Raw genomic sequence first — 72,089 nt, 5'->3', positions numbered from 1 at the left:
ATCAAATTCCCCCAAGCTAAACTCTTGCTTGTCCTCAAGCAAGACAATTAACAATAATCAACAACAATCAACAACCAAACAACATGCTTCACCCCATAATGCAAAATCAAACAAGGATTCAAAATCGAAATCAAACGAGCATGCATCCTAATCAACCAATCAAATTACTCAAACCGTCGATCCACCTAATTAATCGTCAAATGAGACCAACCATTTATAATTCAAGAATCGAAGACTAGAGTATCTCACATCGGTGGTCACTCAACACACTTTTTATGTGGCGAGCTAAAAATGAGCTCGATCTCTCACCATCCCCACCAACAATGCAATCCCCCATCTCACAACACTCGCGTGTTTAGAGGGTTATAATAACGCTCAACCTAGTCAATGTCGACTTGAAATGCAACATATACTCCAGCATTTTGACAAAAGACTCAATTCACATGAACGCAATGCTATGCACGAAGATCGGAAGGACTTTGTGAAGCTTGTAACGTAGGTCGGGAATAAGAATGGGTAGGACAATAATTTGGGGAATGAGAGCTATAATAGTCTAACCGGGGGGAACTATCAAATGCGATGAGTCACACCTCGATTCATCAACTTCGATCAATGAAACACAAACCCAATTACAATGAAAACACAACCATCATCTCATCCACCTACATTCTCAACTCTTCAACCTTCTTTTACTTGTTTGCTTCATTTCTTTATTTTTTTTTTTTTATCTTTTTATTTTTTTTATTTCAATCCAACAATTTTTCATTTGAAACTTTTTCCAAATATTTTTCTTTCTTTTCTTTATTTCTCTCTTTCTTTTTCAAGAAATGTTACTTTTTTTTTTCAAGTAATTCAATCAAACCTCCTTTTCTCACTTTTTCTCTTCTTCTTCCTTTTCTTTTCAATATTTTCGCATCAATTGCAACTTGAAACAGAATCACGCAAAAATACCGCATAAAATAGCTCCCCCAAGCTAGACTTGGGAAAAGTAATCAAATTGGGGCCAAGGGGTAATTTTTGTGGAGTTAATGAAAAATATAGTCAAGCTACAACATGGGTAAGCAAGAAGGGAACTGATGTTCTAATTTTGTCTGGAGGCTACCTAATGAACATGGCCTTCGTCATTTCAATGTGCACGTGCAATGCATTACGACACACTACTAAGAGTCTAAAGTCAAAACTAAGATCAATGCTACACCAGGAACTAAACACACACAAGAATGAATATATAAGGCTCAAGCCTCACGGTTAACACAGTCAAGCTCCTGAATCATACATAGTTAAATAACCTTGACTCCTACTAGGGATCAACAAATTCAAGGTCAAATCATGATCTTTTAGTCCACTATGCAAGTCTTTCAATCGAAAATAAATCAAAACCTTTTGGCATAAAGGATAGGGGCACAGGGAAGTAGTTCAATGGCCGTTGGCCGTTCATTATCATGATTCTTTTATTTTTCATTTCTTTTTCCAGAAGAAAGCATTAAACCTTACTGCTAGTGAAAACACACTAAAGTAGAAAGAGAGAGTGAAAGATGTACCTTGTGTACACAAGAACTTCCCCCCAAGCTAAATCAGACAATGTCCTCATTGTCTTAAAGGGAAACTTGTAGTCAAACCTCATCTTCATCATCACCCAAAATAATGTCACCAAAGCCTCGAGGATTGCAATGCATCTCAGAAAGTTATGGCCTGTCGAAATTGAGCAGTTTTGCTGATCCATACGCGCGCCCGATCGGGCGAGCTCTTCCTGATCGAACTCGAACGCAGTCCAGCGAATTCTTCTCCTTTTAAATCAGCCTTTTAGATCAAAATCTGCACCAAGAGAACTCCCACAAGCATAAGATGTACTCTCCTTACCTCTCTAAGAATCAAAGAAAAATGAAAACACACAAAAATTAGAAAAGACTAAAATAAAAATAATGAAATACGGGTTGCCTCCCGCAAAGCGCTAGTTTATCAAGGTCTTAAGCTTGACCATTCTCCTTCCATCAGAAGAATTTAACGCCTTGAGTAACTTATCATACGCTCCTGCAAACATTTCATTAAGCACTATATAGGGCTCAATTGCAAGCACAGTAATCCTTACATAGAAAAGATTAGGAGCACACAAAGATAACTCAAGGTAAAAAGAAAAATCAAAAGAAAAAGATGAAGATACACCACAACCTTCTGCTTCCTCCGCTAAAAATTTAGAATTAATAGAACGAACATGGAGGTAGTCTTGTTCTTTATCATCACCCAATAACGTCTCTATTATTTTACGCTCACGAATAAGTTCATTAGCAAAAGAAAAAAAATTTTCAACCATTGGTTCTACAACCAATGACTTTTCAACCAATGGTTCTACAACTAATGATTCTTCTTCTATTGGAACCAATGATACCTCAACCACTGATTCTATAACCAATGACTCTTTAACCATCGGTTTTTCAACAAATGATTCTTCCTCCGACGTATTATACAAATTATGATAATATTCATCATGAATCCTCCAATAAATTTCATTTAGAACAAACCGTTTTTTAGAATAATCATATATGAATGGAAAGATTCTAAAATCATCCGGAGCTCGAACAAAATACTCACTATAAGGGCAATCAGGGTTTTCATGATAAAGATAATAACAAGAACAATGGCCAGATGCAAGACGTGACAATAAATCATCCATCTCCAAGGCATGTATATCATCAACTCATAAGAGAAAAAGAAGTTAATAATAGCCAAAGCAACAAACCAAAATCTTAGCAAAAACGAATCACAAATAATTAGATGAAAACCGTTAGTCCCCGGCAACGGCGCCAAAAAATTTGATAGGCTTATCGCGTACCTAACAAAAATAACCTAACTATTCCTTCTAACTGTGTAGTAGGGCAAGTAAGGATCGAATCCCAAGAGACTATGGTTCATTCAATTAATCAGACTCAATTAATCACTAAGCACGTCACCAATCAATAATGGATGATAATAATCAACTAATATATTAAATAACACAATTAACTAGAGGAAATATTAATCAATAAACTAAAGCATCCAAGATCAAGCATTACCACGATTATGATTGATAAACTAATAAATCTACCCCCAATATATAAATCAATTGACAAGAAGAAAAGCAATCCCTAATAATAATACCAAAGGTCTCTTCCAAGTTATCAATGGCTTCCCAAATTAACTATCAAGCCTACTTCCGTGGAATCAAGCGAATAAGGGACATTAAACACCATGCCTAGATTCCTAATTATTCAATCATCTACTTCCGTGATGATCTTCAAACCCTTAATTGGAATAACCTAATCCCGTTAATACCCAACTTCCGTTGCAATAAGAACAAAGGGATGATAACAATACTAATTATTCCTAATCTAGTATTGGCATAAACACAATCAATTAAGCATGTCAATTGGGATTATTATTGGGGAATTTAAAGTTTTAATTCATGCATCAATCATAATTGGGCTACCCTAGATCTTGGAATAGAAAATCTACTCACACATATTGAAAGAAACAATAACAATCATGAATATGGAAAACATAATTGAAAAGCAATTATAATTGAAAGATAATGAAGTAGAAGTGAATACCAAGGATTCTTCAATTGAAAGGAATTAAATTGTTGAAAAACAATGCTCAAATCTAATGGAAAGAATTAAAATTGCTTCAAAGTAATAAACTAGAACTCTAGAGAGAGAAAGAGGAATAATGGAAAACTTAAAACTTCTTTCTAATGAAGATTACAAGGGGTATTTATACCCTTAATGACCTAAAAATAAGAAAATAATAATACGGAGTGTCGCATAACTGTGCCCGGTCCAACCGGGCAAGCACCTCCCGATCGGGCGGTGAGAGTACGGAGTTGCTTTCCTTCGTAGCACTTCTTCCACCACGTGCCCGGTCCAACCGGGCTGACCTTGCCCGATCGGGCGCGTGGGGCGGTCTTCATAAATTGCTTTCTACCTTCGAAAATACCAAAAATCATCTAACTCCTATGTGCCTGGTCCAACCGGGCGGACCATGCCCGATCGGGCACGTAGAGGCTGCAGCAAATAGTTTGTATTTAACTCATCTTAAATCAGTCATAACTTCATATCCGGAGCTCTGTTTGAGGCGTGTAATATATCGTTGGAAAGGTCTTCAAGTCTACTTTCCAATGCAATTTGAATCACTCCATTATCATTTGTATATCAAAAGTTATGAGCATAATAGTGAACAGGTGTCATATTTGTCAAGTATTTCATCAACGTTTTGCTTCATTTTCACTCAAGTTCGTCTCGAACACATGATTTGATATTCTTAAGCAATATGTTTTCATACTCCATGATTATTATACTCAATATTAGCCAACCATACTCCATTTGCATATAAATCACCTGAAATTCATCAAAACACACAAACGAAGAGTAGTAGAGCACAACTTAAGCAAATAATGCAAATATGCACCAAAGATCTCTAATTTTGTAATAAAATGAGCTTAGATACCCACCTAAAACATGTGCAAAATAGGACTTATCAGTAGCACATGCCCTCCCTTGCCCAGCGCGAATTAATTCCACTTTGAAGGAGGGGTGAGTGAGATTTGAACTCATGACCTCTATGTTATGTTGGCTCTGGTACCATGTTAGAAGACTAACTCAGCCAAAATTTTAAGTTGATGGTTGAGGCCCAGGAATATATTTTATACTCTTTCATTATTGGCTTAAAGTAAATAGAGAAAAAAGTTAGTGTACATAATGAATTCACCTAAATGTATGCAACATGAGTCTCATCTTACCACCGCTACATATTCAGTTGAAAAAAGAGATATAGTGGATGAGATACACTCATGATTTTATTGCACTCATGGTCTTATTGTCACACTGACTTTTGATATCATATCATAAGACACATGTCTGAGTCTGACATCATTGTTCCTTTCACCTACTATGTAATGTTGTTGATCACCCTTTGTATGTAGCAAACTAAAATAATATAGTGAAAAAGAAGTGATGTTGCAACATTACAGATATTGCAATAGCCGCAAATCTATTAAACAACATACAAGTAATGATAAAATATAACACAAAGATTACAATCAAAACCATAATTTTTTTAATTGAAGTTGGCATTGGTCACAACATTGCAAGAGAATAAATTCTAGGAAGGGTCCATCAAGATCAAGAGTATCAATGTTGGAGCGTTCTTTTCATCAATTCTAATCTTCCTAATTAGGGAAATAGAATAGCACAAAGGGTTCTAAACCGCTAAATATAATCTTAAATTAACAACACTTAAGCTAAGGAGCTTTTGCACTAATGAAAATTAAATAGAAAGCATAACGCCATTACCAACAATGTATGTTAGAAGATTAGAACTTCTTATAAAAGAAATAAAGAGGTTTTAAGACAAATGCTTAATTTCATTAGTGGAAGAAGCATTTTGTTTATCTATTTGACAGGTACGAATCTTTTTGTAAGATGTGTATATATATATTTTAGTTTCATAGCTAAAGGTTTGTTTGTTTTATCTTAATTAACTTATTTTAAACAAAATAAGTTCTGATGAGCTCAAAATAGGGAGTACTAAATTTGTTTAGACAGCTTTATTAAAATCTAAGACAAATAATATGTTCATAAATTTTTTTTAAAAAAATACGAAACATAAGTTTTTGATAAAATATACTTTTTAAAAATAAATTCACGTAAAATAAATTAAATAATATAATTTCGAACAAAATCAGTTAAAATAAAATAATTTCGATCAAAATAAGTTCAAATAAAATAATTTTGAACAAAATAAGTTCAAATAAATTAATTTCAGACCAAATAGGTTGAAAAAACAAAACCTATTTATACATTGTTAATAAAATAGATTAAGCATGTTTGTACAAGAAATATGCAAATTTAATTCTTTAATATGCAAATTGATGCACTTTAATACTTTAAAGTTTAAACAGTGTTGTCTAATCAATGAAAGCCAGTCCTTTCCTAATATATTCAATATGAATGGCTCTGGAAGTGCTAACGGTCAAGACTTAAATCCATTCCAAAAATGGAATTATTCGCATGTTTCTTCCTATAATGTATTAACCTCATTTTTAATCAACTCTTAAGCCAATTTGCCTCGTTATATGGCCCCTTAAGCCCTTATATATCGTCTTAATTAGCCTTCAAATGTCATAATTTATTTTGCTTCACACAATAATCACTCTTACATAGCCAACTTCCTCTCCTCCACGTACGGAGTAGAAGTTTGGCAACTTTGACAAGATTTTGAGTGTAATTCTTAATATTAACCTATCTCATGGCAAACGTTCATAAGAATATGAGTATTGTCACAATGTATATGTTCATAATTTGGTTAGTAATCCAACAACAACCATTTGTATTGGTAGCAAGTTCAAGGCCGCCTCCAACACATGATGATGTCAATTACATACAAAAACCTCCTTCGATGAAATTGGTTGTAAGGTCGCATCCTCCCATCCTGAGTGGTTATAAGGTGAACCGTTGCAAAAAAATTGAGATAGAGGCTTTTCGACCAACTGTGCCCGGGCCTAGCCCAGGGGCAGGGCATGGAGGACCACCAGGTTCACGTTGAATATATTTTTTTGCATGAAAAAAAAATACAAAAAATTACTTCTCTAATAACAAAGTTTTTTATGGCTTTATTTATTCATTAGATTTATGCTTGAGGTTTGTAGTTTGAACTTAGGGTGTGAGATAATTGTATACGAAGTGGCTCTAGTAATTGGTATACCCCATGTAATCATTGGCCTCATAACCCATGCATGCACTAGTATACTTAGCTTGTATGTGGCATAGTAATTGCATTTGTTATTGTGAATTTGCTAATAGTTACAATTTATTAATATATATGCCTTAAATTATGCGCATGCAAACTCTAGTTCATTCTACTTTCCTTCGCTACTTTAATACGGAGTATTTTATATATAGGTATATAATTAACATTGTTTACTAGGATTATTGATTACTATGTAAATTGAAAGTTAGGTGTTTAAGGAGATAATGTTTTAATTTTTTTATTGATTATAAAGTAGACGTGACAAAAAAAAATCAATAGTGAGTACTTTTTAATTTAGTGTGAGAGTGTGTTATATTGTAGTTTTGTGATAGCATCATATGAAGTTTTTATTTTAAATAATTATAGGCCAGGTTTTTTTCTATTAATAAAAGTGTTAAAGAGTAACATGCAACAAATAAAAAGAGAAAGTGTAATTATACTTGAAACACTTTTTCTAGAGGAAATTGTACTTGAAACACAAATGAGTATAAAGTGTAATTAAAATTAAACATAGATGAGTATAAAAGTTTAATTATAATTAAAACATATGTAGTAGATGATTATTTAATAGGATCAAATAATATTTTAATTTTATGCTATTGTATTTGCTAGTTTAAAATTTACCGTAGATGTGGTATGACTTTTCTATCAATGAATTAGTTTTTTTATTAAAAAAAAAATCTAATGTTGGATTCAAATTTGAAGGACGGGAAGCGATTAAATAGAGATTGATTCAAATTTGAGTCAAACAACTTTTTTTTAACACTTATAAACAATTTCTAAGAGATCTAGAAATCTAACACAAGTACATATCACTTCAAAACAAATTTCATCGTAGATTCGATCAACGACCGCCTTATTATAAAAAACGAGTAATTTTATAGTGCTCGATTCAATTTCAAATTCAAATTAGAAGGCATTGTGCATGTAAGACCGGATGACTCACCTTTAGTCTATTCTAATTTCTACATAAAATACAATATGAACACTTTAATATCTGAATCAGCACCATTTCAAATCAATATCTGATATATATCAACACTTCAATATCTAATATCAGCATTTTAATATCTAATAATATCAACATTTAATTATCTCGATTATATATTAGTTATTGAATTATTTAAATCAGATTTTGAAGTACTTGTATATCACATACTCTTTTTCCCATCTCTCCCTTGTCTTGTTCACTACAAACTGCAATGGGTCGGAATCACACAATGCATAGAAGAACCTAATACATACTAAATTACTTGACAAAATCGACGCATTAAAAGCTCAAAAAGCATACATTGAAGCTCGAACTTATGCCATTCTTCCTTCATTCTTTCGAAATTCCATGATTATTTTGTAGTATCGAAGTTGAAGAGAGAGAATGCCTGACCTATAGAAGGATCACGGCTCTAAATCAAAATTCATTTATGGAAAATAACAAATTATCTAAACAATTAGAGCTCTTGAAGAAGGATCATAGCCAATTGCTACTCATCAACATCGAAACTCAACACAAAATTCTTGAGTTAATGATTAAGTGTGAAGAGCTAGGAGAGAAACTATATGTGTCTATTAGGAAAGTCATAGGGAAAACCTTTAATTTGGGGTAAAAAACAAAAGGGTTTCATCGAGCAAAGTAAAGGTTTTGAAGAAGATAAACATAGATCTAAATCACAAAATTAGGGATTTAGCTAGAGACGAATAGAGCCAGAAAAAAAAGAAGTAATTGATTGTAGGTTGCAATGTTGCTCCTTTATTTTGAAGTTGAAGTTGATGTTGATGTTGTTTTTTATGATGATGATGTAGTAGAGAAAGATATTTTGTGGGTCTAACTCATTGTGAGGTCATTTTAATGTTGATATGTAGCCCTTATAGCTATTTTTATAATTGTCCTTGAAAAAAAAATAAAGTATTTGTAGGGAATATTTCAAACATTACCTCAAACTGTGATCAAACACTTAAGCATGGTGGCGTCCAAAGGGAAGGAAGATAGAGCAAAAGAGTTGTCAATAAATTTTAGGAACTTGTAAACCGTTCACAGGGTGAAAACTACACCCATTAACGATTCAAGAGATCGTTAACTCCAATAGGTCTGGAACCAAGACTGGAAGTTAGGGAATGAAGGTACAAATCCAATCTAAAAGAGAAAGAACCTGCCCTAATAATAGGCTTATACTTTATTCTTCTCGTATTCATGTGCGCTTTCTGACTAACATGCAATCATTAGGTTAACCCTAAACCTGTTTATCTATGTTGGTTGAATATTAATGCACAAACAAAACTATTATTGACGATCACTTGAATTATAATCAAATTAAACCTAAACAAGATTATTAATTATCTTATTAAGCGTGATTACAAGTACCAATTCCCTTTAAACATGCATATAAGGCGTGATCACGCAATAACAATAAATATCAAGCAACATAATAATAATAATCATAATTGCTATCAAAATAATAATAATCATAAAAATAATCATAAAAATAATCATGTCAAAGCATATTAATAACAAGATCCTAGGCATGATACTAATAAGATTAATAACAAACCCTAACATGTTACTAAACAATAAAAATCAAAGCTTTAACCCTAACATGATACTAACATGCTATTAGGAAAGAAAATAGGAGACATCATAGAAATCATAATGGATATAAGGAACTTATTCCTTACCCTAAATATCATATTAAGAAAAGTATCCTAACATGATACTAGGAATCAAAATAACAACCTAAACATGATTTCTATATCATAATATCAATTAAACAATTAAAATACTTACTTGGATGTCTCGTACCTCTTTCTAATAACAAAATACACACGTTAGTAACTTCAAGGAAAATAATAACATTAAAGAATTAAATTAAATAATTGAAATAGAGATTTGAGAAAGTTTAGACTAGATGTGGTACCAAACCCTCAAAATATCAAACCTTTCACGTCTAGGGAGAAGGCAACTTCGAATTTGGCTAGGTGTGTCTAGATCTAATGTGTGAGAAATTGTGTTTGTAAAAGGCTAGACTAGAAAGAGGAAGAGATAATCAATAAATTCTTGATGAGAGTTGATGATTTGAAAAAGGGGAGATATGACCTCTATTTATAGAGAAAAAAAAGTGGGTCCAAGAATAAGAAAAGAATCCGAATTCAAATCGAAAAAAAACTCGATGGACAGCAGTTTTTGCAGATTTTGTTTTTATCATATCTTTTGATCCAGAAGTCTAAATAAGGCATATAATATGTCCTTGGAAATCTCTTGGAGTCTAATTTCCATCCCAATTGAAATTAGATTAAAATATTTTTTAGATAAAAGATGTGGCCGAAATAGTAGGACGGTGTCAGTTTTGAATAGAGTTTCATATTCCATTCATATCTTTTTCGTTATAGCTCGGATTTAATATAATATATCATTGGAAAGATAATTTCAAGATCTATCCAACATATAAAATTTTGATAAAGGTTATGAGGCACAAAAATAATATCTGAATGTCTTTGAACATCTTTAAATTCGAAAAGAATTAGGATTAAAAAAAAAGGAAAGTTTTCATAAAAGGAAAGTTTTTATTTAACTCAAATTTTTTAATCTTATCTTTCAAAAAGGATAATTAAGATCTTTTAAAAACTTATAGAAGTTTCTATATAATCCTAATTATTTTAGGAATTATATTAGACCTTTGGACCCTCCACGTGATCATTGGGCCGTAGGTAAAAATCGGTTTGGCCCAGTTTAGTATTTTGGTCATAATTTCCTCATTATTCATTGGAATTGGGCTTATAATATATCGTTGGAAAGGTATTTTCAAACCCCATCCAACTACACCATTATTGGACCCTTGTCATCGACCAAACTAAACTGAAATGCACGTTTTTCATAAATAGGGTAAGAAAAGAAATATTTTCAAAAATAGAAAGAAGAAATATTTTAATAAAAACATCCTCATCACTAGACTTTTCACACTTTCACCTCGTTTGATAATCAAATGACATGAAAGGTATTCATCACTGGGTTTGATTTTGGGGAGACGCATTTGGGTGTCTACAATATTATAAATTGGTAAACCTGACTTATAAAAAGTAATAAATGAGCAAAAATTCATGAACTTGACCAGTACAAATTAAATATATTAACTTCTACTCCCTCCATATATGTAAGTGCATAGCTGCTTTGACTACACTAGGAGGGGGTCATATGCATGGACTTAAAAATATTGTATAAGTGGAGTTTGTTCTTGGTTGATAGTTTATACTCCTTCTGTCCCTAATTGTTTGCTCCACTTTCCTTTTTAAGGTGTCCTTAAAAGATTGCCCCTTACTACTTTTGGCATCTTTTCCCACTTGCACTCTCTCTATCTCTCTCCTCATTGATACTTATGTCAATCCATGTGCATCTTTTTTGCCCAAAGCCTTAATAAAGTGAATTTATGATTTGGGGTAAATAATTAGAGACAGATGGAGTAATAAATTAAAAGAGTATGGGATAGATGTAAAGATGAGAAATAATAAATTAAGTGAAAGTGAGAAACATTGGAAACTGATGAATTGATCTGTTAATGAGGCTACATGTCTGTCCAAGTTCGGATGATGAAATTATGTCCTATCTTGTCCAATGAATTAAAGGAAGTAATGTATTTAAAAAAAAAAGGGTAAAATGAAAAGTGATGCACTTATATAAAACAAAAGGAGTATAATATTTGTGCAATTGAAAAATGAACAACACTTGGAAGTCAACAAATACTAAATAGTGTAAATTTTGTTGATTTATCACAAATAAAAAAAACCCTTGAAAGAACTAACTTTTGTAAATTTTATTGATTTATTTGTACAACTTAGCAAGTTAGGATAGTTGTACGGTTGTACCCCAATTCCTGGTGTAGCTCTTGTGTTAGTGTCATAGTGTGGTTAAGAGAATTAAATTCTCTTCTTGTTTTACCTATAGTCTCAAATAAGTTGGGAGCTAAGCTCCTTTTTCACTATGTTAAAAATCTATTTTGGAAGTTGGCGCAAAATGAACTCCACAATTTTTTGTTTAGACTTAAGTCTTGTTTACTTGCAACTCCCTTCAAGGGGCTTCCCTGTACTTGGACGAATAATCGTGAGGCCGATCAACTCATTTTACAGTGTCTGGATAGGGCATACATGACCTCTGATTGGTTTCATGAAAATCCTGATAGCCGATTACTCAATCAACCAATTCTCATTTCTGATCATGCAGCTATTTTCTTTAATGACTCCCCGTTTCAAAGACAGTCCAACCGTCCATATCAATTGGACAACTGGTGTCTGAACCTAACTATCAGGAAATACATAACTTTGTTCTCTCAACTTGGGAAAGGCATTTCGCTGGCTTTCCCATGTTCGTTCTCTCTAAGAATCTAGAACATGTAAAATCATCAATAGTCAGGAATTGGTGTCTCAACAACAAAAAATTTTGGGGTGTCGATTAGAACATTTCTCAAAGGATCTCTCTAATAAGGGAGAGTCTCTTTGCACGGTTCATGAGGCCTCTCTCTACATGATAAATGTTGTTACCTCAAAGGAGAGTATCTTAATGCAACTACAATTCTGGAGATCAGACAACGTTGCAAGAAAAACTGGATATTGAAAGGTGATTGCCCGTCGAAACTTATATTCTCAAAGTTCAAATATCGACAGAAGAAAAATGAGATTAGCTCATTACTTGATGATCTTGGTGTTCTCCAACATGGCTAGACGGATGTTCAGAATGTTGTTGTGCAATCTCTTAAGAAGACTTTCAAAACTAATGACATGCCTCCTTATGATCCGGAAATTGATATCGTCCTACGGGAGTTGGATCTTCCTCGTTTCAATCCCTCTCAAATCGCTAATTTGGAACGTCCCTTCACTGCTTCTAAGATTCAAATTTTCCATGTTTTCATTAGGGAACTGTAAATCTCCAGGGCCAGATGGAATTACAGTTGAATTTTTCAAAACTCATTGGGATGCTGTGGGAGATTCAGTGGTTTCAGGTATTCAAAGCTTCTTTTAAACGGGGTTCCTCTTGAAAGAATGGAAACAATCACTCCTTGTCATGATTCCTAAGATCGGTAACCCAACATAAATGGGGAATTTACGCCCTATTAGTCTATGTAACACAGTGTACAAATGTGCTTCTAAGTGCTTGGTGGCTAGATTGCACCAGTATCTCCCTCTTCTAATCTCAGAGTCTCAACATGCCTTTGTTCAAGGCTGCGCTATGATAGATAATATTTTATTGAGTCATGAATTAATGGAGAAAATCAACTATTCCAAAATAGGCACTAATTGTCTTGCTTCGATCAAAATTGATATGAGCAAAGCTTATGACAGAGTACACTGGAGTTTTCTTTTACAGGTCTTAAAAGCCTTTGGGCTCCCTGCCCGTTGGTTACAGATGATCCAATAATGCCTCGCTACAGTTACTTACAAATCCTTGATCAATGGTAATACCTCGAACACCTTTAAACCACAATGTGGTCTTCGTCAGGGTGATCTTATCTCTCCGTATCTTTTCCTATTATATATGGATATTTTCTCTCGTATGTTGCATCTGGGACAGGATTTAAATCAATTTCAGGGAATTAATCTATCTAGAGCGTGATCTTTATTCTTTGCAGATGATGCTCTTATTTTCTTTTGGGCAACGACTGCTTCTTGTTCTAATATCATGCAGATCATTCAACTATTTATTAAGATTTCTAGAGAGGAGCCAAACTTGTCAAAGTCCTTGATTAAGTTTAGCCCGAATATATGGCCCTCTTCTCAGGCAGAGTTCAAAACAATATTTCAAATCAAGCATGTCCAGGTGTTCGATCATCATCTAGGGGCTCTAATCGATTTCGTGGGAAAAAAGAAGGACCACTTCTAATTCATCATCGACAAAATAATTAGACAAATTAATTTCTTAAATGCTGTCCGGCTCTCCCAATCACAGAAATTAATTTTATTAACTCTATCTTGGTGGAAATTGCGTCCCATGTTCTCGCTTGCTATGAGTTACCAGTCTCTGTTACTGGGAAAATAGATTCCTTACTAATGCGTTTCTTCTGGGCGCATTCGGATAATAAGAGAATGCATTGAGTAAAGAGGGATTCCATGAATCTTCCTCATGGCCTCGGTGGTTTGGGTATTCGCTGCTTGTCTTCCTTAAACAAGGCATTTCTCATGAAACATATTTGGAGACTATTTTCCATAGCTACTAGTTTCAAGAGCTTTCGGCGCCCGAACGACCTTTATTTCCAACAACCCTCACAGTGGGCCTACCTTCTCTAGTCGTCATTCTTATGGTCTTCGAGGGTTACTAAAGGCAAACACCCTTTTAAAACAGGGTTGCAACTAGAAAATTGGTAACAGTCGGTCTACTCTCGCTGGTTCGGCTAAATGGGTCAATGGTCGCATTCCTGAGTTTAAACCAATTAAGGATTCTATTGCCCAATTCTGCAGCTCATACCGTTAATTTTTTCATCCATCCTCAGTCATTGGGGTGGGATTCTACTAAAGTTCTCTTGTATTGGAAGCACCTGATTCGACTTAGGATGACTTTCGTTTCTAGGCTAGTACCCCTACGGGTAGTACTCTATGAAAACAGGCTATGCAATGCTTTAACAACAACTTTTTCCAGAGGCCACTCTTTCTTCTTCTAATTCCTTTTGGAAAGTGCTTTGATCTCTCCAAATTCAACCTAAATGGGAGTTGTTCCTATGGAAATTACTTCATCGAGCTCTAGCAGTTAAGGTGGAACTCCATCACAGAGGGGTTCTGGTTCAAGATGTGTCATGTGACCTCTGCCATTCAGAACCGGAGGGCTTACGACATCTCTTTAGAATGTGCTTTAATGAACGCTCAGTTTAGAAGGGTGGATGCCTTGGTATCCGCTCAGAATATAATGGAGACCCCTTTCTCTTTCGGATTGGATCCAAGAATATATCTGACTTTTTTATTAGTCAGGATGGGCCTTCCAGTGCTCGCTTAGGTACCTTTGTGGGTACGCTTTGGAGTTTATGGTTATGTCGGGACTCTAGAATCTTTAGGGATTCTTCTGCCTGTCAGGTGCTTTGATTCACAGTTTGCGGAGGTCATGGACACTCATTCTGTCTTTGTATCATCGGCAGATTCGCTTAGTACCCTTAGTACTGCATGAGGTAAAGCAGGGGCCTCTCCTCCGCCTGGGTTTTACACAGCTTAGCTTGGTCTGAGTAACCAAGGGGACCATTACTTTCACTACAAATTGATGGTGCTTGGTTTCAAGACTCTCTTCATGCTGGGATGGGCTAGTGCTTGGATAATGATGACCCGTTGGATGATCGAATCATAAGAGGAAGTAACTTCAGGGTGTGTAACTCAGCATTACATGTAGAGGCTCTGGCATGCTTGTATGGCCTCCATTGGGCTTCTGATTGTCGGTGTCATTCTATCACGGTTTTTACGAATTCATATAATCTTGTCACCCTTCTTTGGAGAGACGGTCATGGTAATGTGGCTTAACTCTGGCTCAATCGCAAGACTCAATTACTTGGCTCAACCTTTCAGTATTGTAACATACATAAGGCGGATCGTCCGCGCGTTCATCGAGCTCATCAAATTGTCGAGGAAGCGGAGGTTAATTTTGTTTGCTTTAGTATTAATATGTAATCTGTTTGTATCCTTTGTAAAAAAAAACAACAAATGAGAAAAAAATTGTTGAAATCAATGCACTAAAAATAGAGTGTAGATTGAATCAGGGAATGGAATAGAAGCAATAGTGAACAGTATAAGGAACGAGCTGATGACCAAGATAAGAAGGACAACTGGACAAGTGTGATGATGTAGGCCAAATCAGAGAAGGTTATTTACAACAAACAACGAACAAGCCTTTTAGCCCGTTTAATGCACGGATTATATTACTTAGGTTATTTTTATACGTATATATGTATGTTTTTCAACAGTTTGAACTTTTAATATAAACTAGGGCGGCTAATGTGCGCGTCATAGCTAGTCATATTCGAAAGTCCTTTCGATTTAGCATTGTTAGTAGCATTAAATATCTAAACATATATTTTTAATGGTATAAATGTCCACTATTCTTAAGAGTTAAAAAAACAATTAACATCTTTTTTTTTGAAAAAGGAGAGCTTCATTAATGAGAGGACAAAGAATAAAAAACCATTTTAGGGAAATAATCATCGCAACACTATTTATAAGTGTGGTCATATTTTTAAAAGGGGTAATACTTTTAAAAAGGTAGGAACAGATACGAAGTAATTGATTTATACTTTTATGACCACTAGCTAGGGTAGTTAACGCTCGCGAAGCGCGCTATAACTAGCCATTTTCGAAGAGATTTTTTAGTTGTTGGCAACATAATGAGGAAAAACATGTAGATTAACATTTTTTACCGATATAAATGTATGAGTACTATTTGTAAAAGTTTTTTTTTCGGAAAGACTATAATTAAACAAGCATTTTAGAGGGTATAATTATTTAATTATTGTAGGGAATATTTCAAGCATTACCCCTATCTTAAACCCCACTATGATCATACACTTAAGTACGGTGGCGTCCAAAGGGAAAGAAGTTAGAGCAAAAGAGTCACCAACAAGTTTTAGGAACTAGTAAACCGTTCACGAGGTGAAGGTTGCACCCCTTAATGATCCAAGAGATCGTCAACTCCAATAGGTCTAGAACCATGACTGGTGGTTCGAGGATGAAGGTAAAAATCCAACCTAAAAGAGATTGAACTGCCCTAATAATAAGCCTCTACTTTATTCTGATCGTATTCATGTGCGCTTTCTGACTAACATGCAATCAATAGGTTAACCCTAAACCTGTTTATCTATGTTGGTTGAATATTAATGCACAAATAAATCTATTATTGGCGATCACTTGAATTATAATCAAATTAACCCTAAACAAGATTATTAATTATCTTATTAAGCATGATTACAAGTACAAATTCCTTCAAACATGCATAAAAGGTATGATCAAGCAATAAAAATAAATAATAATAATAATAATAATAATAATAATAATAATAATAATAATAATAATAATAATAATAATAATAATGTTCATGTTAAAAATAAAGCATAATAATAGCAAGATCCTAGGCATGATACTAACAAGATTAATAACAAACCCTAGCATGTCACTAAACATATAAAAATCAAAGATTTAGCCCTAACATGATACTAACATGATATTAGGCAAGAAAATAGGAAGCATCGCAGGAATCATGATTGATATAAGCAAATCACCCTAAATATCATAATAAATTAAACATCCTAACATGATATTAGGAATCAAAATAACAATCTAAGCATGATTTCTATATCATAAAATCAATAAATCAATTAAAGCACTTACTTGGATGCCTCGTACCTCTTTCTAATAACAAAATACACACGTTAGTAACTTCAAGGAAAATAATAAAACAAAATAATTAAATTAAATAGTTGAAAGAGAGATTTGGGACAAAACCCTCAGAAATTAAAACCTTTCACATTTAGGGCGAAGGCAAATTCGAACTTTGCTAGGTGTGTCTAGTGCTAATGTATGAGGAATTGTGTTTGTAAAAGGCTAGTTTAGAAAGAGAGAGAGAGAGTAATCAAGAGATTCTTGATGAGAGTTGGTGAGAATTATTGATGAGAATTGATGATAGTTGATGATTGAAAATGGAGTTTTTAGAAGGCTATTTATAGAGAAAATCAGCCAAAAAGATAAAAAATCGAACCAGAGTTCTAGCGCCAAAGAACAGAGGTTAGCGCCAGGAGCTAATGTCTGGCGTTAGGTGCTAACCATATTTTTGACGCGTTTTCTAAAATCAGATAAAATTTAACCGTACAGGAAGATAAAATCGTATTTTCCTTAAAAACACTCTTTTATTCTGATTAGAACTTTAAAAAGTCAACAAAAGTTAATTTATCAATGTTAATTGAATTAGGAATGAAAATAACCTTCTAGAAGACTAAAACCATTCCTAATTGCATTAGGAATGATAAATCCATATTAGGCCCTCCCCTAGATCATTGGGCCGCATATAAGACTCAAACTGGGCCCAGTTTAGTAATTTGGCCATAACTTCCTCACTATTGATCGGAATTGGGCTTATAATATATCGTTGGAAAGGTCTTTTCAAGCCCCATCCAACTACACCATTATTGGACCCTTATCATGGACCAAACTAAATTGGAGTGCACGTTTTTCAAAAATAAGGTAAGAAAAGAAATATTTTCAAAAAGCAGAAAGAAGAGATATTTTAATAAAAACATCCTCATCACTAGACTTTTCACACTTTTGCTTTGTTAGATAATTAAATGACATGAAATGTACTCATCACTAGGTTTGGTTTTGGAGAGACACATTTGGATGTCTACAGAAGCCCCCACTTTGACTGAGTTTGGAGAAACGCAAGTTTCGAAAACAAAAGTCAAAGTAGCGATAGGGACGGAGAATGTTTCAGAACGATCTGCGATTCTAAATCACTCTTGTAATTCCGATACCTGCAAACTAGCGTTAGTTAAACAGATAAGAGAGTTAAGAAACGCGTATCTTGCACCGTCGAGCACACGTCTTTGGAAGTAATCGATTTATTGCTGCATTTACTGTTGTATTTGTGACAAATTTCCACAATCTATGGAACGCCATCTTGATGTTTTGATGTTCACTCATCTCTGAACAATGGATCTTTTTGGATATGTTCACGCGCCTCTGAACAAAGAGCTTCTTTTTAATATGTCCACACGTCTCTGAACAAAAGGGCTTGATGATAGGATGCCCACGCGTCTCTGAGCAAAAGAGCTTTGATGATATGTCCACGCGTCTCTGAACAATAGAGCTTGAAAGAAATGTCCACGCGTCTTTGAACAAAAGAGCTCGATGATATGTCCACGCGTCTCTGAACAAAAGAGCTCAAAAGAAATGTCCACGCGTCTCTAAACAAAAGAGCTTGAAAGAAATGTCCACGCGTCTCTGAACAAAAGAGCTTTGATGATATAAAAGAGCTTGAAAGAAATTTCCGAAGACTAACTCTTGTCGATCTCTAAAGTTCGCTTAAACTTTGCTTCCGCTATGCCAGTACGTCGGCGGTTTGCTGCTTGTGAACCATTATGTCGGTGTCTCTGCTGTTTATGAACCAGTATGTCGGTGTCTTGCGATGAGCCAATGTTTAGGCGCTTTAAGCTAAGTGAGACGATCTTTCGTCAGGTCAATCACTTATTGCGATTTTAATCAAGCCGACTACTTAATCATGTCAAATTTCTTATAGGGGCTAACTGGCGTACCAAGGAACCCAAACTTGCTGAAAGTTGTTGAAATAACCGTTCAGAGCGGTTGAGCTCTGTCGCCGCTGCAATGCCTCTGGAGGCGCGATTTGGCTCTATCGCCAGACGCTAGGATCTAGCGCCAGGTGCTGATATCTGTTGTCAGACGCTAGATGTTTTCATTTGGCGCTGGAGTAGGGTCTTCCCTACTCTGCTCTTGCTGCCGTTGTTGCTTGGTTTTTGCTCCGAACTTTGAGCTTGGTCGTTTCCTTTCAACCAAATCCGCTCAAATCTTTTGTAAATTAAAGCTCTTCATCTCTAATATACTGATCTATGTAACTGCTCTTATCTTGGAGGAATCTCTTGTGTCATATTCGCGGTTTTTTCGAAAAAAATCCGGGAATGTCCTCGCTTGCTGGGATGCACCTGCATTTATATCTTTGACTATAGGACTTTGCTTATCTTTCTTTAGGGTTGACCTAAGACTTAGTGTTGCTTGACTCATTGACTTGTCGCGACTCAAGTTATGAACTTGACTCCCTGTGATTGACTCGAAGTTGACTCGACTCAAAGTGTTTGACACGTGTGACTCATGACCCGTGTGTGCATTGTATGGTGATCGTGCGACTCGAAAATTCAAAAAAGCAAAAAGTTTCCGTCATTTTTGTGGAGGGTACCGACTTTCTCCCGAAAAAGAAAGACGCGAAAAAAGAATTGAAGTTTAGTTTTTTTTGAAGATGCATGTTGAATGAGCTTAGCCAAGTGATGTCTCTCATAGTACAAGGATTGTAACATCTTAGACTATCCTAGTTGACTCGATAATGAAAGTATTTAGGTAACTTAGGCGCGGAGGCTAAGCACTTCATACTTTGTGATGCAATGATGATTGATGAGCGATATTGACATGACAAGGACAGCTTCACCGTTGTGTTACGATTTCATGACAAAGGGTTCCTAAGGGAAAGTATATTTGGTCATGTATCTGTGCGGTGTGTGAAAGTGATTCTAAAGTTAGGCCGCAAGGGCTAAGTGTATGGGAAGATATTATTTTTTAGAAAAGTCAAATGATGGTGACTCTTAGGCTAGGTAAGCTAATGATGTAAGGATCAAGCCCCCAAGTCTAGCTCTAAATAGATAGGGACGAGCATAGGAGATCCTTTTATATGATCATGATGTGTGAATGTGAATATGAATGCATGTTTATTACGGCCGCACCTCGATGTGAGGTTGCCTACGTATCCGTTAGAAATCAGGCCGAACGTAGCTCTAGCCGAACCTCGCACAAGTATGTGTATACCTCAAAAAGGTCTTTTTAATGGTTTTAACGTGGTTAGGCTAAAGGTTATAGAAGAAGGGGATAAAGGCTCAAGACCCTAAAATATGCCCCCAAGGTGTGCAACTTTGCTTTTGAATCTTTACATTTTTATGCTTGAGGTTTCTCACTCTTTTTTATTTCTTTTTGCTTTAGCATTTATTTTATTTTTATAAGTGTGGGCAATCTCGATCATGCAGTCTATCACTCACTTGGAATTCATGTTTCTCAGGCACGGTACCGAGCACTCGATAAGAGACGCAATCTGAGACGTGTTCATATCGAAGACATTTTCATATCAAAGACATTGGAACACTTTCCCTTTTGTACACTTTTATTATTTTTTTATTGCTTATTTATTTATTTTGATCTTTTGAAATCACTCAAGCTTTTTTCTTAAAAAAATTGCATAAGTTGCACACTGCCCCATCCCAAGGTTAGGTAGAGGTAGGTTGAAGAAAGAAAGGTCTATCGTTAGACGAGGCTAAAAGTGGTTTATCAAGAAGAGATTGTATATTTGAAGGGTGAAAGGAGATATGATGTGGCTACAAGGGGTGCCTCAAATCATTGGTATACCTTGTGCTTAATTCGACATGGATTTTTTTTTTTTTAAGGCAATGCAATGCAATGATCATATGCAAGGAAATAAATGCTCATTTTATTTAAAAAGTGAAGGATGAAGGGTGCCTATGCTAGACTTATTGGGGAAAGGGTTTGAAAAAAAGAAGAAGAAAGCATGAAATCTTGGTGAGAAGCTTGCCTTGTGCATTTGTTTCATCATTACCCTCATTTTTTTTTTTTTTTTTTTTTGTCAATCACATGACTCAAACTCGATTCAACATGCATGGATGGAAGAAGATAGGAAGAATGAAGTTTGTGATATGGAAAAAGCATGTAGAGAATGGAAAGATGATGTAGATGGAGAGATCAAATAATTAGGAATATAATGTACCCCCAACTCAAATGACGAAAAAAACCCGACTCATGCATGAACCTAAGACATGGTCATGGTGTGGACTCACGTATGAAGTGTGTGCTAAGACTAGTGAGTGTAGGTGACATGTTAAGGCTCGTGTCATGACCATGTGGCTAGACTATGTGACTAGACTCAAGCAAAAACTAAGTTAAGACTTCACGTATGTGCATTAAACTAGATAGGCTATGGTATTTTAGTCATAACGTTTGATCTGTGACTCTGATTGGGATGAAACCAACGCCAAATTAAAGATAAAACTCGAGGCTACAGATCCATAGGCTGTACGACTCATAGTTCTTCCTATAACTCCGTCTATGACCAAAACAAGTTGACGTTCGTGCAGTATACGGGAATAAAAATCCGGGTTGACATAAAGGAACTATGACTCGACTTAAGGCATATTTATTAGCTCAAATTAATTAATCAATTAATTAAGCAAAGTCCTTTAGTTATTAATTAGTTTATTTAGTCTTAATCACAATTCAAACAAACGGTTAGGAAAAACACATAGAGTATGCACAAGCAAAGAATGCACAAGTAGTCACAATATGATGCAATGAGTTAGCAACTTAACCATGGCTCCAGTTCTCTAAATTTCGGGATATGGTTTAGTCAAAGAGGTTCCATGGTTAATTTTCCAGAAGCATCGCGCGGAAGCCTAACCGTGAAGGGTTGGCGCGAGTGGATGGGACACCGCGAGTTTAGAAAAACTCCCTTCCATGGTTTGGTGAATTCAACATTCTCGGATGTACCTTTTGTTGCTCAGAGCGTTCAATCAGGTAGATGGAGCATGAATTCCCAGAGGGTTATGTCCATATGTAGAACACATATGGTTTTCAGAAAAGTGAGAAAAACTCAATCAGGAAGTAGGATCGAGCAAACAGTGCTAAAAACTGGTCGAAATTAGAACGCATTTTTCTGGCTCGGTATTGGAAGAACTTGACGTTAGCAAACAGAGAGAACCTGTCGCCTGGCGCTAAAGTCAAATAAGTGGCGCTAGACTTTGTTTCCTGACGCTAGTTCCTACATGCCTCAGCAGCTTTCTGTGCTCGATAAAATTTTCCAGTTTCGCGCAACATTATTTCAGTCCTAGTTGTGAAATATATTCTTCAAATTTCCTACGTGTAAAAATCCTATGTTATAACTCATTACCGATGGTCTTTCCAATGAGATCTTTTTTATGCATATGACAATAATATTAATAAAAATTACGCACATGAAATACTTAGAACTTTTCGAGTCTCATCCACTCATTCTAAATCATTGCCGAAATAAATTTCAAGAATTAAAATAGAAATCCTCCCCAGTGGAGTCGCCAAAAACTGTAGGGAATATTTCAAGCATTACCCCTAGCTTAAACCCCACTGTGATCATACACTTAAGTACGGTGGCGTCCAAAGGGAAAGAAGATAGAGCAAAATAGTCGCCAACAAGTTTTAGAAACTTGTAAACCGTTCACGAGGTGAAGATTACACCCCTTAAGGATCCAAGAGATCGTCAACTCCAATAGGTCTAGAACCATGATTGGTGGTTCGGAGATGAAGGTACAAATCCAACCTAAAAGAGATTGAACCTGCCCTAATAATAAGCCTCTACTTTATTCTGATCGTATTCATGTGCGCTTTCTGACTAACATGCAATCAATAGGTTAACCCTAAACCTGTTTATCTATGTTGGTTGAATATTAATACACAAATAAATATATTATTGGCGATCACTTGAATTATAATCAAATTAACCCTAAACAAGATTATTAATTATCTTATTAAGCTTGATTACAAGTACATATTCCCTTTAAACATGCATAAAAGGTGCGATCAAGCAATAACAATAAAAATCAAGCAACATAATAATCATCATAATTATAATAATAATCATAATAATAATACTAATACTAATACTAATACTAATTATAATAATAATAATAATAATAATAATAATAATAATAATAATAATTATAATAATAATAATAATAATAATAATAATAATAATAATAATAATAATAATAATAATAATAATAATAATAATAATAATAATAATAATAATGTTCATGATAAAAATAAAGCATAATAATAGCAAGATCCTAGGCATGATACTAACAAGATTAATTACAAACCCTAGCATGTCACTAAATATATAAAAATCAAAGCTTTAGCCCTAACATGATACTAACATGATATTAGGAAAGAAAATAGGAAGCATCGCAGGAATCATTATTGATATAAGCATATCACCCTAAATATCATACTAAATTAAACATCCTAACATGATACTAGGAATCAAAATAACAATATAAGCATGATTTCTGTATCATAAAATCAATAAATCAATTAAAGCACTTACTTGGATGCCTCGTACCTCTTTCTAATAACAAAATACACACGTTAGTAACTTCAAGGAAAATAATAAAACAAAATAATTAAATTAAATAGTTGAAAGAGAGATTTGGGACAAAACCCTCAGAAATTAAAACCTTTCACATTTAGGGCGAAGGCAAATTCGAACTTTGCTAGGTGTGTCTAGTGCTAATGTATGAGGAATTGTGTTTGTAAAAGGCTAGTTTAGAAAGAGAGAGAGAGAGTAATCAAGAGATTCTTGATGAGAGTTGGTGAGAATTATTGATGAGAATTGATGATAATTGATGATTGAAAATGGAGTTTTTAGAAGGCTATTTATAGAGAAAATCAGCCAAAAAGATAAAAAATCGAACCAGAGTTCTAACGCCAAAGAACAGAGGTTAGCGCCAGGAGCTAATGTCTGGCGTTAGGTGCTAACCATATTTTTGACGCGTTTTCTAAAATCAGATAAAATTTAACCGTACAGGAGGATAAAATCGTATTTTCCTTAAAAACACTCTTTTACTGATTAGAACTCTAAAAAATCAACAAAAGTCAATTTATCAATGCTAATTGAATTAGGAATGAAAAGAACCTTCTAGAAGACTAAAATCATTCCTAATTGCATTAGGAATGATAAATCCATATTAGGCCCTCCCCTAGATCATTGGGCCGCATATAAGGCTCAAACTGGGCCTAGTTTAGTAATTTTGCCATAACTTCCTCACTATTCATCGAAATTGGGCTTATAATATATCGTTGGAAAGGTCTTTTCAAGCCCCATCCAACTACACCATTATTGGACCCTTACCATGGACCAAACTAAACAGGAATGCACGTTTTTCAAAAATAAGGTAAGAAAAAAAATATTTTCAAAAAACAGAAAGAAGAGATATTTTAATAAAAACGTCCTCTTCACTAGACTTTTCACACTTTCTCTTTGTTCGATAATTAAATGACATGAAAGGTACTCATCAATGGGTTTGGTTTTGGGGAGACACATTTGGGTGTCTACAATTACTATTCATAAATGTCAAATAATTAAATCACACAAGGAAAATTAAAACTTAGAAGCAATTAACATAAGTAATAGGGAAAATAGGTAAACATTCATTTTCAAGGATATAACTGTCTTCACACTAATCATAAGTGTTTTCTCATACTTTTTAAAAGGCAGGGTTAGCAAAACTTACAAGAATAAAAGAGTGAAGGTGCGTGGAATTGTGAAAGATGATGGAGGAATTTAGTTAAGTAAATATACATGATTTATTATGGGATCAGAAATGACATATTAGTTTAAGTTATATTTTAAGTTATTCAGATCAAGAGATGAAAAAACTATTTTTATTAGGCAAAATCTCACGAACGCCCCGGGGGTGTTCGTTAGCAAGATCCTTTTTTATTATACTTCGTATATTTATGTAATGTGTACTAATTAGTTCAACTATATTTTATTATGATGAAAATGAAGCACTTCATTTTCTTACTTAAATTTACAAGTTGCCGAATGCATAAATACTTTAAGAGTTATAATGTATTTATCTTAATTTTCATATAATTCCTCCGTACTTTTCTTTAGTCATGTTTGCCAATGCACAACTTCAATCATTCATATCTTTAATCACCAAAAAATATGAAAATCTGATATTCTAAAAATATAAATAGTGATGAATCTAACAAGATCCCACATGACTATATTTTTCATTACATAAAAGCACAAAACACGATCAAATTTAATGGGAGTGTGTGAATAGAGCTAAAGTCGAAACGTGCTAACTAAAAAAAAGAAGAATACAAAAAAAAGAAAGACTAAGGGATGTGACATGCAACATATTAATATAGACGGAGGGTTGAGAGAGATTTAGAAGTGTCTCACAGGGGTAGGTTAGTTATTTCATGCAAAATTTAAATTTTGCCACTTTAGATTCTGTGGTACAAAATACACTCTCAGTGGTACAAAATATAATTTCAGTGGTATTTAAAAAAAGGTTCAAATGTCTCATTAGGATGTCAAATAATACCATTAGACCTCAGTGGTACAAAATACACTCTCAGTGGTACTCAATGCATTTTTAGTGGTACTTATAAAAATCCTCAGTAGTGCAAAATATACTCTCAGTAGTTATGGTACCAATTTTTTTTGTTCTTTTTGCACGTGAAACCATTTCTGACGAAAATGTGGGCCCTACCTCACCCTTTTTTCACTCTCTCTATCTCTCTCTTCCTTTCTCCCTCTTCCTAGTACATTTGCTATATTATTTTATGTTGTGAGATATTTTATTTTAATTTGTCTCACAACCCTACAAATATACTTACTCCATATGAATGATTTGTGGTGACATGTGTCATATGAATGATTTGTGATTTGTGTTGTGTTAAATGCTAATAAAGTATAGGCATAGACAAATATAAGCTACATTATTGGGAGCTATAGTAACTTTCACTCTTTTATACTCATACTCCCTCTGTTCCAAAAAAACTGACATGACAACTTTTTCCACATGCCGATGCACCAGCTAAGTTTGACTTTATTTTTATAAAACTAAATATTAATGAAAATCATATTATGAAACTTTATATTAATACATATCTAACAACATTTTTTATGATAAAATATGATTTTATTATGTTATTAAAAATTATGATCAAAACTAATACATAAATAGTACTCCCTTTGTTTTTTATTTTATTTGCATCTGTTTGACAGACACACTTGTCGAGACAAAACTTTGACCATAAATATCTTTAATTGTAATTAGTAAAAATTATAACAAAATTATACTATGAAACTAGATATTATGACGAATCTAATGATATATTATTGTAGACACCCATTTGTGTCTCCCTAAAACCAAACCCGGTGATGAGTACCTTTCACATCGAATCATAATCGAATGAAGTGAAAGAGTGGAAAGTCTAGTGTTGCGGATAGTTTTAATTTCTTTTCTCTTCTCTCTGTTTTTGAAAATCTATTTTAAGAAAACAGTCAATCCAGTTTGGTTGGTCCATGATATGGGTTCAATAGTAGTGTACTTGGATAGGGCTTGAAAAGAGTTTTCCAACGATATATTATAAGCCCAATTCCGATGAATATTGAGGAAGTTATGGCCAAATTACTAAACTGGGCCTGGTTTGAGCCTTATATGCGGCCCAATGATCTAGGGAAGGGCCTAAGATGGATTTATCATTCCTAATGCAATTAAGAATGGTTTTAGTCTTCTAGATTCTTCTAGAAGGTTCTTTTCATTCCTAATTCAATTAGCATTGATAAATTGACTTTTTAGAGTTTTAATCAGAATAAAAGATTTTTTTTAGGAAAATACGATTTTATCCTCCTGTATGGATAATTTCTATCTGATTTTAGAAAACGCGTCAATAATTTAATTAGCGCCTGACGCTAAGCCTGGCGCCTGGCGCTAGCGTTAGCGCCTGGCGCTAGCGTTAGCGCCTGGCGCTAATGTCAGCGTCTGGCGCTAACCGCGTTTTTGCGCGTCAGAACTCTATTTTGATTTTCTATCTTTTTGGCTGATTTTCTTTATAAATAGCCTTCTAAAAACTCCAAAATTCTCACCAACTCTCATCAAGAAATTCTTGATTACCTTCTCTCTCTCTTTCTAAACTAGCCTTTTCTCAAAATACAAAATTCCGCATTCATAAGACACAGATACACCTAGCCTTATTCGAAGTTTCCTTCGCCCTAGACGTGAAACGTTTTATTTTATGAGGGTTTGGTCCCAAATCTCTCTTTCAATTATTTAATTTAATTGTTTAATTTTATTATTTTCCTTGAAGTTACTAACACGTGTATTTTGTTATTAGAAAGATGTACGAGACATCCAAGTAAGTACTTTAATGGTTTTTATTGATGTTATTATGTAGAAATCATGCTTAGATTGTTATTATGATTCCTAGTATCATGTTAGGATGTTTTCCTTAATTTGATGTTTAGGGTGACAATAATAAATTCCTAGTTTCATGTCTAGGGTACGTAACTTTAATATCAAGTATGATTAAAATATGATGCCTTTTATGTTTTTCCTAATATTTATGATTGTTAGTATCATGTTAGGGTTAAAGCTTTGATTTTTAATGCTTAGTGACATGCTAGGGCTTGTTATTAATCTTGTTAGTATCATGCCTAGGATCTTGCTATTATTATGCTTTAACATGATTATTAATACTGATTATTTATATAATTATTATCATGATTATTGTTAAAATTATTATTTTATTTATTATTATTATTATTTTGTTGCTTGATATTTTTTGTTATTGATTGATCACATCTTTTATGCATGTTTAAAGGGAATTGGTACTTGTAATCACGCTTAATAAGATAATTAATAATCTTATTTAGGGTTAATTTGATTATAATTCAAATGATCGCCAATAATAGATTTATTTGTGCATTAATATTCAACCAACATAGATAAACAGGTTTAGGGTTAATCCTATTGATTGCATATTAGTCAGAAAGCGCACATGAATACGATCAGAATAAAATCGAGGCCTCTTATTAGGGCAGGTTCAATCTCTTTTAGGTTAGATTTGTACCTTCATCCCCGAACTACCAGTCATGGTTCAAGACCTATTGGAGTTAACGATCTCTTGGACCGTTAAGGGGTGTAACCTTCACCCTATGAACGGTTTACAAGTTCCTAAAACTTGTTGGCGACTCTTTTTCTCTATCTTCTTTCCCTTTGGACGCCACCGTACTTTAGTGTATGATCACAGTGGGGTTCAAGCTAGGGGTAATGCTTGAAATATTCCCTACAATTATATAATAACATTTATTATTTTATTAAGGTGAAAAAATTAAGTCAACCATGTTATGTGAATAGTGCAAAAATCAAAGTGTTGCATTTAAAAAAAATGGAGGAAGTAAAAAAAAGTCCAACATCCTAGTCATTTTAGGATAGATGGAGTATCACTATCATATAACTAATATATAAAGCTGAACCTCTAGCCAGGCTACGAGAAAGTGACACTTGGTGTTCTAACTTTTCGTCAAGTGTTAAGTGTCGTGTCACATTGGATAAATTTATATAAACTTCATAGGGTAAAAAAAGTTAGTTTGGAATTCTATTTAGATAGATCGAATTTAAGGATAAAATTGTTAGTTTAGAGTTTTATTTTCGATAAAATACCAATATTTCTAATGTACAAATTGAACCATAATTTTATTCAAAAAAAGTATTAAATTAAAATTCTCAAAAATTATCATATAAATTTATTTTTTATATCATAATATTTTCTGGAGCGAAGAAAATAGTTCAAAGCGTGAAACATACATTTATAATATATACTAATCGGTTAATATAATATACTTCACAATCTAATAGAATTTTATTACTCGTACTATGTAGACGTGTGAATTATGGTCGGGTTATGAGTCATATCGAATTGAGTCATTTCAAGTTACGAATCCAGAAATGTCCAACTCTTGCCCAAAGTTTTGGGTTTGGGTCACCCAACGTGCTTTGAACATTTAATTTATTTAATTTATTTTTTGCTAATTTTTTTAATTTTCTTTAATGTATTAAATCGAACATTTCCACCAACGTTATTATTAGTCATTACATGCCTACTAGATAGCAAATCGTCACAAAAGCACGTCAATTCCTAACTAATTTTATATCAATGTTATATTTTAAAATTGGATATATAGATTAAAAATTTATCTAAAAAATCAATAAACAATGCGGGCATCGCACGGGGCACAAAACTAGTATATTCATGAGGAAAATTAGGGGTTATCCACATTTTAATGGTTAGGAATACAACTAGCACATTATACACTAGTATATAGCAGAGGTAATTACGGGCCGGGTTGGGCTTTGTCCAAAAAAAAGTTCCACTTTGGGTTAAAAAATTTGTGCCTAAACTTTCTATTTTGGGTCAAAATTGGATCAGTCTAATATATTTAACAAAATTTGAAATTTCAGGCTTCCCAAACTCATTTTTGTAAAAAAAAATTAAGTCCAAAAATTTTGCCTAAACTCGCTTTTTTTTTTTTTAGGTTGGACTTGATTTGATCAAGTTTACTACAGACTAATAATTAAATGGTGGAGGCGTAATGCGTATGCACAATTAGACCTGTCAAATTTCGACCCGACGGGCAACCCGACTCATTTCTCTGGGGCTTGAACAAAGTTTTTTTACCAGTAACCCGGTATAACCCGAACACATTTAACCTGTAAATTATTGGGTCAAACCTGACCCGAACCCAAACCCAATGACATGATTTTATGGTTAATTTTAAATATATACATTTATTTAATTTGAAAATTAATATTAGCTTATTGATTGAATTTGATTGTTTGTCTACCATCAGAAATTCATTTTATCTCTTTCTTATTTATCTATCTCATATAACTCTTGCTCAAATCCACACCAATCACCTCCTACACCAATTATCGACCCACACTAACCACATCTGTATAACCCACATCATCGTGATACCACCGATCGACCGGTCTACTGATAATATGTCAAGAGATTTACTGTTACACTCCACATATAAAATTATGTTGGTCTCTTCCTTAAATTTTGGGATGTTTAAAGTTTTATTTTAATTTATTATCATTTTTAATTTGTTAGGAATTGATGAACATTGGTGAAATGGTGACGATTTAAATTACGTAGTATGTTATGGCTAAAAATAATATGGTTAAAATGTTCGTTAAAAAAAGTGGAAAAAATATAGCAAAGTAACCTTGAAAAAATAAAAAATTTTAGGGCGATTTCCATGAATAATGTTAAAAGATAACAAAATTCCCTAAATACGATACAATTTATTAAAATTCCGGACAAACCGTCCACGTCATCAACTTAATATATTGAATTAATTTTTTTGCCCCCATTAATAATAAACCGCTAATTGATTTAGCGGTTTCTAATAATAAATACACCTCTAATTGAATTAGCGGTTTCTAATAATAATAAACCGCTAATTCAATTAGCCCCAATTTTATTTAAATCAAACTTTATATTCTCAATTTTTCAAACCTGCATTATACCTGTTATACATGTAAAAGAAAAACCAAAACAATTCCATACATTTCACAGATACAATCCAAAAACATAATTTAATTCATATGTACATTACTCGTCCATGTTATGCAATTGTTTTAAAAAAAACCAAAAAACTACACATTCCCAAAATCTAAGGATTCTTCCTCTTCGGAAATTGGTGTGTGTAGACACTCATTTGTGTCTCCACGAAACCAAACCCGATGATAAGTACCTTTCGCGTCGAATCATAATCGAATGAAGTGAAAGTGTGGAAGGTCTAGTGTTGCGGATAGTTTTAATTTCCTTTCTTTTCTCTTTGTTTTTGAAAACCTATTTTAAGAAAACAGTCAATCCAGTTTGGTTTGTCCATATCAAGGGTCCAATAATGGTGTATTTGGATGGGGATTGAAAAGAGCTTTTCAACGATATATTATAAGCCCAATTCCGATGAATAATGAGGAAGTTATGGTCAAATTACTAAGCTAGGTCCGGTTTGATACTTATATGCGGCCCAATGATCTAGCGGAGGGCCTAATATGGATTTATCATTCCTAATGCAATTAGAATTGATTTTAGTCTTCTAGATTCTTCTAGAATGGTCTTTTCATTCCTAACTCAATTAGCATTGATAAATTGACTTTGGTTGACTTTTTAGAGTTTTGATCAGAATAAAAGAGTGTTTTTAAGGAAAATACGATTTTGCCCCTCTGTACGGCTCAAATTTATCAAAATTAAGAAAACGCGTGAAAATAATAATTAGCGCCTGACGACAGACATTAGCGCCTCGCGCTGATGCTTGGCGCCTGACGCTAGCCTTAGTGCCTAGCGCTAATGTCCAGCATCTGGCGCTAACCTTTTTTATTCTTGTCGAAACTCTGAATTATTTTTTTTATCCGTTTGGCTGATTTTCTCAATAAATATCCTCCTAAAACCTCCATTTTTCATCACAAATTCTCATCAATTCTCTCTAATTCTCCTATATTCTCTAGTTTTCTTATTCTCTCTAGTTTTTTTTTTTAAGAATTTTTTTCTCTCTAGTTTTATATACAAAATTCCGCATTCACAAGACCTAGAAGCACCTAGCCAAATTTGAAGTTGCCTTCTCCCTAGATGTGAAAGGTTTTAATTTCTGAGGGTTTGGTCCCAAATCTCTTTTTCAATTATTTAATTTAATTGTTTGATTTTATATTTTCCTTGGACTAACGCGTGTATTTTTTTATTAGAAAGAGGTACGAGGCATCCAAGTAAGTGCTTTAATGGTTTTATTGTTATTATGATATAGAAATCATGTCTAGGTTGTTATTATGATTCCTAATGTCATGTTAGGGCGTTTTGCTCTTCCTAATATCATGTTTAGGGTAACAACTAAAAATACCTAATATCAAGTATGATTAAAAGTATGCTTCCTATTTTCTTCCCAATATTCATGTTAGTATCATGGTAGGGCTAAAGCTTTAATCTTTATTGTTTAGTGGCATGCTAGGGTTTGTTATTAATCTTGTTAGTATCATGCCTAGGATCTCGCTATTATGCTTTAACATGATTATGATTATTTTTGTGATTATGATTATTATTATTATTATTATTGTTATCATTATTGTTATGATTATTATGTTGCTTGATTATATTTATTATTATTGCTTGATCACGATTTTTATGCATGTTTAAAGGGAATTGGTACTTGTAATCACGCTTAATAAGATAACTAATAATCTTGTTTAGGGTTAATTTGATTATAATTCAAGTGATCTCCAATAAAAGATTTATTTGTGCATTAATATTCAACCAACATAGATTAAACAGGTTTAGGGTAAACCTATTGATTGCATGTTAGTCAGAAAGCACACATGAATACGATCAGAATAAAGTAGAGGCCTATTATTAGGGCAGGTTCAATCTCTTTTAGGTTGGATTTGTACCTTCATCCTCGAACTACCAGTCATGGTACCAGAACTATTGGAGTTGACGATCTCCTGGATCGTTAAGGGGTGTAACTTTCACCCTGTGAACGGTTTAAAAGTTCCTAAAACTTGTTGGCGACTCTTTTGCTCTATCTTCTTTCCCTTTGGACGCCACCGTACTTTAGTGTATGATCATAGTGGGGTTCAAGTTTGGGGTAATGCTTAAAATATTCCCTACAGTGTGGGATAGCGGGAAAAAGAGCAATCCTTTCGTCTCTTGTACATTTACATGATCAAGGGAGGAGATGCAAATGTTGTAGTAGTTGGAGTAGTGAATGAAGACATAGTAGAGTGAGGACAAGGAGAAAAAATGGTGAAGATGGAGATGTAGTGCTAGGAGTAGTAGTAGATGGAGTAGTAGTAGATAAAGTAGTAACACTATGACAAGGAATGCTAGAAGATGGATTAGTGGTGGTAGGAGGAGGAAGCCTAGGGGAACAATGTATATGTGGTGGTTGAAAAGCACTAGTTTGTGGGGCATGGTGAGTGGATGGTCTCATTGGTCGAGGGGACATGCCTGTAGACTGAGACGTAAATAAATCATATTGTTGCAGGATTGTGCTTGCCCAACTCTGGATAAGGTTTCATTGCAAGATGAACTCAAATTACGCAACATATCCATAGTAAAGGAAAGGGCCAACTCTGGCGACAACTCACGAGCAGACTCCATAGTTCGATTACATCTTCTTACAATATCAGCTAATGCATGTGACTAAAAAAAACCAAAAACAAAATAAAATTAGGCATAATAATATTAAAATCAACTATTCATTAATAAAATCTACTATATGCAAAATAAAGTGGTAAAATGAGGCTATATTATTACCAACAAAATGTTAGAGGACGATGGCTGGTAATGGGTGGAGGGGCGTGGTTGTGTACAACTACAAGTCGTAAGACCTATGGATCTGTAGCCCCTAGTTTAATCTTTAATTTGGCGTTGGTTTCATCCCAATCAGAGTCACAGATCAAAACTTATGACTAAAATACCACAGCATGTCCAGTTTAATGCATATACGTGAGGTCTTAACTTAGTCTTTGTTTAAGTCTAGTCACATAGTCTAGCTACATGGTCTTATACAATAGTCTTAACATGTCACCTATGCTCACTCACTAGTCTTAGCACACACTTTGTGTATATGTCACCATGATCATGTCTTAGGTTCATCCATGTGTCGTTTTCCGTCATTTGAGTTGGGGGTACATTCTATTCCTAATTTTTTTATCTCTCCATCTACATCATCTTTCCATTCTCTAAATGCTTTGTCCATAGCACAACCTTTATTCTTCCTACCTTATTCCATCTTTGCATGTTGAATAGAGTTTAAGTTAAATAATTAATAATGAATATCCCTAATTTCCCTTTCCACAGTACTTGGTCATGGAGAGAAGGGCGATTAATCAAGGACAACACCTTTATTCAAGTTCAACTTTTTGATAAACCAGTGAGTCGGAAAAGAAAAGCTAAAAAGATAATGGCGACTCAAGAAGAAGTCAATGAACTTAGGAATCAATTGACTAATGTAACTGAGGCGTTGAAGGCTTTAACCCTTAAAATCAATGACCCTGTGAAGCAACAACAGATGGACCTCATGCAAGAAATCTTGAGCAAGCTATCTAGTGACTACAAGTTTCAAGACATTAGTTCACAAGGGGTCCCGGTGGACAAGGAGCTTCTTCCGCAGAAGTTCAATGCCAACGACATCCCGAAATTCAAGGAAACAAATAATCCTTATCTTCACTTAAGATCCTTTAAAACTATAATGAACATCAAGGGGATTGATAGGAAAGTCTTTCATTCCTTGTTTTCTTTATCACTTGAAATTGTTTGTCAACAACGATTCTTTTCTCTTGACAAAGAGAAAACCTGTACATGGGAATCGATAGTAAACGCTTTCATGATAGATACAAGTGTAACATTCAAGTCGAAACCAGTTATAGACAACTTGAAATGCTAAGACAAAAAGAGAATGAAGGCTTTACTTCTTTCTTCAATAAGTGGAGGGAAACTTCCACTAAGATGATTGAGGTGCCCACTGAAAAAGAATCTGTGAGGATGTTTATCAAGAATCTCCAAGAGAAGTATTAAAAGCATTTAAAATATCAACATAATTTGAATACTTTCAAAGCCGTTTATGACATCGGAATTGAAATCGAAGATAACCTTGCAAAGCAAAAAGCTACTAACAATAGTAACCACGGTGGCTGGAAAGGAAAGAAGAATGACAATCCTTCTTCTTCCAAAAACGCCCACTCTAGTAATAATGTTAGTACCTTTGACCATAATGGTGTCTTAGCCATGGACAATCAAGGATCTAAAAGGAAACCTAGGAGAGATTTCACACCCATTTGAATGACCTATGATGCTGCTTTCGATCGTCTCTATGATCGAGGGTTAATCAAACTTATTGGCCCTACCGAGGATCCAACGCCAGGAAATCGATCTTCGAGATGGAATCCCAACTCCTATTGCAAGTACCATCGAGGAAACGGTCATACCACTGATGAATGCTACAGGTTTCAAAATCTCATTCAAGATCTCATAGAAGCAAACAAGATCTCATTATCTCTATCTAGCGAGAAGACTGGATGATGTCGGAGCAAACGACACAAGACAAGAGGCGAGCTTCAACGACAAGATTTCATGACCTCTTTTTCTATTTCTTTTTTTCCTTTCCCCAATAAGTCTAGCATAGAAACCTTTCTTTTCCCTTAGATTAATTTTGTAGATTCTTTCTTTTCCCTTAGATTAATTTTGTAGGATCATTATTTCTTTTCCTTTAATAAAATGAGCATTTATTTTCTTGCATATGATCATTTCATTACATTGCAAAAAAAAGAAAAAAAAAATCATTGTCAAGCTAAGCACAAGGTATATCAATGATTTGAGGCACCCCTTGTAGCCACATCATATTGCCTTTCACCTCTCTAATTTACAATCCTTTCTTCATAAACCACTTTAAGCCTCGTCTAACAATAGACCTTTCTTTTTCAACCCATATCTTCCTAACCTTGGGATGGGATAGTGTGCAACTTACGCAGTTTTCAATATCATAAAAAGCTTGAGTGACTTAAAAAGATTAAAATAGCAAAAATAAATAAATAAATAAATAAAAGTGTAAAAAAGGGTAAGTGTTCCAATGTCTTTGATATGAACATATCTTCGATAAGAACACGTCTCGGATTGCGTCTCTTATCGAGTGCTCGGTACCGTGCCTGAGAAACATAAATGCTAAGTGAGTGATAGACCGCATGATCGGGATTGCCCACACTTAATAAAATAAATGCTAAAGCAAAAGAAAAAGCTAAAAAAGAGTAGAAAACCTCAAGCATGAAAATACAAGTATTCAATAGCAAAGTTGCACACCTTGGGGGCTTATCAAGGGTCTTGAGCTTTTATCCCTTTCTTCTATAACCTTTAGCCTAACCACGTTACAACCCTTAAAAAGACCTTTTTGAGGTATACACACACTTGTGCGAGATTCGGCTAGAGCTACGTTCGGCCTGATTCCTAACGGATACGTAGGCAACCTCACATCGAGGTGCGGCCGTAATAAACATGCATTCATATTCACATTCACATTCACACATCATGGTCATATCAAGGGATCTCCAATGCTCATCCCTATTCACTTAGAGCTACACTTGGGGGCTTGATCCTTACATCATTAGCTTACCTAGCCTAAGAGTCACCACCATTTGACTCTTTTAAAAAAATAATATCTTTCCACACACTTAGCCTTTGCGGCCTAACTTTATATCCACTATCACACACTGCACAGATACATAACCAAATATACTTCCCTTATGAACCCTTTGTCATGAAATCTTAACACAACATTAAATCATACTTCGTCACTCATCATTACATCATAAAGTATGAAGAACTTAGCCTCCGTGCCTAAGTTACCTAAATACTTTCATTATCAAGTCAACTAGAATAGTTTAAGATTTTACAATCCTTGTACTGTGAGAGACAACGTTAACGGACTAAGCTCATTCAACATGCATCTTCAAAAAACTTCACTTCGATTCTTTTTCGTGTCTTTCTTTTTCGGGATAAAGTCGGTACCCTTCACAAAAATGACGGAAATTTTTTTCCTTTTTGCATTTTTCGAATCGCACGATCACATTACAATGCACACACGAGTCATGTACACATTGATTCATGTCGTGTTACCACATTGAGTCAACACTAAGTCTTAGGTCAACCCTAAAGAAAGATAAGCAAAGTCCTATAGTCAAAGATATAAACGCAGGTGCATCCCAGCAAGCGAGGACATTCCCGAATTTTTTTCGAAAAAACCGCGAATATGATACAGGACATTCCTCCAAGATAAGAGGAGTTACATGGATTAGTAAATTAGAGATGAAGAGCTTTAATTTACAAAATATTTGAGCGGATTTGGTTGAAAGGAAACGACCAAGCTCAAAGTTCGGAGCAAAACCAAGCAACAGCGACAGCAAGAGCAGAATGGGGAAGACCCGACTTCAGAACGGCTGTCGTCTAGCAACAACATCTGGCGTTTAGAAACAGAGTTCAGCGCCTGACTCTAGATCCGAGCGTCTGGTGACAGAGCCAATTCTTGACGCCAGAGATATTTCAGCAGCGACAGAGCTCGAAGCCTCTCAGAATGGTTATTTCGACCTCATACAACAATTTCGGGTTCATTGGTACGCCAGTTAGCCCCTATAAGCAATTTGACATGATTAAATAGTCGGCTCGATTACAATCGTAGTAAGTGATTGACCTGACAAAAAAACCGTCTCACTTAGCTTAAGCGCCTAAAACACTGGCTCATTACAAGCACCAACGTATCGGTTAAAAAACAAGCACTTAAACGAAAATATTTCCAAATATGATTGTTGCGCATTCTTCTTAAGCGACAACTTTTCCAAAAATTGGATTGTCATCCCCAACTGACAATATTTCCAAATATGGATTGTCGCGCATCATCTTCAACGAAATTTTTTCCAAGATTGGATTGTCATCTCTGGCAAAGTTTCCAAGCATGGATTGGCGCGCTCCTTTTCTATTTGGCAATTTTTTCCAAGTTTGGATTGTCATCGCTGGCAAGTTTTCCGAGATTGGATTCTCATACACACAGTTCCCTATGGCAAAATTTCCCAAAGGATTTTTGTAGGACTCTATTCATCATAAACTTCGGCAAAGGTTCCTCAATGTGGATTGTCATTCATTTCATTAAGTGGCAAATTTTCCCGAAGTGGATTGTCGATCGACTCTTTTTTGTCAAATGTTCCAAGACGCGGATTGTCAATAGTGGCAATAATTTCCTAAAAGGATTGTCGCATAGCGTTGGCAAATTTCCAAGGTGGATTGCTTTCAAGAGTTATATTCCAAGATGTGGATTGTCGATCTTAGCAAAATTCTTATGACAGATTGTTACGAAGCATTGGCAACTTTTCCCAAAAAATTGGATTTTGGCAAATATTCCGAGATATGGATTGTCGCTTCATCGTAGCAACATTTCCAATGACGGATTGTTACGTAGCATTGGAAAAATCGGATTTTCATACATCATACAAGAGTTGTGTAGGCAACTATTCCCAAAGAAAAGAGGATTGTCATCACAGTAAAAGCACCGACATACTAGTTCACAGGCAGCAAAGCGCCGACGTACTGGCATAGCAGCATTAAGGATCAACAAGCAGTGATCTTTTCGAAGACTATCACAGCAGAAATTGGAGGCAGTTACAGGCGTAGCAGTCTTCAAGCGGTATTCTCTAGCTTGCGGAAGATCGTCACAACAAATCGGTTACTTCCAGAGACGTGTGCTCGACGGTGCAAGATACGCGTTTCTTAACTCTCTTATCTAAAACGCTAGTTTGCAGGTATCGGCGTTACAAGAATGATTTAGGATCGCAGAATGTTCTGAATCATTCTCCTTCCCTATCGATACTTTGACTTTTGTTTTCGAAACTTGCTTTTCTCCAAACTCAGTCAAAGTGGGGGCTTCTGTAGACACCCATTTGTGTCTCCCCAAAACCAAACCCGGTGATGAGTACCTTTCACATCGAATCATAATCGAATGAAGTGAAAGAGTGGAAAGTCTAGTGTTGCGGATAGTTTTAATTTCTTTTCTCTTCTCTCTATTTTTGAAAACCTATTTTAAGAAAATATCCAATCCAATTTGGTTGGTACATAATATGGGTCCAATAGTAGTTTAGTTGGATAAGGCTTGAAAAGAGCTTTCCAACGATATATTATAAGCCCAATTCCGATGAATATTGAGGAAGTTATTGCCAAATTACTAAACTGGGCCTGGTTTGAGCCTTATATGCGGCCCAATGATCTAGGGAAGGGCCTAAGATGGATTTATCATTCCTAATGCAATTAGGAATGGTTTTAGTCTTCTAGATTCTTCTAGAAGGTTCTTTTCATTTCTAATTCAATTAGCATTGATAAATTGACTTTTGTTGACTTTTTAGAGTTTTAATCAGAATAAAAGATTTTTTTTGAGGAAAATACGATTTTATCCTCCTGTACGATTAATTTCTATCTGATTTAGAAAACGCGTCAATAATTTAATTAGCATCAAACGCCAGCATTAGCTCCTGACGCTAAGCCTGGCGCCTGGCGCTAATGTCAGCGTCTGGCGCTAATCGCGTTTTTGCGTGTCAGAACTCTGTTTCGATTTTCTTTCTTTTTGGCTGATTTTCTCTATAAATAGCCTTGAAAAGTTATATTCCAAGATGTGGATTGTCGATCATAGCAAAATTCTTATGACAGATTGTTACGAAGTATTGGAAACTTTTCCCAAAAATTGGATTTTGGCAAATTTTTTGAGATACGGATTGTCGCTTCATCATGGCAACATTTCCATGGATGGATTGTTACGAAGCATTGACAACTTTCCCTAAATTGGATTGTCATACATCATACAAGAGTTGTGTTGGCAACTATTCCCAAAGAAAAGAGGATTGTCATCACAGCAAAAGCACCGACATACTGGTTCACAAGCAGCAAAATGCCGACGTACTGGCATAACAGCATTAAGGATCAACAAGCAGTGATCTTTTCGAAGACTATCACAGCGGAAATTGGAGGCAGTTACAAGCGTAGCAGTCTTCAGGCGGTATTCTTTAGCTTACACAAGATCGTCAAAAAACAGCAGGATGGCATTCCCTAGCTTGCGGAAGGTTGTCACTACAGTAAATGCAACAAATCGGTTACTTTTAGAGACGTGTGCTCGACGGTGCAAGATACGCGTTTCTTAACTTTTTTATCTGTTTAACTAACGCTAGTTTGCAGGTATCGGCGTTACAAGAATGATTTAGAATCGTAGAACGTTCTGAATCATTATTCTCCGTCCCTATCGATACTTTGACTTTGGTTTTCGAAACTTGTGTTTCTCCAAACTCAGTCAAAGTGGGGGCTTTTTGTAGACACCCATTTGTATCTCCCGGAAACCAAAACCGGTGATGATTACCTTTCGCGTCGAATCATAATCGAATGAAGTGAAAGTGTGGAAGGTCTAGTGTTGCAGATAGTTTTAATTTCTTTTCTTTTCTCTCTGTTTTTGAAAACCTATTTTAAGAAAACAGTCAATCCAGTTTGATTTGGTCCATAGAAAGGGTCCAATAATGGTGTAGTTGGATGGGGTTTGAAAAGAACTTTTCAACGATATATTATAAGCCCAATTCCGATGAATAATGAGGAAGTTATGGCCAAATTACTAAGCTAGGCCCGATTTGATACTTATATGCGGCCCAATGATCTAGAGGAGGGCCTAATATGGATTTATCATTCCTAATGCAATTAGAATTGATTTTAGTCTTCTAGATTCTTCTAGAAGGGTCTTTTCATTCCTAATTCAATTAGCATTGATAAATTGACTTTGGTTGACTTTTTAGAGTTTTAATCAGAATAAAAGAGTGTTTTTAAGGAAAATACGATTTTGCCTCTCTGTACGGCTAAATTTTATCAAAATTAAGAAAACGCGTGAAAATAATAATTAGCGCCTAGCGCCTGGCGCTAATGTCCAGCGTTTATCCGTTTGGCTGATTTTCTCTATAAATAGCCTCCTAATACCTCCGTTTTTCATCACGAATTATCATCAATTCTCTCTAATTCTCTTATGTTCTCTAGTTTTCTTATTCTCTGTAGTTTTTTTTTAAGAATTCTTTTCTCTCTAATTTTATATACAAAATTCTGCATTCACAAGACCTAGAAGCACCTAGCCAAATTCGAAGTTGCCTTCGCCCTAGACGTGAAAGGTTTTAATTTCTGAGGGTTTGGTCCCAAATCTCTCTTTCAATTATTTAATTTAATTGTTTGATTTTATATTTTCCTTGAAGTTACTAACGTGTGTATTTTGTTATTAGAAAGAGGTACGAGGCATCCAAGTAAGTGCTTTAATTGTTTTATTGTTATTATGATATAAAAATCATGTGTAGGTTGTTATTATGATTCCTAATGTCATGTTAGGGCGTTTTGATCTTCCTAGTATCATGTTTAGGGTAACAACTAAAAATTCCTAATATCAAGTATGCTTAAAAGTATGCTTCCTATTTTATTCCTAATATTCATGTTAGTATCATGTTAGGGCTAAAGCTTTAATCTTTATTGTTTAGTCATATGCTAGGGTTTGTTATTAATCTTGTTAGTATCATGCCTAGGATCTCACTATTATGCTTTAACATGATTATGATTATTTTTGTGATTTATGATTATTATTATTACAATTGTTATAATTATTGTTATGATTATTATGTTGCTTGATTATATTTATTATTATTGCTTGATTACGCTTTTTATGCATGTTTAAAGGGAATTGGTACTTGTAATCACGCTTAATAAGATAATTAATAATCTTATTTAGGGTTAATTTGATTATAATTCAAGTGATCGCCAATAATAGATTTATTTGTGCATTAATATTCAACCAACATAGATTAAACAGATTTAGGGTAAACCTATTGATTGCATGTTAGTCAGAAAGCGCACATGAATACGATCAGAATAAACTAGAGGCCTATTCTTAGGGCAGGTTCAATCTCTTTTAGGTTGGATTTGTACCTTCATCCCCGAACTACTAGTCATGGTTCCAGAACTATTGGAGTTGACGATCTCCTAGATCGCTAAGGGGTGTAACCTTCACCCTGTGAACGGTTTAAAAGTTCCTAAAACTTGTTGGCGACTCTGTTGCTCTATCTTCTTTCCCTTTGGACGCCACCTTACTTTAGTGTATGATCACAGTGGGGTTCAAGTTTGGGGTAATGCTTAAATTATTCCCTACAGTGTGGGATAGCGGGAAGAAGAGCAATCCTTTCATCTCTTGTACATTTGCCTGATCAAGGAAGGAGATGCAAATGTTGCAGTAGTTGGAGTAGTGAATGAAGACATAGTAGAGTGAGGACAAGGAGATAAAATGGTGAAGATGGAGATGTAGTGCTAGGAGTAGTAGTTGATGGAGTAGTAGTAGATAGAGTAGTAACACTATGACAAGGAATGCTAGAAGATGGATTAGTGGTGGTAGGAGGAGGAAGCCTAGGGGAACAATGTATATGTGGTGGTTGAAAATCACTAATTTGTGGGGCATGGTGAGTGGGTGGTCTCATTAGCCGAGGGGACATGCCTGTAGAATGAGACGTAAATAAATCATATTGTTGCAGGATGTGTGCTTGCCCAACTCTGGATAAGGTTTCAATGCAAGATGAACTCAAATTACGCAACATATCCATAGTAACGGAAAGGGCCAACTCTGGCGACAATTCACGAGCAGACTCCATAGTTCAATTGCATCTTCTTACAATATTGGCTAATGCATTAGACTAAAAAAACCCAAAAACAAAATAAAATTAGGCATAATAATATTAAAATCAACTATTCATTAATAAAATTTATTATATGCAAAATAAAGTGGTAAAATGAGGCTATATTATTACCAACAAAATTTCAAAGGACGATGGCTGGTAATGGGTGGAGGGGTGTGGCTGTGTAGGAGGAGTAATGAGGAGTCTTGTGATGCGATAATACCATGCCATGTAATCCTCCATGATCTCACGACGACTAGTGAAGGGGGTGCCCATGACAATCGTGCTCTCACGACGACCCCACTCCTCCACATTTGTACAATGCAAGGCCTCATAGTTCTTGTTTTTGCCCCTTCGATCCACATGGTGAAGAGAAACTCTCGTGTCACAAGCACTAGGAATAATTGTCTGTTCCATTCCAAATGGCGTAGAACTCGATCTGGGTGGTGGTACTCGATAACGTCAAAGCAAATCAATGGAGTAACTGAGCGCCATACATGTCTGTCAGATCGACATATGTCTGGTAATAACTCAAGTACCGTCTCGGTATATGGCTGCCAAGTCATCTATATTCAAAGAAAACAAAACAACCACAAACTATAATGATCAATTAAACTGCCACCACAAACAAGAAGACGGGATTGAATCTAAAACACATTGCACCCATACATGATTCCTCTCTAACAATTAGTTTTTATCAACTTCCATGCTATTGTTTACTATATTTTCTGTCACAGACTTGCAATCACAACATACATCTAAAGATATAATAATTTTGATAGATAAGTATAAAATTTGACATCATCAATCCTACTAGACAATTTAAGCTGCAGGCATTTTCAATGTTATAGCTTCCAAAGCGACTGATCAGGTTGTAGAAAAATCACCAGAACAAGGGCAGATATTATAAAACTGCTTTATTTTTCCAGAAAACATATGTTGCTAAAGCAAGAACCTGTGCACACTGCATACCCACTAAGAATGCACACAAAGAATAGGTATGAGTCTCTAAGATGTGATTATTGTTGCATTTTACACAAATTATCACTACTCAAAAAAATATATAAATACATGAGTATCTTTTTGATGGTCAAGTGCATCCCTGTAGTACGAGAGCCCACTAGTTTTATGCCCACAGGAAAGGTGAACACGAAGCCAACTAACAATGATCAATTAATAAATCTGTTACTGAAAGTCCAAAGTATTAAAGTTAAATATTTTTAGGAAGTATTAAAATGCAAAAATTGTGGCTACCTGCATGCTAAAGGATCAACTCCACGCTGATGTTGAGAGCCAATAATACATGAATCATCCTGATGAGGATGCTCAGGGTCCTCTTGAGGAGGATCTCGAACCCTAGAAATTTGCGGGCAACCTATGTGAATGTGCTCCCACAACCATAAATGCAAAAGTATTAGTGCACCCCCTACCTCACGGGCCCCTTTATGAGCTGCTCGACATAGTTGTCGATACAAATAAGCAAGTGTGGCACTACCACAGCTGTACCTATCAACATGATCCAAGTCGCGTAGCAATGGTATGTACTGCACGTTGGTAAGTAGCACCCGCGTTTTTCAACCCGAATAGCATTACCGTGTAGCAGTAAGTGCCCCATGGTGTTATAAAAGTTGTTTTCTCCATATCTTCTTCTGCCATGAGAATCTGGTTGTAACCTGCGTACCCATCCATGAATGAGAGAAGCGCGCGCGTGATTTGCCGTGTTATCTACCAGAATGTCGATGTGTGGTAAAGGGAAGTCGTCCTTTGGACTTGCCTTATTTAGATCTCGATAGTCAACACACATTCTTACCCTTCCATCTTTTTTTGGAACTGGGACAACGTTGGCGACCCATTCGGGGTATTTGGATACCTTGATCAAACCTGCAGTTATTTGTTTTTGGACTTCTTTTTTTATTTTAAGAGCTACGTCGGGTTTCATTCGACGTAACTTTTGTTTTACAGGTTTCATTCCTGGAATTAGTGGTATAGTGTGTTGAGATATTTCTCTATTAATGCCTGGCATATCTTCGTATGACCAAGCAAATACATCGATAAATTCTTTAAGTAAGTTAATTAAATTGGTTATTTCTTGTTCATTAATTGTTAATCCGATTTCAACTTCTCTTTTATTGATTGAATCATTTGAGATATCAACCGTTTCAGTTTCTTCAATTACCGGTGTTTTCTTTTCGAGTGTTTCCATTGCTTTAATAATTTTTTTTGTCTTTTTCATTGTTAGTTAAGCAATGCTCGTCATCTTTGGTTAGAGAAGAACACAAGAAATAAGGAGAAGAAGAAATATTATTATACTTTGAGATCATTACATCAAAGAGTGATATGTCCTCAGGGACTTGATCACTAACTATTCTAGGAGAAGAAATAGGAGGGGAAGGTGTTACTACTAAAGACCTAGATGACTCTATAGGGAGAGACTCCAACTCAGACTCTGACTCAGGCGACTCTTCAAACATTGGTCCTTGTCCTGTCGTGATAGATATTTTTCTTCCACTTGGAGTAGTTACCTTGACGGTCTTGCGCCACCCTTGTAGTGATCCTTCAGCCGGAGTGATTAGCTTCGAGGGATCGAAGCTTTCGCTTTGTAAGACTATTTGAATGAGCGAGGAGTTATCTTCTCTGTAAGTTAGCTCATTATTTTCTCGCCCAAATAGTAAACCTATGACGTTAAAGTCAAAGCATGGGGGTGCTTTCTCCTTATGGACAGGAGTTGGGATTTCATCTGTGAAATAAAAATCCAAGAAAATATCAAATTCCGGTTGCCTTATGCCGTTTACAACAAATGGCTCGGGAAATTCATGGCATGGATAGTCCTCTCCTTCTTTTATAAATTGACCATTAAGTGTAAGAGGGTACTGATCCATTGGGATTGCTTTTTTTTAGTGCGAGCGTCTCTATGTGCCTTTGATTTTTCCTGGGCTCGCTTAAGATCTTTCCGAGTCGGTTCGAAACCAATTCCGAAAGTGTCTAACTTAGGGAGGCCAGGTGACTCCAGCGATTTTGCTATTCCCTTCTTCTTTCCTAGGGTCATCCCAGGAAAATGTCCTTGTTTCTTCATAATAGCATTTACAATCATGTTGGAATGGGGGTCGTGGCAAAGAGGGGTCCTTTCATCCTCCTGGATTAAGGAGACCTCTTCGTTAAAGCTCCATAAGTATTCATCATCCTCGTCGTGCTCCACATTAATGATGGGATTTTCTATAGACTTGATCCTCCTAGGTGAAGCATCGATGGTGATAGGAATTCCCCCAACTATAGCTTTTACTTGTTGGTGGAGAGATGAGGGGACGACCTTTAGGTCATGAAGCCAAGGGCTTCCCAACAGCAAATTGAATGAAGCTTTAATGTCTACTACTTGGAAATTAGTAGCATGTTCTATTGCTCCCGCCGTTACGTTCATGGTAATTTTACCAAGAGCTTGACGACGAGTGTTGTCGTAGGCCCTTATTCCTTGCGTAGACGGAGTTAAATCTTCATCCCTTATGCCTAGCATCCTTGCAGTTCTAAGTGGACAGACGTTGATGGCCGATCCAATGTTTACAAGTCATAGGGACATTCATTCTCTTACAGACCACCGTGAGGTTTAATGCCTTGTAATGTTTGTCACCTTCTGGAGGTAAATCCTTGTCAGAAAAGGTGATCAAATTGATTGGACTAGAAAGATCACTTGTGAGGAAGTTGGCTAACCCCTCAGGAGTAGTATCAGAATCTATCCCTATTTTGTCCAAGGCATTCATTACAGCCAACCTATGTTCTCGAGATGTCGCCAAAAGTTTCCATACGTTCATCTCAACTTTTGTCTTCTTAAACTGCTTAACGATATCATTGTCTTCAATGATAGGTATGGGAACTTGTTATGTGGTTGGCATAGGTTGTGTTGAAACGGGAGGTTGCATTCTCCCAGATCTTGTGAGGACGTCTATTGATGAGTCTTCTTCAGCCTAAAAGTCATCCATGGCGTATGACACAGAAGGTGGAGGTCCTACTATGTCTTTTAAATAGACGTCTTCTTCATCACTGTCCCAAACTCCATTGATGGTTGCATCGTCTTCTTGTGGAACTTGGACTAGTTTCTTTTCATCAATCATTTTCTGAACTAAATCCTTGAATTTGAAACAGTTTTCGATAGTGTGACCCCCTGATTGATGATACTGACAGTAATATCTATCTGTCCTTTTCAATGATTCGAATGGTCTCGGTTCGAGAGGTTTGATCTCGCCACTCTCGAAGAGCATTTCGAACATTTGTGCATATGGGATCCCAATTAGGGTGTAAATTCTATTACTCTTCTTGGGTTTTTCAGTGACTTGTAAAGGAAAACGTTTTGCCTCATAAGTCGTTCTCATGGGTGTGAATTCTCTCTTAGGTTCATCTTTCGGGAGTGGAACCTCGTCATATTTCTTTTAAAGTTCAGTTATAGCTTTGAGAGTTTCACGTAGTAAATGCGATCCTTCCATCATAGACAGTGTAAGTGATTGTATGTCTTCTTTACTTGCCGGTTCTGGAAGGCTATCCATGGCGTCGAAGAATATCTCCTCGTCTTCTTCAATGGCATGGATTTCTTTGACAGGTTTAATGAGAGACGAGGAGTCAACCTCGTTTTCCTCATCAGAGATAGCCAAGGCATGAGCAAGAGGTGCATTATCAAAGATTGGCTTCTTACTGGCAGAGGGCAATGCCAGCTTGTTGTTGTCGATTAAATCTTGGATAGCTTCCTTAAGCTTCTAACAGTTTTCGATGAGATGGCCCCTACCTTGGTGATACTTACAGTGTGCATTGGGATTCCAATTAGCCGACCTCTTTTCGATGGTGGGTCCCCAAATGGTCCAATAGGAGTTATAAGACCTTTTGCATTTAATCGATCAAATGCGGTGTCATAACTCATGCCAATAGGAGTAAAGTTTATCTTAAATGGTTTCTTTTGTCCTTGATTGTTCATAGCAAGGACTTCACCTAGATTAAAAGTGCTAACGTTGTTTGAGTGGGTGGTTTTGGAAGAAGGATTGTCGTTCTTCTTTCCTTTCCAACCACTGTTGGAGTTATTGTTGGCAGCTTTTAACTTAGCCAGGTCTTCTTCAATATTGATTCCAATGTCATAGACGACCTTGAAGGTATAGAGATTATTTTGATACTTGATATGCTTGGAATATTTTTCTTGAAGGTTTTTTATTAACAACCTTACAAACTCTTTTTCACTTGGCACCTCAATCATCTTAGCTGAGGTTTCTCTCCATTTGTTAAAGAAAGAGGTGAAGCCTTCGTTCTCTTTCTGCTTGAGGATTTCAAGTTCTCTATGGTCAGTCTCAACTTGAATGTTGCACTTGTATCTATCAACGAAAGCGTTTGCTATGGACTCCCAAGTAGAGGTCTTTTCTTTCTCGAGAGAAAAGAGCCATTGTTGGCAAACGATCTCGTGAGATAGTGAGAACAGAGAGGGGAAAACCTTCTTATCGATACCCTTAATACTCATTATTGTTTCGAAGGCTATTAAATGAAAATAAGGGTTATCAGTTGCTTTGAATTTCGGGATGTCGTTGGCATTGAACTTTTGCGAAAGAAGATCTTTGTCCACCGAGACCCCTTGTGAAGTAAGCCCTTGAAACTTGTAGTCGCTAGATAGCTTGCTTAGACTCTCTTGCATGAGGTCCATCTATTGTTGTTTCACGGGATCATCGATCTTAAGTGTGAGGAGCTTCACTGCCTTAGTCATAGTAACCAGTTGGTTCCTAAGCTCATTGTCTTCTTCTTGCGTTGTCATTAGTGTCCTAGCTTTCCTCTTACGAGCTACGGGTTTGTCGAAAAGTTGGACTTGTACGAAAAGGTTGTCTTTGATTAACCGTCCCTCCTTTCTTGACCACACGCTGTAATTTAAACCATTTTGCGTTTTAATTACTTGACTCGAAGCGACTTAACTTTACAGTTTTTTTTAAAAGAGGAAAAAATAAAAAAATGGAGGATTAATATCCGACTTACCCCCCTAAAAAAATGACGGAAAAAACACGCATACAAGACTCTCTTAGACATGGTCAAAGTATGTGTATTGGTGTGTGCGTTGAGTGTAAGTGTCATATTTAGACTCTTGAGTAAGACCATGGGACTTAGTGCCTAAACTCAATTACTGACTCGACAAAGTGTTATTGACAGTAAATTAACCGAATTAATTTGCAAACTAGTTAATTAGACACTAGGAGATGACTCGATCAATAACCCGAACTGTCGGCAAAACGACAGGACTGGCGTCGCACTGTGTAGTGTAGCGCAAGACGACAGATCTGTCTCCAGGCGCCACACCCCACAGAGTGGCGTTACAGCTCATCTTTTGGCGCCAATGCTGGAGCTTCAATCTGAGATTGTTTTCGGTGTTATTAATCAACAGGGGCATGCCTAAAGTCGTGCTAGGTCAATTCTGATTAAAGTATTAGACTTTATTTACTCAAATTAATTATTCAATTAATTAATTAGGCAAAGTGCTTTAAATCATTAATTTATTAAATCTCAACACAAGTCAAACAAACGGTTAAGAAAACATATATATGCATAATAAATAATGCACAATTAGTCAAGTAGGCACAATATGATTCAATGAGTTTGCAACCTAACCATGGCTCTATTTCTCTAAAGTTCGGGATATGGTTTAGTCAATAGAGGGTCCATGGTTAATTGTCCAGATGCACCGCGCGGAAGCCTAACTGTGAAGGGTTGGCGCGAGTGGATGGGACACCACGAATTTAGAAAAACTCGCTTCCATGGTTTAGTGAATTCAACATTCTCGGATGTACCCTTTGTTGCTCAGAGCGTTCAATCAGGTAGATGGAGCATGAATTCCCATAGGGTTATGTCCATATGTAGAACACATATGGGTTTCAGAAAAGTGAGAAAAACTCAATCGGGAAGTAGGATCGAGCAAACAATACGAAAAACTGGTCGAAATTAGAACGCTTATTTCTAGCTTGGTATTAGAAGAATTTGGCGCCAGCAATCAGAGACTGGCGCCAGGTTTTATCTGTAGCGCTTGGCGACAAGCCTGTTGTCTGGAGCTACAGTTAAATGTCTGGCGCCAATGCTCTAGTCGTTGACGCTAATTCCTACATGCCTCAGCAGCTTTCTGTGCTCGATAAAAATTTTTCCAGTTTCGCGCAGTGTTCACTAGTAGAAAATATCAAAATGGCACCCCCTAATTGGCACCGGTTCGGTCCAAACCGGTGCCCAAAATGACCTACAAAATTGGTGGGAAGCTAAACCAGAGTAAAAGGCACCGGTTCACTTCAAACCGGTGCCAAAAACATAAAGGCCACTGGTTTGAACTGGTGCCTTTTTGAACCGGAGCCATTACATATTTAAAAAAAAAAAAAAAAAACCGGCCCATTAAAACGAATAAAACCCCCCAACCCTAACCTATTCACTCATCTCCCCTCCTCAGCACTCAGCCATTTCTCTTTCTCTCTCATCCTCTTTCTCGATCTCCTTCATTCTCCTCCTTCTATTTCTCTTCCCTCATCTCCTTCTCCCTCATCTCCTTCTCCCTGGTGTCCTCCTTCCTTCTTGCATTAGAAGAATTCCAACATGCAACACCGTCCTCCTTTCTTTCAATCGATTCTTGGTATTTTTTTTTTATTTCATTTTTTTTTACGATTTCTGGGGGGGTTTTTTATTCGATTTCAACTTTGATAGATTTTTATTTTATTTTGATTATTATTTTTGATTTCTGGTTCTTTTTTATTCGAATTTAATAGGGTTTTTTTTCAATTTTGATTTATTTTTCTTCGAATTCTGGGTATTTGTTTTTTGATTTCATTTTTGGGTATTTGTTTTTCGATTTCATTTCCGGGTAATTGTTTTTCGATTTCATTTTTGGGTATTTGTTTTCGATTTCATTTCTGGGTATTTATTTTTCGATTTCTGGGTATTATTATTGTTTTCGATTTTGATTCATTTTTCGATTATTATTTGTTTTTCGATTGCTGGGTATTTTTTCGTTTTTATTAATTTTCTGGGTTTTTAACTAATTTTCGATTTTAATTTTTTTTATTTTCTGGGTTTTAATTTTTTTCGATTTTAATTTTTTTCGATTTTCTGGGTTTTAATTTAATTTTTTCTTCATTATCTGGATTTTCTCGATTTTCTGGATTTTCAACTAATTTTCGATCTTAATTTTTTCGATTTTCTAGGTTATAATTTTTTTCGATTTTAATTTTCTGGATTTGATATTAAAGTTACCCTAGACATGATACTAGGAATATCATAATAATAACCTAAACATGATTTCTACATAATAACATTAATAAAACCATTAAAATACTTACTTTGATGCCTCGTACCTCTTTCTAATAACAAAATACACACGTTAGAAACTTTAAGGAAAATAATAATCAACAATTAAATTAAATAATTGAAAGAGAGATTTGAGACCAAACCCTCCGAAATTAAACCTTTCACGTCTAGGGAGAAGGCAACTTCGAATATGGCTAGGTGTATCTAGATCTAATTAATGCGGAATTTTGTTTGTAAAAAATCTAGTTTAGAAAAAGATAGAGAGAAAGTAATCAAGAGAATCTTGATGAGAGTTGGTAGATTGTAGATGATTGTGGATGAAAACTGGTTATCGAAAACGGAGTTTTTACGACGTTATTTATAAAGAAAATCAGCCAAAAAGATAAAATATCAAAACAGAGTTCTGGCGCAAATAAAATTGGATTAGCGCCAACGCTGGCTATTGGCGCCAGACGCCAACATTAGCGCCAGGAACCAATGCTACCACTAGGCGCCAAGCGTCAATGCTAGCACCAGGCGCCAAGCGTAGCGTCAGGCGCTACAGCTGGCGTTTGGCGCTGATCTGGAAATTCACGCGTTTTCTTAAAATCATATAGAAATTGCCGTACAGGAGGATAAAATCGTATTTTTCCTCAAAAATGCTCTTTGATTTTAATTAAAACTCTGAAAAGTCAACAAAAGTCAATTTATCAATGCTAATTGAATTAGGAATGAAAAAAACCTTCTTGAAAAATCTAGAAGACTTAAACCATTCCTAATTGCATTAGGAATGATAAATCTATATTAGGCCTTCCCCTAGATCATTGGGCCGCATATAAGGCTCAAACCGGACCCAGTTCAGTAAATTGGTCATAACTTCCTCGATATTCATCGGAATTGGGATTATAATATATTGTTGGAAAGCTCTTGTCAAGCCCCATCCAACTACACTATTATTGGACCCATATCATGGACCAACCAAACTGGATTGGCTGTTTTTCTTAAAATAAGTTTTCAAAAAAGAGAGAAGAGAAAAGAAATTAAAACTATCCGCAACACTAAACTTTCCACAATTTCACTTCATTCGATTATGATTCGACGTGAAAGGTTCTCATCACCGGGTTTGGTTTTGGAGAGACACAAATGGGTGTCTACATTGTGCAATATCATAAGAGATCTTATTCGTGTCGATCCTTCTTTAAAAATTCGATTGATTGTGCAAGTTGTGAAGGATAGGTTTCATTATACCATCACCTACAAGAGAGCATGGTTAGCAAAAAAAAAAGGCAATTGTAAGCATTTTTTGTGACTGGGAGAATTCCTATGAAGATTTTCCCAAGTTAATGCAAGCATTGAAAGAGTCTAATCCAGGAAATGTGGTAGAATGGTGTACGATACCTTCTAATGAAGATCCTTTGGTTCATATCTTTTTTGAGTGTTTTGGGCATTTAAGCCTTTGATCAATGGTTTTAAACATTGTCGCCCCCTTATCACTATAGATGGTACTTATTTATATGAGAAGTATAAGGGTACATTACTCATAGCCATGGGTACAGATGCCAATTTCCAGTTGTTCCCTCTAGCATTTGCTATTTGTTGAAGAAGAAAACAGTGATAGTTGGGGGTGGTTTATGAAGTGCATTCGACATGCAGTTACTCAGAGGGAAGGGTTGTGTGTCATATCTGATAGACATAAGGGTATATTGGCTACAATGAATGAAGTCGGTGGTGATTGGGAGGATCCACTATCCCACCATAGATATTGTATTCGCCACCTTGCATCTAATGTCAACACTAAGTTCAAGAATGCTTATGTGAAGAACCTTTTTAGAAAAGCTGCAGATGCTCGACAAAAAAAGAAGTTTGACTATAACTTGAACAAAATTAATGAATTAAACATTGAAGCTTGCCGATACTTGATGGATATATCAATTAACCGGTGGTCCATTCACCATGATGATAGGTATAGATATGGCGTGAAAACCACTAATATGTCAGAATCTTTTAATGGAGTCATGAAAGTTTCTCGTTGCTTGACAATAACTGCCCATGTTCAAATGACCTTTTATCGAGTGAACTCTTACATTGTTACCTGGCAAGGTTGGGGTAAGAGAAGATTTGAAGAAGGTCATGACTATGTTAAGAAGGCCACAAAAATAATTGAGAAGAACATGGTGAAATCTTGTGCTCATACTGTTTGCCCTTTTGACTATGAAAGGGGCTTATTCAATGTTACAACAAGATGTGGTGGTCGAGCTGAGGGTAAAGGTGGCAATGTACACACTGTTAATCTTCAAGCTAAAACTTGCACCTGTGACAAATTAAAAATCTACAAGTTGCCTTGCTCCTATGTACTTGCGGTGTGTCGTTATCGCAACTTATCCTATGCCGATTTTGTAGATCCTTTCTTTACCACATATGAGTATAGGCAGACATATTTGAATAGTTTTCATCCCATTCCCGATGTTGCCTACTGGTCTTCTTACACAAGAGTCAGAATTGTCGTTGATGCTTCTAAGCAACGAGGGGTAGGACGTCCTAAGTCTACACGATACCATAATGAAATGGATTCCAAAGTTCGTAAAAATGTGAAAGCATGCAACATTTGTAGAAAAACAGGTCATAATAAGGAAACTTGTTCATCTAGGGGTAGTGCCGGATCATCGGGGTGATAATTAATATTGTGCTTTAGAACTTATCTTTAACATATATACCTTGTCTTTCATATTGCAACATTTTATTAATTTTATGTCTGATCTTATGTTGCAGGTCCCATGGAACCGATGATCAGTCCCAACCCTTTTGACCGTTCAGTTCTAGCGTTGCAGGAGGAGCATCGAAGTGAGGACGTTTGGAGGGGAGGTCAGGATAAGCTTATATCATGTAGGGAGCACGTGTTTAGTTTAGGCGAGTGGGTGGTAGATGATCGGGTTGAGCATTATGTTAAATTAGCTGGGTTCTATGGTGTACATAGGTTGATAGGTGGTGGATTAGAGTTAGATAGACCTTTACTTACGGTGTTGATTGAGAGATGGAGGCAAGAGACACACACTTTTCATTTGGCCGTTGGTGAGGCGATTGTTACATTACAAGATGTTACTGTTTTGTTTGGGTTGAGAGTTCATGGAGCTCCTGTTACTAGCACTGGTATTGGGAAGTGGGCAGAGTTAGTGGAGGAGTTGTTAGGGGTTGAAGACCGGACTTATAAACCACTACTTCAGGGTTCTACTCTAAGGTTGACTTTGTTGAGGTCACACTTCTCTCATGGGCCCCCTGCTGACGCCGATGATGCTACTATTCATAGATATAGTAGAGCCTTTATTTTAGCACTGATGGGCTCCATTCTTTTTGCATAAAGAAGTCGAAGTATATGTCGACGACATGATTGTAAAATCAGAAGACCGTCTGGTGTGCCTCAGTCGTATGCAACCAAAAATATCACAACTAAGCTAACTGCAAATAAACGTAGTTAGGGGAGTCGAGTTCAAATCCACAGGGAAAAAGGGACTAATAACTGCAAACCTAAGTGGAATTACTCTAGGAACGTAGTAATCTAAGTAACAAGGGGGCTTTGACAAGCAATGGTGACAATTAAACTAAATCAGAACAATGAACGTAAATAGTATGCAATCAATGAGAATAACGGTCTTGGTTATGCGAAATCCACAATTGAACATACAAATTGATCATAGAAGCCTCTTCAATCAAACACTATTGAACACCTTGTTGTAGAATTATAAATTCTAAATTCTCATAAGCTAGTTAGAAATAGCAAAGCGCTCCTTTCTAACCCTTTCTAATGTATAATTTAAGACAAGCGCTCTAAATCATCCACAAGAAGAACATAAACGGAGAAATCAACAAGGATTGAATAAATTAACACAAGCGGTCTAATTTCTTCAATAATATTATTCCCTCTTTAAGTTATCAATCAAAAGCATGCATTCATAACCCAAAGTTGCTACTTTTGAAAGATTAATTAGATGCAAGCGAATCTAACAATTCTAACCTAGCAATTGATTAAAGCAAATCATGAAATAATTCAAAGGAATAATAAACATTCAATAGATAATAAAGAGAAGAGAAATCTCACAATTCGTAGCCAAAAGCTTCAATCTTTAACCAAGAATCCGGAAGATTAAGCTTCCATGGATTCTAATTCAAAAACAAAGATTTCTGAAATTTGCCAAGAACCCTAGAAAACTTTTACTTCTCTCTAACTTAATTCTCACCAATTAATCTTTTTTAACTCTTCATAAAAATAGACTATATATGTTTCCATACTTAAATAACATAAAACAATAATAAAAATAATAAATAAATACAAAACACGAGCCAAGACAAAGCAAACTGCTGAAAAATAACCAAAACAGGCCCCGAAATCTGGAAGACCCGCTGCCAGCTGCTCGGGACCCGCTGGCAGCGGCTAAAGCAGCAAAACACTTCGTCCTCTCTGGCTGACCCGCTGCCAGCGGCTCTGGCCAGCTGCCAGCGGCTCTGGCCAACTGCCAGCGGCCCTGGCAGCGGTTCTCCTGTCTTCTGCTGTCTTCTTTGCTCTTTCTTCTAGCTTTGCTTCACCTTTACTCAAGCTTTCTCCCTTGCTCTTCCAAGCTCCATCACGCTTCTCAAATCACGAGCTAAGGTCCATACTCTATAATCCTCCTCATTAGTTCCCGAACTCACTCACTAACACCTATAAATCCCGGCTTTTGCACACAAGTGAGATCACCGTCCGAAACTCACAAAAGCTATTAAAAACTCATGCACAACATCAAAACACACCCTAAAACTCTTCTCTCAACCCTTGATAAGACGGCTTATCAAATTCCCCCATACTTGAACCTTTACTCGCCCTCGAGTAAACTTAGAGAATAGAACACATCTCCCCATTAAGGTTCAAAACAGGAGATGGCGGAACCGAACAAGCTCTACGCATTAAAACTCAAGAAGACATCCTAGCAACCACCAACTAACCGCCTTCTCACTTCACAAACTCCCTTTTTCTTTTTTTTAATATTCAACTCATCCCCCAAAACCAACCTAGAACAACAAGCACATAGCCAAGAGCATAGATATTCTCAACTATCCTACCACACGAAACTTTTGATAAAATTGGGCAAACAAGACTCAACTAAACCAAAAGTCCACAAAAAAAAAAAAAAAACACTTCCACACTCAAAAGTCAAGAAAAATAACTCTAGCTTTCTAAGCATGATCAACACTTCTCCCGAACTTCAACTATCTCCCGAAAACATCAAGATGAGACCTACCCGACACCTCCATATTTCTCCTCCCCTTATGACACCGACTCCGGCAATTAGATGCGCAAATTCACGAATTTTTCTCTCTCTTCTCTCATTTTGCCTGGGAGCCCTTTCGGGTTTTCATCCTAGCCTCTCATCTTTTTCCAAATCTCACTTTCTCACCCACTCATTAGCCACTTTTTTGCTTAGGTCGCCCTTTCGGGTTTTCAACCTAACCGGGCCCCCATTTTTGCCTAAGCCGCCTTTTCAGGTTTTTGGCTTAGCGGGTTTCTTTTTCTTTTTCTTTCTTTTTTTTTCAATTTTTTTCTTTTTTCTTTTTCTTTTTGCATTTTTTTTTTTGAACCACAATTAAGATAGTTATACAAAACATGAAATCAAGATAACTATACAAAATTTCAAAAATATGCAATGAAAAGCTTCCCCCCTACTTAAATGAGGCATTGTCCTCGATGCAAGAACAACTACAATGAAAACAAAAGTAAGGGAAAAGGAAGAAAATCGTTACCATCTCAATGAGAGGGACCTCCAGAGCCAGAAGAGTCGGCAGCACCCCGAGAAGCACGCCTCTCGGAACGACGCAAAGCACGGGATGCCAGGTGATCCATGAACGCCTCAGTTGGGGGCTCATACTGTGGATATTGAGCGGTATAAAACCGACTCATGCTTCTCTGATATGCAAGCAGCTCTTGCATCCCATCGCACACCTCCTCTAGTCTATCATCTACATCAGCCCTCCAGTGAGGCCAATCATCATGCCGCACTTCAGCAGCATCCTCACCCCCTTGCTCATCAGCAAACTCTCCGCCCATATGAACATCGGGATTCTCCTCTCCCATGTTCTCAACTATCACTTCGGCATCTCCTAAATAAGGAGCAACATCTGGGTCGGGCGCAAGGAGGAAGTCTGTGATGGCAGGGCCATAAGGCAAAGCTCGTCCCTCGGGACGAGGAATTCTCAAATAGTTCAGGCCCTGTGGCCCATATCGCCAGAAATAACTACCGACGACGGGGGAACGCGATAACAAACCAATCTTGACCAGAGTCATGATGTTATAAGTTAGGTACGTCGAATCTACTGGCACAAGATCTGCGGGGAGTGGAACATTTAAATAACAAGCGAGCAGGGAGACCATACCACCCATGCTAATGTGGCCACTTGAATTTGACCGCACTTTCACACAGCTATCTACAAAAATATCGACCCAATTGGGGGTGCCGACACCCTCAGGGGTCATCGCCCACAAATAAGATAATGTAGCCTTGGGAACCTTAGTAGCTTCTCCTTGACATAGTATGGTGGACGAAATAAACCTATGAACGAGTCTAAGGCATGGGTGAGTGATCTTGAAGCTATGATCACCATGAGGGTCAACTTCACAACCAGTTATAGCCCTCCAAAATGTTCGGGACGAGTACGTGCTATAATCACCCCAATGGTTCACCAATGGGGGTGCATCCCAACCAAATGCCATTCGCATATCATCATAAGACACAACATAATTCCTATTATTCAAATTAAAGGATATTTGATCACGTCCTTTAGTAAGAGTTGAAAGGAATTCATAGGTATACCTGACATAGGTGGGGGAGCATTTGGTCATGAAATTCTCCAGACCCACTTTCCGTAGCAAGAGCCGCACTACTTCCTCCATGTCTAGCTCTTGCAAAGCTTCTAAGTCAAAAAACTTGGTGCATTGCACCGTTCGTCGTGGTTGTTGAAGCTTAGTCCATATCCCCTTCTCCTTGGAATTCAACCGCATACCCATGAATCCATCCCCTCGAGGCAATGGAGGTGCCTCACCTTGACTAGAAGAAGCACCTTGCTTCTTGCCCCTTGGGGGTCTTGGTGGAGATGATGCCTTAGACCTCTTGTTATCCCCACCCATGACTCTAATTGTATGCTTGTACCTTTACCTTCACTTTCAATTACGAGAAATTCAACTTGCACAACTGCACAACCAACTTGGGAAAGGGAGATTGGTAGGGGATCGGTGCAATTGGAGTAAGGGGATGAAAGAATAGAGAGAAGGAGGAGAAAAGGAGTAAGGGTTTGTGGGAATTGGGGTTTACGAAAGGAGTAATGAAGGTAGGAGTTGGAAAGGGGGAAATAAGGGGGAAAATATCGGGGAGGCTGGTGGAGCCACTGGTAGCGGCTTGAGGCCCGCTGGCAGCGGCTGATACTGATTCCTTTTTTTTATTATTATTATTTTGAAAAAAAAAAATAAAAACGTAGAGGGGGGTCCCGCTGGCAGCGGCTCAGGAGCAGCTACCAGCGGCTGGGACAGAAACAAAGGGGTTTGGGCTGCAAGAAGACCCGCTGGTAGCGGCTGCAGAGCAGCTGCCAGCGGCTTCTGCAGGGAAGGCCCCCCTTGTCTCTGTTTTGCTCTGTTTTTGCTGCGTTTCGCGCATAAAAATTGCTCCCAAGGCCTCCACCTACACAAAAACAATAAAAACACTCTTCACATCACACGAAAAAATAAAAACTAAACTACGAAAAGTAATGGGGAAGAGTTTTCGATCGGGTTGCCTCCCGATTAGCGCCTTTGTTTTACGTCGTTGGCTCGACGCAACTCATCCCACTTCGCTACTCGGTTGAAGGCTCATAGAGGTCAATGCACTCTATGTTCTCGGATTTGAAACCATCGAAGTAGGGCTTGACTCTTTGTCCATTGACCTTGAAGACATTGTCGGTCTCTAGGCTCTGAATTTCTACCGCTCCATGCGGGTAGACTTTCACCACTTGAAATGGACTCTCCCAATGGGAGCGGAGTTTATCAGGACATAATTTGAGTCGGGATTTTTATAGGAGGACTTTTTCACCGACTTTAACCTTCTTCCTAGCAATCATCTTGTCATGCCACAACCTATTCTTTGCTTTGTGGTATAAATGGGACAATTTCTTGCCCGGAATTGCAGACGGGCCGATTGTTGAACCTGGTGGTATAGGTGGAAGCTTGGAATGTTCATTCAATTCCCCCACCTTCACCTGCACATTAGTAGGCATAGAGAAATCCAAGCAATCACCAGATACAACATTAGTTATAGGTGTGAGGAACTCATCCCCACGATCATTGTTAGGAACATCATGCACCATTGGATCGACAACATTAAGAGAACATAAAGAATGAGTGTTGACAGGATACTTTATGGAATCATAAATGTTATACCCAATTGCTTTCCCATCAACCTCCATAGTCAAGGAACCGGTAGACACATCGATTTTTGTTTTAGCAGTCTTCAAGAAAGGTCTTCCTAACAAGATGGGGACTGCTTGTTTGTCATGTTCCATGTCAAGCACATAAAAGTCAGCAGGAAAAATCAAACCATCAACCTTAACCAACACATCTTCCACCACCCCCTTAGGATACACATTAGACCTATCCGCTAACTGAATCACTACCCCAGTTCCATGTAAAGGTCCAAGTTTTAAAGATTTAAACAGGGAGTAGGGAATGACATTGATTGATGCACCTAGGTCCAACATAGCTCGGTGCAATGTGGTGTCTCCTATTGTAACAGGAACAATAAACATACCAGGATCACCACATTTTTCTGGGAATTTCTTTTGGAAAACCGCAGAAACATGAGCACTCACCTTTACCTTCTCTTTTCCTCCCAACCTATGCTTTCTTTTGATAGTACACAGTTCTTTCATAAACTTAGCAAAACGAGGAATACTTTTAATCACATTCAAGAGGGGAATATTTACCTCACATTTGCTAAAAGTCTCATAAATATCCTTGTCTTTCTCATACCTTCGAGTATCTTGCAAGGCTTCAGGGAAAGGTGGTGTGGGTTCATAAAAGGGAAAAGTTGGTGGATTCGCCACAGCTTCATGTTCTACTTCTTTCTCTTCAGTTCCAATCAAGTCTTTAGCCCTCTTAGTTGCAACTGCAGTTTCTTGCAACTCTTTGCCATTTCTCAATGTTATTGCATTGACCTGTTGCTTAGGATTCAGCTCCGTTTGAGATGGAAGCTTTCCAGAGTCCTTAGCTTCAAGTCGGCTTACTGCACTAGAGATTTGACTAAATTGATTCTCTAGGTTTTGAATACTTGATCTGGTTTCTTGCTGAAATTGCACCATATTTTGCTGCATAGTAGAAACATTAGAAGTTAATGATCTAATCATTTCTTCAGTTGACATATTATTCGAATTTGAGCTTTGGCCTTGAAGTTTGGGTAATGGTGCCCTATATTGCTGATACTGTTGCTGGCCTTGAGCATTTTGTTGTTGTTGGTTCCCTTGGGAGTTCCCATATCTCAAATTTGAATGATCCCTCCATCCTGGATTGTATGTATTTGAATAGGGATCATATCTTCTCTGAGGACCTTGCCCTTGGAAACCCATTGCATTTGCTTGCTCATTCTGCTCCTCTTGTAATTAAGGACATGCATCAGTGGGATGTCCCATGGAGGTGCATAAACCACAAGCATTCAGTTGCTGTGGATTCCTTGAGTTCACCATGAACTCACGCATCATAGAAGTCAAATCAGCTACTTGACTCTCTAACTCAGTTGTATTCGAATTTGCTAAATTCACCCGGCGCGTGGGAGTTCTCTGACTGAATTGCCTAGAATTTTCTGCTAGCTCTACAATCAACCTAGTTGCATCTCCTGGAGTCTTATTCACTAGCCCTCCACCACTTGCTGCATTCACCATCCTCAAGTCATCATCAGTTAGACCTCCATAGAAGTATAGGATGAGGTCTTGATCGGAATACCCATGGTAAGGACAACTAGCACACAATCTCTTAAATCTCTCCCAATACTCATACAAGGATTCATCTTCCTTCTGATCCACATTGCTGATAGCTTTCTTAAGGCTTGCAGAAATAGTGTCTGGGTAGTACTTCTCAAGGAAACACTTCTTTAAATCTGCCCAAGTTGTTATGCTACCTGGGGGAAGATAGTAAAACCAATCCTTTGCTGCATCTTTGAGAGAAAAAGGAAATGCTCTCAACTGAATTTGTTCATCAGTCATCCCAATCGGTTTCATGCTAGTGCAAACCACATGAAATTCTGCCAGATGTTTATTCGGATCTTCGCCTTTCATGCCATGGAATGCCGGCAATAGATGAATTAGACCGGATTTGATCTCAACATTAGTACCTTCCTCCAACTGCTGGTATGCAATGCACAACGGTTGTTGGTTCAAGTTGGGAGCTGTGAGTTCCCTTAGAGTTCGATTGTCAGCCATCTCCTCTTCTTCTTGAATATTGAAGGAGTACGTTGATTCACTGGGGGTTGTTCTTGCCTCTTTTCGCAACCTGGAAATATTCCTTTCAATTTCTGGATCAAACTGCAAAACTTCTTTGTTAGCAGAACGGGTACTTATCATACCCTAGCGAACAAACAAAGAAAGATAGCTAAGAACAGTCCTAAAATAAATTCTACTAAGATAAACAATTAAAAAGTAACGCCTTAATTCCCCGGCGACGGCGCCAAAATTTGGTGTGCCTCAGTCGTATGCAACCAAAAATATCACAACTAAGCTAACTGCAAATAAACGTAGTTAGGGGAGTCGAGTTCGAATCCACAGGGAAAAAGGGACTAATAACTGCAAACCTAAGTGGAATTACTCTAGGAACGTAGTAATCTAAGTAACAAGGGGGCTTTGACAAGCAATGGTGACAATTAAACTAAATCAGAACAATGAACGTAAATAGTATGCAATCAATGAGAATAACGGTCTTGGTTATGCGAAATCCACAATTGAACATACAAATTGATCATAGAAGCCTCTTCAATCAAACACTATTGAACACCTTGTTGTAGAATTATAAATTCTAAATTCTCATAAGCTAGTTAGAAATAGCAAAGCGCTCCTTTCTAACCCTTTCTAATGTATAATTTAAGACAAGCGCTCTAAATCATCCACAAGAAGAACATAAACGGAGAAATCAACAAGGATTGAATAAATTAACACAAGCGGTCTAATTTCTTCAATAATATTATTCCCTCTTTAATTTATCAATCAAAAGCATGCATTCATAACCCAAAGTTGCTACTTTTGAAAGATTAATTAGATGCAAGCGAATCTAACAATTCTAACCTAGCAATTGATTAAAGCAAATCATGAAATAATTCAAAGGAATAATAAACATTCAATAGATAATAAAGAGAAGGAAATCTCACAATTCGTAGCCAAAAGCTTCAATCTTTAACCAAGAATCCGGAAGATTAAGCTTCCATGGATTCTAATTCAAAAACAAAGATTTCTGAAATTTGCCAAGAACCCTAGAAAACTTTTACTTCTCTCTAACTTAATTCTCACCAATTAATCTTTTTTAACTCTTCATAAAAATAGACTATATATATGTTTCCATACTTAAATAACATAAAACAATAATAAAAATAATAAATAAATACAAAACACGAGCCAAGACAAAGCAAACTGCTGAAAAATAACCAAAACAGGCCCCGAAATCTGGAAGACCCGCTGCCAGCTGCTCGGGACCCGCTGGCAGCGGCTAAAGCAGCAAAACACTTCGTCCTCTCTGGCTGACCCGCTGCCAGCGGCTCTGGCCAGCTGCCAGCGGCTCTGGCCAGCTGCCAGCGGCCCTGGCAGCGGTTCTGCTGTCTTCTGCTGTCTTCTTTGCTCTTTCTTCTAGCTTTGCTTCACCTTTACTCAAGCTTTCTCCCTTGCTCTTCCAAGCTCCATCACGCTTCTCAAATCACGAGCTAAGGTCCATACTCTATAATCCTCCTCATTAGTTCCCGAACTCACTCACTAACACCTATAAATCCCGGCTTTTGCACACAAGTGAGATCACCGCCCGAAACTCACAAAAGCTATTAAAAACTCATGCACAACATCAAAACACACCCTAAAACTCTTCTCTCAACCCTTGATAAGACGGCTTATCACCGTCCATGCCATCAAGTAGCCTTAAGGAAATTTTTCGAAAGGCTAAGAAAATATAATATGAGGTTGAACCCATCTAAGTGTGCTTTTGGAGTCACCTCAGGCAAGCTTTTGGGTTATTTCATAAGCTCTAGAGGAATTGAGATAGACCTAACCAAGATCAAAGCCATTATGTCGATGCCACCGCCCAAAACTGAGAAACAGATTCGAGGATTTATTGGTCGGTTGCAATACATAAGTAGGTTCATATCAAAATTGACGACAATATATGAACCAATCTTCAAAAATCTCAAGAAGAATGTACCAGTGATATGGGATGACGAGTGTCAAAAAGCCTTTGAAAAGATCAAAACCTATCTCGCAAATCCTCCCGTATCAGCACCAGCACTTTCCGGAATACCTCTTAGGTTGTATTTGACGGTTACCAAAGAAACAATGGGAGCTATGCTAGCACAAGAAGTAGAAGGCAAAGAAAACGCAAACTACTATCTAAGAAAAAATAAATATGCTCGAATACGAACCACGCTATACACCACTTGAGAAGTTGTGCCTTGCCTTGGTGTGGGCCACAACCAAGTTAAGACATTACATGTTAGTGCATATTGTCTTCGTAGTCTCCCGATTAGATCCACTCAAGTATCTATTCGAGAAATCTACACTTAATGGACGCATATCAAGATGGATAGTCAATTTAGCCCAGTTTGATGTAAGATTTATGCTGCAAAAAGCTATCAAAGGATCTGTGGTGTCAAACTTTCTAGCAGACTTTCCAATAGAAGACTCGACGCCAATACAAGACAATGAATTTCCAGATGAAGACTTAATGATCACTGAAGATGATACTTGGACCTTGTACTTCGACAGCGCTCCAAACCAAAAGGGATGTGGCGTTGGAGTGTTACTAGTATCACCTAAAGAAGAGCATGTTCCAATCTCCATAAAGCTTGATTTCGACGTTACCAACAATGCTGCTAAATATGAAGCATGCGTGGTAGGCCTTAAAACAGCTTTGGCATTAGGAGTAAAAAAGTTAAGGATATTCGGAGACTCTTCTTTGATTATCAATCAAATATCTAAAAGGTGGAAAGTAAGGAGCGAAAGTTTATCCCCTTACCAAACCTATCTGGAAACTCTTACCGATCAGTTAGAGAAGATAGAATACACATATCTACCTAGGGAAAAAAATCAATTCGCTGATGCCTTGGCAAGACTAGCCTCAATGGTTAGGATTCCCAGGGAAATCGAGTAAATGCCTCTAACTATAGAGAAAAGGCACAAACCAGCATACATCCAGGCTATAGAAGACAACGAAGTGGTCCAAGACGAAGAAGAAGAAGAAGAAGAACCGTGGTACACGGACATACTCAATTATGTCACCAAAGGAGAATACCCTCCCCACGCTGACAAAAGAGCAAAACGAGCATTAAGGATTTTGGCTTCCCAATATGTACTCATAGACAACGAGCTACATAAAAGGGTGCCTAAGGGTCGAGCTCTCTTATGTGTAGGAAAAAAGGATGCACAAAGAGCAATGAGAATAGTCCACGAAGGAATATGTGGCACGCACATAAATGGCAAAATGTTAGTCCAAAAAATAATGCGAGAAGGATATTATTGGACTACAATGAATAGGGATTGCCATCAATATGTAAAAAGATGCCCTAAGTGTCAAATCTATGCCAATTTACAACATGTTCCTCCATCCTTGCTCTACACCTACACATCACGATGGCCATTCTCTACATGAGGAATTGACATCATCGGCAAAATCACTCTCCCAGGATTAGGAGGCCACGAATAAATACTAGTAGCAATTGATTACTTCACAAAGTGGGTTGAAGCGCAATCATACGCTAAACTCACTGCAAAACATGTAGCACTCTTTATCTAGAGAAATATTATTTGTCGATACGGAGACCCACATGAAATGATAAGTGACAATGGAACTCACTTTCAAGCCGAATGTGAAGAATTGTTACAAAAATACGGCATTCAACATCATCATTCTTCCCCTTATAGGCCTCAAGCAAATGGAGCAGTCGAGGCAGCCAATAAAAATCTAAAGACTATCATCGAGAAAATTACGGAAAATTATAAGGATTGGCCTAACAAACTTCACATCGCATTGTGGGGTTACCGTACGTCAATCCGCACGTCAACAGGAAATACACCATTTTCCTTGGTATATGGAATGGATGTCGTACAACCTGTCGAACTAGAAATTCCATCTCTACGCATTGCATTAGAGAGTAAACTCGATGAAGTCGAATGGACTAGGGCAAGATATGAAGAGCTAATTCTACTCGACGAAAAGCGACTAGAAGCTCTACATCACACTTAGTGTTATCAAACTTGTATGGCTAGGCATTTTAATAAGAAGGTCAAGACAAGGAACATCAAAGTAGGAGACTTGGTGTTAAAAGCATTAAGGAAAAATGTTTTAGATCCAAGGGCAAAATTTAGACCTAATTGGTTTGGACCCTACATTGTCAAAACAATCCTGTCAGGAGGTGCAGCAAAACTAACTGATATGGATGGCAATGAATTCTCGAACATGATAAATCTTAACCAACTTAAGAATTACTACCCATAATTACTTGAGTAGGATACTTAAGAAACGATACATAGGCAACCCTTTACGGGTGCGGCCACTCTATTTTCCAAAAATCTCGCATCTCAGAATTAATTAAAAATTCGACAGAAGATCGGCGAAATATCGGCGTCACGAAAAACGTTCCAGCGCCAACAGTTGAGCATTAGCGCCAGCCGACGGCACCGTCGCCTGACGCCAGACTGTCGTGGCCGGCGCCAGTCGCAGATAGGTGGCGCCAATTCAGTTTAAATTCTGAGAATATTTCGGTGTTTTTCGAAAAAATTTCGACTTTCGTACTCGAAGAATTTCTGGAAAATTAATTTTTTTCGGTTTTCATTGCTTTAATAAATAAATTTAAAGTAAATAATTAATTAAAAAGCTGAAATTTCAGTAATAAAATAAAATTACATTATTGATGGAATTTTAATAAAGCTAAAATAAATTAACTTTAGATAAAAAAAATATAAACTAAGTCTAAAAATTGGAAATTAAGCAATGCTCCTAATCTTCCTTTTCTTTCCTAGCCCTTTTCCAATTTTTGTCTGCCTCCTCCTCCTCATCCATAACCTTAGCTGGTAGGCATTCTTTAGAGGACCTACATTCAATCTTAGAGTAGATAGTTTCCCCTTCAGCTAGGACTCCATGCTTCTTTTCTACCCAACCTTTTTTCTCTGTGGTGTCAGCTTTCCTTTTTCCCTTATCTTTTGTAGTAATTTTCTTCCTATGCATTGCAGGTGTCTTGAATTCAATTCTTTCACCTAAGCATTCCCTAACAGGAACCACCTTGTCACCTAGACGACTCTTCACATCAGTTTTACCCTAATTTTTCTTCGAGTCCTTTGAAGGTTTCTTCAGCAACCACTCCTTCACATCATTGGGCAAGGAAGGAGGAACCTTTTGGGTAATTACTTCCCATAAAGGTCTAGCACTCCAATAAGCATCAAATCTGTCTACTTCCTGGGAGACAGGGAACTCGTAGGGAGGACGAAGATCTCCGGAAGGAATATTATGAAGTAAGCCGTATTGTCTTTTTACCCTGCAGGGATAGTAATAAGTCATACGGGACAAACTTGGAAGACGGCAGAAAGGTTGCTTGTTGACACCAACCATCCTTTCTATTTTCTACCACGGGACGACCTACTTGATAGCAAAATTGTGAGATTCGAAGACCCTCTTCCACTCGTGGCGCCCCATTTTAGAGAAGCGTTTCTTCCTCCTCACGAAACAATTTGGAGTGTACTTCTCAATGTTGTCCGGAGGGCTAATTAATTCTAACCTTTCCATTAGCCACATCTGTAAAAAAAAATTGCAATGCAAATAAATTATTATTACTATACAAAAATATTTTTTTGATTTCTGTAATTAAAAATATTATTTTTCTACCTGTAATAAAATTGGAGAACCTCGAAAAGGTGCGTTTGGGTTCCTTTTCAATTCATCAAGACTAATCATAGTCTCTCCAACTATCAATAGCATTGGATTTCTCCCTGACTCTATTTGTTCTAGTGCAGTGGTTATAATTGATTGACCCTCATTATTTTTACCACTAGTAAGAAAAAATTGATTAAGCATACAAAATAAGAAAGCCCTTCTTCTATATATATGAAAAGATTTGGAGTAAGGTTTATCAAAATAATGGCGAGAAAATTCTTTCAAATTAACTATGTTGCCAGCTACTATTTTTGATAGATCCCTTTCTTTTAAATTGAAGAAGCGTTCAAAATCTTTGTAATAATATGCATCTATTCTAGGGATTACTATAAGGTCTATTGCAGGGAAACCTAAAATAGCACCAAATTCTTCCGGCAAAGGGCTAATTTCATCATACCCTATTCTAAAACAATGAGTATCAACATCCTAATATTCTAGAGCGGTATGAATAAAATCTAAGTCAAGATCTACCCCTTTGATACCATAAATTCCCCCCAAGTGGAACACATCTAATTCTTTTCTTTCTTTGGCATTAAGAGACCGACTCCATTCATGGGTGTATTGGGTAAAAGTTTTGGTGACTAGAGACATGATATTATTTTTCTAAAGCTAAGAATTATTTTTGCTGAGATTATGAAAAGAATCGGTAGGTCAGGGGGCTATTTATGCACGAAATCAAAGCAGTTTTAATCTGGGAAGGATACGGAGTCATCGCTATTTGGCGCCAGACGCTGCTATTGGCGCCAGATGCCAAAGCTTGGCGCCAAACGCTAAGTGTAGCGCCTAGCGCTACACCAATACGCGTGGCACTAGCTGGCACCAATTTTCCTCATCGTACGCGCTTTTTAAAACTGCGTTTTTACCTTAATTCGAGTCTGCTAATGACTTTACGGCTTCCTTATCTTTTTCTAACCATATTTTTATTCTTTTTTTTAATATAATTAATATAGCTATTATATTAATTTTTTGGGATTTTATTTAGCTTAATTTCCAAGTTTTTATAAACCCAATATGTTATTTGACTTTTCCTTTTTTCATTTTTTCTTATTGGGGGAGAAAGTCGGATACCCTCCATTAATAATAAAAATGACGGAATTTTTGCGCAAAATTACTTGTCACACTTTCTTGCACACACAAACATGCACATAATAATGATAATAATAAAAAATGAAAAAACATGATAAATAAAATAAACTCATAATAGTATGTATATACAAAATATGTCTAAAAAATGAGTGTAACTAAAGGCAAAGTTCTATACAAAGTCAAATAAATAATAAAAATCACAGGTACAAACTACGACGCCGGGGGAGGTAAACCCATCATCGCATAAAAATCCGCCGTACGAGGAGTAACCTCTCCACCAACTCCAGCTCCAGCTCCACCTCCAGTATCAGCTCCAGTCTCCGTAGGAGGAGGAAAACTCAACGTGGGACCAGTCCACCCAAGATCAACCTGAGGCTGAGGCTACGGAGGCTGCTGCGATGACGAGCCAACCTCGTACATCCCACCACCTCTAAGAGCCGAGATAGCCTCTCCCTGGCCTACCGGCGCAACATGAGCACCCTCCGAGGAGGAACCTTAGCCCTCTACCACATCAGTACGGGCAGCCTCAGAACGACCACCCCTACCTCCTGAAGTAGTGCGGCGACGTCTCGAGCTAGACCTCGCCGGATCCCTCCGCACCTCAGGTCTCGTGCGAATGGGCTGACCCTACAAAAGGAATTAAAATCAGAAACAAGGCAAAATCGAAGCGGTAGTGCAAAAACATATGAAAGAAAGACTACCTCCTGAACGCCGTCGTCCCGACGGCAAGTAGCCATGTTCCTCATCCGAACAAGATGGCTCCGGAAGGTATCTATACATCGTGCCATCGCCGAAACCACCTCGCACGAGAACTGTCAAAGAAATAAGTCAGTAAATATGCATAATATATATGGACGAAAGGTGCAAATAAATAAGCTTTCCCGAGTTTGGTGGCGAGGAATCGACCGCTCCACGAAGCGCTCGTCCTCAGGAGCCGGAGGAATCATCTCCTCAATTGGCCCATATGTCCCCTGGTAATGGATAGACATACGGGGTGGCACGAACTCAGCAGCATCGTCCTGATAAAGCAAAACAAAGTCAATAAAGCGTCACTTGGGGGCTACTTAACGAAAGGTAAAAGCTGAAAAGTCGTACCACCACATCCTCAGCCGATACAGGAACTGGAGCTAACAAAGGCAGTAGCTCCTCCGCATAGCATCGCCCAGGGATCGTGTAAGATTGCCAAGGGGTACCAGCTCCCTCTGACATGCTCAAAAACCTCGCGGCGTTAAACATGTGACGTGGTGAAGGAGCGGGAACGACAAAAATATCGGAGGAATGCTGTCTAGCAACCCTCTCTCCAAGGTATGCAGTCGTTCCATAAGTCCCCAAGAAATAGCGACGCTCAGTAGAATATTGTGCGGCTAACCCAGGAACTGCCAGGCCGACCCACGGCCGGTACAGCACCTCAGGCTCCTGCAAAGAGCATCAATCAGGCGAGAGTCTATCTAAAGCATCACAAAATGGCAAATGAGAAAATAATCATACCGCGATGATCCAGTCTCAAACCTACGCAGTTGACATCCCCACATGGAGGCTACCCCAAGAAGCACTGACTGGAAAGCTGCGCGACGATGGTCTCGCCGGTGCAGCAGAAGGGAAGTACTCGTAGAACCAAATCTACAAGGAGTTAAAATTATCAGCAAGTGCTAGCTAAAATGTAGAGCTAAACTTCATAAGGAATAATGTTTACCTCTACGACCCTCCAAAAGCTGGACAAAGCAACATTCGTCCCAAAGGACCGGTGTCGACACGAGTCCCTCAGCGCTCGAATGAAGTCAGCATAGGCCAAGCTGGCTAAGTTGTAAGTCCCGATCCGATGTAGATCACGGACGGCAGGAAGGTAGTAAAGAAGCGCCCTACTACCCTTGTCAGGGGAGAACGTCCCTGACAACAAAATTAGCGCAAGGATGTGCACCCGTTGCTCTCGGGTGGTCGCACCATCGTCAAAAGCCGCTGTCAGAGTCGAACGACGAACCCCCCTAGCGCTGAACTGAGACGACTCTACCTCAGCTCGGGCCCGAATGGTAATCGGCCCCAACAGCTCCTCAACCTCAGGGTAAAAGTCGTCGATCCCGCTGTCGAACGGCAGTGGCACGGAGCAAAACTCCAGTCCTGTGATGAGACTGAAGTCGGTAGGAGTGACCATCATCTCACCCCAAGGAAAGTGGAAAGTGTTGGTGGTGTCCCAAAAGAACTCCACCAGGGCACGAACTACATGGTGACCCCCGTTGGAGGCAACCATTGCCTCGGAGGTCTCGTACAGCGCAGTAAGACCGCAAGACTCCCACAGAAGTCTCGTCTCGACATCCCTGGCAATGTACATCTTATACAGATCGCCTAAACCGTCACAGCCGGAGCCATGACAGCGCGTCCTCCCAACGGTGATACCCCGTCTCACCCTCTCAGAAATGTGGTGGACGGGGGAAAATAACAAGGTCCGCTCATCCCACTCAGGGAGTCGACCAAGCGAAGTGGACGGCTCGGCATCGTCCTCCACGGGCTCACGCTCCCGTCGAATGTATCGGGACCGTGAACCGGAACCTCGCTGTCTAGCCATGCTACATTGTGTAAAATTATCATAAATCAAGGTTCTATAGTGTTTAAGGTTCGCCTAGTTGCATGATACTATGTTCGAAAAAAAAAAATAGAGTACGTAGTACTAAAACAGAGCACAAATTCAAATTGAGCATAACGGCATTTTTTAAGAAATCAAAAAATTTCTTGAAATACTATAGTAATTATTGTGAAAAATTGGACAAGTATTGCTAGCAAAAACATCAAGAACGGGCCACATTGTATTGCCGACCTCAAGAGGTCCAACAATGGCAATTCGTTCATTTCTTCACCAAATTGAGTCAAACAAGTGTCAAATTACTCCCAAGGAAATATATAAACATAATCAAGAAATTTCATGGCATAAAATTTGACAAATAAAGAGAATTGAGCATTCTAAGTTTTGAATTTTCATGAAAATTCGAAAATAAACACACGCAAAATTCATAAAAATCGGTGTGAATTCGAAGAAAACTTACATAGATCGGGAAAATGGATGAAATAAGCTTTTATTTGAAATAAATTTGAGCAAATTTGGTTGATAAACGAGCAAGAACGAAGCAAGTGAATTTCTGGTAATTTTCGAGCAAAAACGCGACGAGCAGCAGCGAAAATGAAGAAGAAAGGGGTATTTAAGGAATAACCTATTCTAGCGCTAGACCTTGGCGTCAACAGATAAGCTTGGCGCCTGGCGCCAATCCTAACGTCTGGCGCTACAGCCAGTTATGTGACGCTGATGTGTTTTCAGCGGCGCCAGAATGTTCAGCCACTCAGTGAGGTTGTTCTAATTTTTTGCAATATATTTCGGGTTCCTTGGTACGCCAGTTAGCCCCTATAAGAAATTTGACATGATCAAGTATTTAGTTTGGTTGCAATCGCAATAAGTGATCGATCTGACGAAAGATTGTCTCACTTAGCTTAAAGCACCTAAGTATTGGCTTATCATGGAGACACCGACATACTGGTTTTAGCGGAAGCAAAGTTCAAGCGAGCTTTAGATATTGGCAAGCGTTGGTCTTCGGAAATTTTTCTTCGGAATATTATCGCAATAAACATTCAAGCTCTCTTTTGTTCAGAGACGCGTGGACATATCATCGAAGCTCTTTTGTTCAGAGATGTGTGGACATTTCTTTCAAGCTCTTTTGCTCCAGAGACGCGTGGGAATATCATTCAAAGCTCTTTGTTCAGAGACGCGTGAACATATCCAGAAAAAGAAGCTCTTTGTTCAGAGGCGCATGAACATATCCAAAAAAAAGAATCTCTTTGTTCAGAGACGAGTGAACATCGAAACAGCAAGATGGCGTTCCCTAGATTGTGGAGAGTTGTCAAAAAGCAACTGAAGGTGATTTCAGGCGAAGTTATCTTCGATAGTATTCCCTTGGAGGTGGAGTATTATCATAGCGGAAGGGGATGATTTCAAGCGAAGTTATCTTCGACAGTGTTCCCTTGGACGTGGAATATTATCAAAGCAGAAGAGAATTGTTTCAAGTGAAGCAATCTTTGATAGTATTCCCTTGGACGTAAAAATATTATCAAAGCGGAGGACGATTGTTTCAAGCGAAGCAATCTTCTATATTGGAAGCAGTTACAAGCGTAGCGGTTTTCAAGCGGTATGGCGTTCTCTTGGCAAGAGGTCATCAAAACAA

At 37.1% G+C, this 72,089-nt stretch overlaps 1 protein-coding gene across 1 annotated transcript; it reads right to left on the bottom strand.

Moving 5' to 3' along the window:
* Nucleotides 1-58,712: 58,712 nt before the first annotated feature.
* LOC110710794 lies at nt 58,713-60,260 on the bottom strand. The gene has a single exon (XM_021889136.1). The coding sequence runs from the start codon at nt 60,258-60,260 to the stop codon at nt 58,713-58,715; it is 1,548 nt and encodes a 515-aa protein (XP_021744828.1).
* Nucleotides 60,261-72,089: the final 11,829 nt, after the last annotated feature.

This window comes from Chenopodium quinoa, unplaced genomic scaffold (assembly GCF_001683475.1).
Source record: "Chenopodium quinoa cultivar QQ74 unplaced genomic scaffold, ASM168347v1, whole genome shotgun sequence".
Classification (NCBI taxonomy): domain Eukaryota; kingdom Viridiplantae; phylum Streptophyta; class Magnoliopsida; order Caryophyllales; family Amaranthaceae; genus Chenopodium; species Chenopodium quinoa.
Note: the sequence above shows the minus strand (reverse complement) of the source record. Positions and strands in the feature narration are given on the sequence as shown.

What these genes read in the sequence shown, in the direction of transcription:
- LOC110710794 (XM_021889136.1), bottom strand. Translation starts at nt 60,260, where the DNA reads ATGGGTTTCCAAGGGCAAGGTCCTCAGAGAAGATATGATCCCTATTCA.